This window comes from Lepus europaeus, chromosome 20, assembly GCF_033115175.1.
Source record: "Lepus europaeus isolate LE1 chromosome 20, mLepTim1.pri, whole genome shotgun sequence".
In the NCBI taxonomy this organism is placed as follows: Eukaryota; Metazoa; Chordata; class Mammalia; order Lagomorpha; family Leporidae; genus Lepus; species Lepus europaeus.
In genome coordinates, this window is record NC_084846.1 from 67,733,776 (window position 1) to 67,805,495 (window position 71,720).

The following is a 71,720-nucleotide window of genomic DNA, read 5'->3' on the forward strand; positions in this document are numbered from 1 at the left end:
ACAGTCTCTGCGTGGAACCACCTTCCTGTTCCTCCAGGAAACCTGCTTCCCGGCCTGTCCACAGTCTCTGCGTGGAACCACCTCCCTCTTCCCCCAGGAAACCTGCTTCCCGGGCTGTCCACAGTCTCTGCGTGGAACCACCTCCCTCTTCCCCCAGGAAACCTGCTTCCCGGCCTGTCCACAGTCTCTGCGTGGAACCACCTCCCTCTTCCCCCAGGAAACCTGCTTCCCGGCCTGTCCACAGTCTCTGCGTGGAGCCACCTCCCTCTCCCTCCAGGAAACCTGCTCCCGGCCTGTCCACAGTCTCTGCGTGGAACCACCCCCCTCTCCCTCCAGGAAACCTGCTTCCCGCCTGTCCACAGTCTCTGCGTGGAACCACCTCCCTCTCCCTCCAGGAAACCTGCTTCCCGGCCTGTCCACAGTCTCTGCGTGGAACCACCCCCCTCTCCCTCCAGGAAACCTGCTTCCCGGCCTGTCCACAGTCTCTGCGTGGAACCACCTCCCTCTCCCTCCAGGAAACCTGCTCCCAGCCTGTCCACAGTCTCTGCGTGGAACCACCTCCCTCTCCCCCCAGGAAACCTGCTTCCCGGCCTGTCCACAGTCTCTGTGTGGAGCCACTGTCCTCTCCCTCCAGGAAGCCTGCTTCCCGGCCTGTCCACAGTCTCTGCGTGGAACACTCACCGTGGTGTCACCACCAGGGCCGCGCATCCTCCCTGAGAGGGGTTCCTGCGCGTGTCCTGTCCTGCGTAGCATCTGTGGATTCATTCCAACAAAGCTTTTGCTTTTCACCTCTTTCCACATAAGTCCAGCTCAAAATCTGTGGTTCTCCTGGAGTTTACTGATTTGCTTTTCCCCCAGTGCAGGTCTCTGTTCTGAACACTCGGAAGCTGTCTCTGACGGCTGGGTCTCGGGGAAATACTGCCCGTGGCTCTCAGGCCTCCCCGTGTCTCAGGCCAAGGGTGAGCTCTGTGTGGTGCCGGCCGCCCTGGAGACCCAGCTGTGCTCCTGTTGCTCCACCTGGAGCTCTGCCCAGGAGTCTGCCGCTGGCTCAAATCCCTCTACCCCGTCCTCCTCTGGGTGCAGGTGTGGCCCTATCTCCTCTGTTCCTCTAAATTTCATTTTTGACTAAAAAGAACAATAGCCTGTTGGGTAACTCAAAGCCACCTGAAAACTAAAGGAGAGGAAGAGGATGGCGGGAGAGCATAACGCGCTGCAGGAATCACACAGCAGGGAGAGCGTCCGGGGCCGCACAGCTCTCATCAGCAGAGTTTCTCTTGGAGGGCGCTGGAAAGAAGACCCAACTGACAGAACAGCGGAGGCCTGGGAGGGTGGCATCGCGCACGGCTGTCAGACCAGCAAGGGACTTGTTGTGCAATGGCCGGGGCTGGGATAGCTGAGGAGTGGGAGGGCATGAGAGGGACTTGGGCTCTGCAGGGGCCTCGAATCCACGCCTCTGTAGATGTCAAGGCAGCCGTGCAGTCTTGGTGACTTACAAGTCAGATAATGAGCAGCTTCGGGTTCAGTTCTGCTTGAAATATTAAACATATTGAGATATGTTAAAGGACCTTGGACGCTCACAAAATACTAGAAATATTTAAACACCCAGATAAACATACAGGCATAGAATAAATGATGTGTTAAAAGTAATATACTAGGCCCTCTGTATCAGAAAGAAGGTAATGAGGTGACAAATTGAAGTTTGCTTTATGCAAATGTGTGATCATTAACATAAAATATCGGCCTTGCCTTCCTTCCGTGTGTTTTCAAACTGTGCATTTAAATGTAATTCATCAGTTGTAACCTTTGGGAAAGAACCAGTAAGGTGTCTCAGTGGATTCCGCTTTCCACACAAAAGCTGAATGTCTGCAGTGTTGAGTCCGAGACAAACTGCAGGGTTGAACTTGCCCTGCATTAAGACAGCGTAGACACTGTTTGAGTTTGACTTTGTTTCAAAATTGAGATCAGCAGCGTCCATCACTTTAGGTGCAGGGACTCATGGGTTGAAGCGGGAGGCGCTCTGGTCGGACCGCCCCACGGCTTCTCAAAGGATGCGAGTGGTGCCGCACGGGAAGGGCCCACAGCTGGTGCTGAGGTGGCGAATGAAGCGCACCACAGCGGCCAAGCACACAGAGGCCGCAGAGCCAGGCGGACGATGTTGGGGTTGGTGATGACCGGGCGGCGCTTCCTTCCCCCAAGTCCCAGCCCCGCCCTGAGGACCACGCGAGTTCCCCTTTGGGAAGTGCTCAGCACACCCTGTAGCTTACAACGTGAAGTCCATGTGACAAAACACCGAGTTGACAAGTCAGTGTCGTGGCCTGGACTCCTCCAGCTGAAATCTTGGGTTTTTAGGTGGGATTCACTGAGTCTGAGCTCTAGACTCAAAGAGGAGAGCGCCACAGGGCACCTGGTCCCCAGGCCAGAATCAGACCGAGAGGGTGACCGATTTGCCTTCTCCATAAACTGCTGATTGATGACTTTCTTTTCTGGAGTGACGTGGTCCAGAGAAAACACCTGACACCCTGACAGCCTAAGAACAACAGCTTCTAGGGACCAGCACTAAAGTGCAGCCGGCTAAGGCCCCCACCTGCAGTGCTGGCATCCCATACGGGCGCCGGTTCTAGTCCTGGCTGCTTCTCTTCTGATCCAGCTCTCTGCTATGGCCTGGGATAGCAGTAGAAGATGGCCCAAGTCATTGGGCCCCTGTGCCCACATGGGAGACCCAGAAGCTCCTGGATCGTGGCTTCTGGCCATTGCGGTCATTCTGGGAGTAAACCAGTGGAATAGAAGACCTCTCTCTCTCTCTCTCTCTGGCTCTACCTCTCTCTATAACTCTGTCTTTCAAATAAATAAAATAATTCTTTAAAGAAAAAGAAAAAGAAAAAGAGCTTCTAAAAGCAGTCTTTGGTGCAGGCTTTTCCAGTTGGCCCAATTGGAAAATTTCCAATTTGGTGAGTCCATAATCACCAAAAGATGAAAACTGACCACACACCCAAAAATTAACACCTGTGAAACCCAGGATCTGCAGCGAGAATAAAGCCAGGACACAGAACCAAGCCTACCCCGTCCACAGCATAGAGTCCATACTTCCCTCCTGATCTTAGATACTCCAGGGACGTCTGTGACATCCCAGGTCAGAAGGAAGCCATTCTCTGCTACAGAAGGAGCTCTCGTGAGCTCATTCTCAAGTGCTTTGTTCACGACCCTCATCTTTGCAAATCCATCCAGAGGTAATACAACCAAACATCCCAGAGAAAAAACACAGGACATACAGGCTACCTGCGAGGTCCAGCTTCCAGAAGGAAGAGAGACTGGGGAAGACCATGAGAGACCATGAGTGGTGTTTTCTCTGGACCACGTCATTCAGAAAAGAAAGTCATCAATCAGCAGTTTACGGAGAAGGCAAATCGGTCACCCTCTCTGTCTGATTCTGGCCTGAGGACCAGGTGCCCTGTGGCGCTCGCCTCTTTGAGTCTAGAGCTCAGACTCAGTCAATCCCACCTAAAAACCCAGGATTTCAGCAAATGGAGGTATAGATCACTACAAACACATTGTATAATCATTGTATAATTGCTAAGACCCCACACGTGTGTGTGCACAAACACTTGAAAAAAGTTTCAACCAATTTAAGGTAAGTTTTATCCAAAGAAACACATCTCTAGAAAGGTAGCACAACATAAGGTTGAGAAAGTGTCCCCAAATTGTTAGGCACAGCCAAAGGCAGGCAAAACACTCGCTGGACAGCAGGAACTTGCCAAGCATAGCTCTGCACCAGGTGCTGGACAGAGCGTGAGAATCGGCCTCACACAAACAGGCGAGGCCACATTCCTTCAGAGCTCATACTTTGTGGGATCAATGAGAGATGCCACTGCAGTCCAGTTTAGCCATTTATTTACCTGTTTTTATTCACTTTGGGCATTAATTATGCCTTTGGCCCCATGCTTTTTGCATGGAGCTGATGTCCGTTGCTGTTGTTTGCTGGGCATCCAATATTTAGAATATGAAGGACTGAAAATCAAACGCAGAAGTGAAATAAAAATTGAGGTTATTCTTAGGGAAGAAATAGACGCCGTTCCATGGAATGGTGCCTCCTTGTGACTTGATGCAAGAGAGCATGGGCCTAGGCAGAGGGGTAGAGAGAGGCTACCCACGTAGGCAGAGAGCAGGACGCAGAAACACCACTGTGGCCAGTGTGAGTTGAGGAGGTACGAAGGCCAGGAACCATCGAGCCACAGGGGAGCTGTCAGGTGCCAGCACTGTGCCTGCTACAGAGGAAGCTCACAGGCCAGGGAGAGCAGGAGAACCCGGCCTCCCTCTGTTTTCCGGGTGCACGTGCGGCCAGGGGTGCTGCTGTGCCTATGTCGTGGTGTATCAGGGAAAGGGGAAGGGGCGCGTCCCGGAACATCCCCTCCAACAAGGGCTGCCTCGCTCATGACCTTTGTGCTGCCTTCTCCTGTTTCCTTCCTCTGCTTGCAACGTGAACGTCGTGGATTCATGGATGAGGACCATGTCCTAGGGGTGCCAGACTGGAGACCCTGGAGTAGCCCGGACTCCATGGGGGTTCAGGAGCAAAGGCACCCCCTGCTGCTGCCTACAGGCCTCTGTGCTCCTCTGTAAGAGAGAAGGAAGCGCTGTGCTGTTTAAATCACTGGTGGGAGAGGTTCCGGTCTCTCTCGGCTACACTCAGTCACAGTGAATGTATCATCTGATGCAGATCTTGTGGCAGAGTAAGCCACAGTGCAAAGAATTGGTCAGGTTTTTTTTTTTTTTTTCTTATCTGACTCTGCAGGATGTTTGGAAAGGATTAGCAAAAATAAAATCGCACAAACGTGTGTCAATTGGGTTTTACACATGGGAAAGCATAGAATTGAAAAACATGTTTTATCATGGAAGCATCTGCACCCCCCCACACACCGAACCGCACATGTGCCAGCTAGAATTCCAACACTTCAACGTAATTAGTGCCATGCAAGAAAATGCAATCAGAAAATGCAATCAGTAAGCCTAAGTATGTGTACATCAGCGATATTTAAATGATCAAATAGAGAGATGTCCAGAGGACTACTACTACTGTGGCTCAGCAGGTTAAAGCCCTGGCCTGTCTCTGCTGTGGCCCAGGAGTGCAGTGGAGGATGGCCCAAGTGCTTGGGCCCTGCACCCACATGGGAGACCAGGAGAAGCACGTGGCTCCCGGCTTCGGATCAGTGTTGTGCGCTGGCCACAGCGTGCTGGCCGTGGCGGCCATTGGAGGGTGAACCAACGGTAAAGGGAGACCTTTCTCTCTGTCTCTCTCACTGTCCACTCTGCCTGTCAAAAAAAAAAAGTCCTGGCCTGCAGTGCTGGCATCTTATACTGGTGCTGGTCTGAGTCCCTGCTGCTTCACTTCCAATCCAGCTCTCTGCTCATGTGCCTGGGAAAGCAGCAGAAGATGGCTCAGGGTATTGGTATTGTACAGGAAAGCCTGATCGTCGAGAGTATCCTCAGATAGCTGGAGCCCCTCCCCAAACTGATATGTCTCCCATGAAGATGCGGTTAGTGTAACATGGAAAACACATGACCTACAGAAGACTGCATGTGTCTATGTGTAACATGGAGAACACATGACCTACAGAAGACCACATGTGTCTATGTATAACATGGAGAACACATGACCTACAGGAGACCACATGTGTCTATGTGTAACATGGAAAACACATGACCTACAGAAGACTGCATGTGTCTATGTGTAACATGAAGAGCATGGGACACATGGGAGATGACGTGTGCCTATGTGTAACATGGAGAACACATGACCTACAGGAGACCCCATGTGTCTATGTATAACATGGAGAGCACGGGACACATGGAAGATGGTGTATGTCTATGTGCATCATGAAGAACACAGGACACACAGAAGACCACATGTGTCCACGTGTAACGCAAAGACCATGAGACATACAGAAGATGACGTGTAAGATGAAGAACTCGAGGCACACAGAAAACTGCGTGTGTCAAGGGAACCATGACAGATGTGTCCGTGTGCACCACCACATGCTGGAAGGGAAGGCGTGCTGGCGGACGCTGCTGGTGGTGACATCTGTGGCTCCTCCAGGGTTGGCTGCACGTGCCTACTCTGAAACTTTCTGTCCTTCTAATTGTGCTTATTATGGATGCGATATTTTCTAAGAATCTTCTTTTTCTTTAAAATACTGTCAATTAACATAGAGGAGAGAGAGAGAGAGAGAGAGAGAGACAGGTGCTCAGATGGAGCAGATGAGGTTGGTCTTGAAGAAAAGAGCCCGCCTACGCCACGTTTCATCCTCATTTTTCCCTGATGCTGTTGGCTTCCTCCAATCCGTCTAAGTCTATTCACGTCCCCAACAAAATTTGTGTTTTCCCGTCACATGCCTTTGCCTGTCTAAAATAATCTCCCTCGTCCTCGTGTGTCAGATCTGCATGTCCCTGGCGTGCTGTAAAATGCCTTCCTCATGAACCACATCCTCCCTCACAGGGACTTGTCTTCTCACTCGGATTTCTTCTCTTTGTGAACTTACCTTGTGAGTGAGACTATGCATACAATAGATTCCTGTTTTAAAAAAAGCGTTGATTAGTGCCATGAACAATGCATTTGATCAAGCTAAGCCTAAAAATGCAGAAATAAATTTAGAAACGTTCATTATAATTTTGTAAAAGAAATTTCATTGGTATAGAGAATGCACACATCTTTTCTTAACTATAGAACACTATAATTCAATATCATTAAGAGGCCATGTTGAAAATATCAAATATTTTCAAATTGAATATAACTATCTAATTAACCTATCACATATTCCATTAAGCATCACATGGCTATGCAGTCAAATGACTGATGCTCAGATGTACTACTTGGTAGAAAAACCCAGATGAACTTTCTCAATGTATAAGAAACAAATGATATGCACCATGTACGAAAGCACCTGTGCCTCACGGATGAGCCTTTTTATTCTATGCACTGGGTTGTGTCTTGTTAGGAAGATTTTGTAAGAAAGGTAGGAGAACCTGGAGAAGCCAAGGTGTGAGAGGTCAGAAGGACCAACGCCCGTTCCTCCCACCTTGGCCCTGTTTCTTCTCCTATCTGCGCCCCATCTTTTTCCATGTCCATCGCCTCTCAGTCAGTGGCATAGTGAGTAAAGCCATATGGGTGCCGGGTTGAGTCCCAGCGGCTCCCCTTCTCATCTAGCGCTAAAGGCCTAGGAACAGCAGCAGAAGATGCCCAGTGGTTGAGCCCTTGCCAACCACATGAGAGACCTGGATGAAACTCCTGGGCCCTGGCTTTGGCTGGTTCAGCCCTGGCCATTGTGGCCAACTGGGGAGGGAACCAGCAGATGGAAGATCTTCTCTCTCTGTGTCTCTCTCTCTCTCTAGCACTGACCTTCAAATAAATAAACAAATAAATGCATCTTTAGAAAATGCTTGTCCAAGATGGCAGTGGGGGTGGCCAGGTGGGGGGGCCGAGGCGGAGGAGTTCAGGCTGCGCCTGATGTGGAGCTGCGGGAGCAGTGCTGCCTTAAGCGGATCTTCGTCAGGGGCAAGGGCAGGGTGGGCAAGACCACCTGCAGCTGGAGCCTGGAGGTCCATCTGTCCAAGGAGCGGGGGAGTGTTCTCATCATCTCCACAGACCCCCCCCCCCCAACATCTCAAATGCCTTCGACCAGAAGTTCTGCATGGTGCCTACCAAGGTCAAAGGTTACAACAACCTCTGCCATGGAGATGGACCCCAGGCTCGGGGTGGCAGAGCTGGAGGACCACATGCCGAGGGCAGAGATGATGCAAGAGGCCGTGAGCGCCTTCCTGGGCGTCAGCGAAGCCATGAGCGACGCCGCGGTCAGGAGGCTGGTGAAGGGCAGGAACTTCTCGATGGTGGATCTGACACAGTGCCCATGGGCCACATACTGTGGCTACTCAACTTCCTCACCATGGAGGAGCGGGGGCTGGGCCTGCTCATGCAGATCAAACACCAGATCAACCCCTTCGTCTCACAGATGTGCAGCGTGCTGGGCCTGGGAGATACGGACGCCGACCAGCTGCCTCCAAGCTGGAGGAGACGCTGCCGGTTATGGGCTCCGTCAGCCAGCAGTCCAAGGACCCCGAGCAGACCACTTTTGTCTGCGTGTGCATCGCCGAGTTCCTGTCCCTGTACAAGGTGGAGCAGCTGACCCAGGAGCTGGCCAAGTGCAAGATCGACACGCACAACATCATCGTCACAGCTCTGCTTCCCGACCTGGAGGAGCCCTGCAGGCCGTGAGGCCCGCTGCAAGATCCAGGCCAGGTACCTGGTCCCTACGGGGGACCTGTACGAAGACTTCCACGTAGCGAAGCTGCCGCCGTTACCCCATGAGGTGCGGGGGGTGACAAGGTCAACACCTTCTCACCCTCCTCCTGGAACCCTACACGCCCCCCAGAGCCCAGGAGCACCCCGGACCCCTCCCACCCCACCTCCACCCCCAACACCACCAGCCATAGCTGCTGCCATTTCACACCATCCTCCCCGACACTGGGGCAGAGTTTGCACAAGGCCCACCCCCTCCCCCACAGTGCAGGGGGAGAGCCACGTGTTGGGGCCAGCAGAAGGCTGGGAGGGGTCCTGTGCCCCTGGCGGGGCTGGAGGGCTGTACTCGTCCCCCACCCCTTCCTGCCTCCCCTCCTCAATAAAGTGACCAGAAACTGTGAAAATAAAAAAAGGTGCTTGTAAAGTCCTGCACCCCCTTGCAGGCGTCTCTGCAGTGAGAGGCGTCTGGGAAGTGCTGTTTGCTGTGAGTGAGATCCGTAGGCTGCTCTCGCCCGTGGGCAGTGGCTCCCAGCAGAGCGGCTGTTCCAGGTTCAGTGAGAAACCAAGAGCTGGATTATCGACAACAGCCGGGTCGCCCCCTCCCGCTGCCATCGAGGACTTCACAGTCTCATTTCTCAGAACGGCAGAAGCCCCACGGTCCAGTTACTAACCAGCTTCCTTGGTAATGACATTGGCCATCTCACGTAGGTGGGTATTAGGTGGATTTGCATCTCTAGCAACTTAAAGGAGTTCTATTCCCCTTTCTCTTGCTCTTACTGAGGACACGAGTGGGTGGGGAGAAGAAGCAAGCTCACTTCTCATTTAAATTTTGAATAAAAATTTCATAAAGAAGGATTAAATGGTTTTAATTATAAAACAACTGAACTGTCCTTAATTTATTTTAAAAATTAAATCCAGAATGAAATTGAATGTAATGAAGATTAATCTCCAGAGTCAATCAGGCTGCCTGAATTCCAGCAGGGAGCTCCCTCTGCTTCGCCTCCTTCCTTTGTTGTTTGAGTCCCAGCTCCTCCCTGCACCTCCACAGCCACTTTCTTGGGTCTTTCCTAAGTGCCACGGGATGCTGATGCAGAAGCCACGTTCCAGCTTACCATCACGTGCAGGAGAACCTCGAGGTGCCACTGCGTGCCACAGCAGGTGACTCTGCCATCCCACATTCCAGTGCCATTGGAGTCCCAGCTACACTTCCAAGCCAGCGTCCTGCTACTGCACCTGGGGAGGCAGACGATGGCTCCAGTGCTGGACCCCTGCCACCAAGGCTGGAGACCACGGTGGCGTTCTTGGCTCCCGGCTTCAGCTGGGCTTAGACCCGGCACTTTTGACCATTTAGGGAGTGAAGCAGTGGATGCAAAACTCCATGAAGAAACAGTTACGAGATAAGTTTACATTGGCGCAAATTTTGTGAAATCTCTGTGTAGCTTTCATAATGTACATCTCTCATGAACTTTCTGGATGGATTTTGAAATTCTTCAACCAAAATAAACTTTGCTTTTACTTGCATTTTCCACAAACTTTTGGAAGTTCTGTAACATGAACACACACATGTGTGCACACATCACAGAGCTCAATCCTGCCTCTCTTGGTGTGAAGTTGGGGCTGTCACCTTTCGATGAGCTGGAACCAGCCACTGTGCCCTGGTCTGCACTGGAGCTCCGTGGGGTGCCCACTGCTCCCTGAATCACACTCACTGTGCGTGTGTGGACCACATCTGATCCCTGCTCCCTGGCATTAGTGCCCAGAAGTGGGAGAGCTGGCACGTTTGCTACAAATGGTTCATTCACATTTGTCTGAGGAAACGCCACGTTGCTCTGCATAACAGCCGTGCTGGCGAGGCAGCTGCATGCTGCTAGATTCGCACACGCAGTTCTGCCTTGTTTCTCCTTCCTCAGAACTCCCGGTGTGGCCCTCCATGTGTGCTTGTGCTGGACTTCGCGGCTCTTGTCCATCTGTACACAGCTTATCTCAGCTCTGAGAATACTCTCTGCCTCTGGACACTCTTCCTCTCACTGTGTTCCTGTCTCCCCGCCCCCAGCGCTTCTTTATTTATGTGTTAAATTCCTGAATTTGCTGTGCCTCCACCCCCACTCTCCAGGTTGTGTGTGTGTGTGCCTCTTCACTCTCCAGGTTGTATGTGTGTGCCTCTTCACTCTCCAGGTTGTGTGTGTGTGTGCCTCTTCACTCTCCAGGTTGTGTCTGTGTGTGTGCCTCTTCACTCTCCAGGTTGTGTGTGTGTGTGCCTCTTCACTCTCCAGGTTGTGTGTGTGTGTGCCTCTTCACTCTCCAGGTTGTGTGTCTGTGTGTGTGCCTCTTCACTCTCCAGGTTGTGTGTGTGTGTGCCTCTTCACTCTCCAGGTTGTGTGTGTGTGCCTCTTCACTCTCCAGGTTATGTGTGTGTGTGTGCCTCTTCACTCTCCAGGTTGTGTGTGTGTGTGCCTCTTCACTCTCCAGGTTGTGTGTGTGTGTGCCTCTTCACTCTCCAGGTTGTGTGTGTGTGCCTCTTCACTCTCCAGGTTGTGTGTGTGTGCCTCTTCACTCTCCAGGTTGTGTGTGTGTGTGTGCCTCTTCACTCTCCAGGTTGTGTGTGTGTGTGCCTCTTCACTCTCCAGGTTGTGTGTGTGTGCCTCTTCACTCTCCAGGTTGTGTGTGTGTGTGTGTGCCTCTTCACTCTCCAGGTTGTGTGTGTGTGTGTGCCTCTTCACTCTCCAGGTTGTGTGTGTGTGTGCCTCTTCACTCTCCAGGTTGTGTGTGTGTGTGCCTCTTCACTCTCCAGGTTGTGTGTGTGTGTGTGCCTCTTCACTCTCCAGGTTGTGTCTGTGTGCATGCCTCGTTTGTTTTCCAGTTCTATAAGACCTGTTTAATGCTGTGTTTTTCCACCTGATGTTGAGTTCCTCTGGTCACCTTTCTCATTTTCCAATCCTCTTTGTGTGTTTTGCGGATTCCCTTGTATCTTATTTTAACAGCATCTTGCTTCTGGCCAGGGCTGAAGCTTCGACTGATCCGGAGATCAGAGAGACCCTCATGTCTTCTTTCTGGGCGTCACCTCAGGCCCGAGGAGCTGCAGCATGATGAGAAGTGAATTATACTTTTAGCAACGTTTCATCAATGCTTTTCGAAGTGCACAATCATTCATTATCACTCAAGGGTCAAAGAGGATGGCGATCTTTTCCTAGAATCTTGCTAACTCAGGGAAATAAAATAAAAAAGAAGCCCCTTTGGAGGAAGAGGACGCCAGCGCAGACAGCACAGAGAGGCCAGGAGGCCAGGGACGAGGTGGAGGCAGTGAATCTGTGGGCAGGACAAGGCGATGGCTGCGCGTTCCCAAGCCGGTAAGGATCCCATCTTCTCTGCAAGTTTTCTGCGATGATTATGGTAAAATACACGCGGACGGGTTCACTGCCTTTATCCTCGGGGGACGTGTTCTGAAGTTGGCTTAACAGAGAACAAGTGAATTTGTTCATTTTTTATAAAAAGAAATGCAAGCTTCTCTTCTGTTTGGCCATCATTTCTCCTTCTCGCACATTGGGTGCTGGTGAGAGATAATAAAGTTATAAAATCTGTTTTATAGCACAAAGAGCCGACTGTGCCCCTGCCCATTGTTTGACAGCCAGAGTGTTGCTGGGTTGACTTTCTGTTTCCTGCAGAACATATTTTAAAGTTTCAGGAAGAAGAATGCTGCTAGCATAGAGCAGTCTCAGACAGCAAAGGGAGCGCGGTCAGTGACCTGAAAGGCAGAATCCATTGTTCATGATCATCTCTGGAGAAGCAATGCACTCTGCATTCACGTCACAGGAAATCCCAGGTTACTGATGGTTGTGAAAAGACTGTGGAGAACCTTGTGAGTGCCCACAAGTGCTGGGAAATGTTATTAAGCCGGAGGTGGATGACAAGGCCCAAGGGTCTGTGCAACAGAGAGACACAGCTGACAGCTAACACAGTGTCTCCACTGCCAACAGCTCGCCATGCCTCTCGCCCTGTGTATGGAGGGCGGGACTCACCTGGGTACCTGGGCACAGGATGCTGCTTGAACATTTCCTGTGTGGTTTGCAAAGAAACTCCAGCCCCAGGAAGGTGCTGAGCTCTGGGTGGGCACAGAGCATCATGCAGACTGTGAAGAATGCCAAGGGACTAGGGGATTCACCTAAGAAAGTCGCTAAAAGAAGACTCCAAAGAATGTGTCCCAAAATGGTAAGAGTGAGTTTATTTTGGTGACAAAATTCTTGAAATGCATGCAGTCTTTTCATAATATGGATTTTCCATGGACGTTTTGAAGGCCTGTTGTCTATGATTTAAAAGTCTGTGAGCCAAGGGAGCGAGTTAGACTGATCATTGCAGAAAGGGACTGTGTGATGTGAAAGTGATCTTTCAAACAGGTCAACTCACGGGTGCCCAGGCGCTATGCCCTGTGGCCTGCCAGGACCAGCGACTCCCTTCCATGGGGTTGTTTTCCCTGGGAAGTTGGACCCCGACTTCAACAGCCTGCATCTGCAGCTCCTGCTCTCCCCACCCCTCAGCACTCAGGATACTGGCAGGAAGCAGACGGCAGGAGCCAATGGTGGCCGGACAGGGGCTGCACAAGGTGGGGTTTTCCCGCCATGGGGCAGGGAGCAGATCGAGAACCTCTGTCTACCGGTGGAGAGCTGGGGCGATGCCCACTGCTGGGGCTGGAGGGCGCGGCAGGGGGAAGATTCCAGGCTGAAACCACAGAGAGAGAGGGACAGAGATGAGAAACGCCTGCTGCACTAATTCCTCTTTCTTTGGCCAAGGCTGAATGGAGACCAAGGCAGGCAGAAATCCTAGCAGGTGCCTCTGGGGCCCAGCAGGGAGGGCAGCACTCAGCCACGCCACCACCCCGCCTGGGGCTGGACTTGACCTTGTCTCAGGTTTCGGTGATGGTTCTTCGTCCTTTGCCTCGGCTGCCGAGAGGCAAAACCTTTCCATACTTCTTAGTTCCAGTTCTTGGAAATGGAAATCTGACTTGTCATTTTCTGAAAGGGCATAGCTTCTAAAAACAACCGCTACTGGAGAACGGGCCGGTTTTTCAGTTCACTGAGCTTGTGTGCAAAACAGGGCTGCCTGGAAGATAGGGGCGTGAGGCTCCGGTAGGAACAGCTTTGAGTGGGGATAGCCACCTGGGATCTATTGGTCCGCAAACAAAGCATTCTATTACTCCATGCTTTTTAAAGTTTATGTCTTGTAAAAAGTGTAGGGAAACCAAGAAGCTAACATAAAGTGGCGGTGCCAAGGCAGGAAGTGAGAAGCAGCCTGCAGGCAGGGCCTGGCCTCTCCTTGCACTACGGGAAAATTTTCACCTGACAGGCCCCGGCCACTGGCAGCTGAGATGTGAGCCGGCGCTGGGAGGCCTTCCAGCCCAGGAGGCCCGGCGAGGTGAAAATGAGGGACGCGGGAAAGACATAACTTTCTAAAAACACACGCGTAATCAAGAATGACCAGGGCCGGGCTAGTACTGTGGCCCAGGGGCTTAATCCACTGCTTGGGATATCAGAGTGCCGGTTTGAGTCCCAGCTACCCCAGTTCTGATCAGCTTCCTGCTCATACTCCTGGGAAGACAACAGGGATAGCAGTGCAAATAGTTGGACGCCTGCTACCCACATGGGAGATGGAATGGTGTCCCTGTCTCCTGGCTTTGGCCTGGCCCAGCCCTGGCTGCTATGGGCATCTGGGCAGTGAACCAGCACACATGATCCCAGTCTCTCTGTCCCTCTGACTTTCAGATACAGGCACACATACAGACAGGCATGCAACCACGCCTGCAGACGTCCGCACGCCTGGAAGACCAGAATGGCCAGTGGCTGCTTCCGCTCTCACGGCTGCAGTGTCCGAGCATCGGCTGGAAGCCGGGAACTGAGGACTCCAAGGAGCGCCCCCACATCAGAGGCCAGCTCCATGCTCCCAGAGAGCAAGGCTGAGTGGGGCAGAGCGGACGCGCTCCTGGGGAGCCCCCTTCCCAAGACGGGCGCCACGGGGAGCCGAGCGGAGGGTGCCGGGGGAGGCTCGGCAGGGGCGGGGCCAATATCCAGCAGGAGGGGACTCCAAGATGCATGTGCGGCTTCCTAGAGCTAAGCCCACAGACCTGAGGGTCCCTGACTGGCCGATTCCCATCAAGGACGATCTGAGTTGCCCGGTGCTCAGGACGACCAGGGAGCTGCTGTGGTCCAGTGACCACTTACATCTCCCAAACCTGATTATTTTCTTTTTTTTTTTAAAGATTTTATTTATTTATTTGAGAGGTAGAGTTACAGACAGGGAGAGGGAGAGACAGAGAGAAAGGTCTTCCATCTGCTGGCTCACTCCCCAAATGGCAGCAACGGCAGGAGCTGAGCCGGTCCAAAGCTAGGAGCCAGGAGCTTCTTCCGGGTCACTCATGCCGGTGCAGGGGCTCAAGCTCTTGGGCCATCTTCCACTGCTTTCCCCGGCCCCAGCAGAGAGCTGGATCGGAAGAGGATGCTGGCACTGCAGGCAGAGGATTAACCTACTCCCACAGCGTTGGCCCAAACCTGATTGTTTGCAAAGGGCTTGCAGCAGGCAGGGTCTCGCCCCACTTCTCAGCTGGTTTGTGTTGTTTTCCACCAAGAGGCTTCCGGGGGACAGAGGAGAGAGTTGCAGCTGGGCACAAGCTCTCACCCTCTGCTCACTTCACTTGCAGGGTGATTTGCATTGCATTTACATAAATCTGCACAACCACACTCCTTTGAGGGTCCTGAGCTGTATTTCTTTAATCAGGATCTCTCCGTTAGGGTACTCTGGACAAGTGTGCCCTCTGTGTGAAACCACTTTTTAAAGTAAAAACATTTGGAGAATTTCAAGCAAGCACTGAGCTAAATATAACCCTGTCCTGGGGGTGTCCAGGAGGTTCCAGGGCTGCCCTGTAGCGGCCATGGTGCTGGGAGCCAGGGGCCTGCCTCCTCCCCTCCCTGCAGCTCCCCCACTATGTGGGTTCCCACACCAGGCCCTGGCCCAAGTGAGCATCCAAGTGCAGCCTGCAAGCCCACCCACCCACCCACCCAGTGAGACCCTGGCCTCCCGTGCTGATGCTTGGACACTGCCAGCACTGCCCAGTCAGTCGCAGGGCCCCTAAGAGTCTCCAGCCTCCCTCCATGCTGGGCTTGGGGCCTCTGCCTGTGTCTGCGTGTGTGACCAGGAGCTCTCTCTCCACATCCCTGGCAGCAGATGAAGGCCAGGGAGGGAGTGGGTTGTGCGGCTGGTGATGCCAAAGGAGACCCCAGCTCCGAGTGCGGGGAGAGCATGGGTAGTGCAAGAGTCCAGGGAGAGCTGAATCCGCAGCGTGGGGGGCCTGCCCCATGTGTGGAGTCCACCCCACCGTGTGGGTCCCACCCATCTGTAGGATCACAGCCGGGCACTGGTGCTCACCACGGCAGAGGCCACTGGTCACGTGTGCCTTGCAGCAGCTCCCAGACAGGTGCGAGCTTGGCCCACGCCTCCGCGAATCCAGACCCTGCTCCCCCACCTGGCAGCTATGTGGACACAAGAGAGCTGCTCTTGGGAGCTTTTCATAAGGTCGCGTTCTCAGAGCAGCACTAGATTTTAGTAACATTTAAGTATTGTTTGAACACGAATACCGGTTCACACTTGTGTTTGCTGTTTGGCTTTTAAGGTAAAAAGGGAGGTGTCCTCAAGGCGCTCCACCTGCTCATAGGCACATGGGCAGCCGACACGGAGTCCAGGACAGGCAGGAGGGACCCTCTGGTGGCCCTGCTCCCGTCACTGTGACAGTCTCCACTCCTCTGTCCTCAGCCCTGCTGGTCTGGGGAGGGCTGCACCTATGTCCGGAGCATGTGCGGCCTGAGACCCCCTGGGGAGCCCGGGCCATGCTGCAGCACCTCTGGGTCCTTCCGTCTCTCCCGGGCCGTTGCCTTCCCTGCCTGGGGTGCAGAAGCTCCATCAGTGCAACCCCCATTTCCATGTTGTTTTCTTTGCGTGTTTGAGCAAGGAGCCCTTAGGCAAGCAGCAGCCTGCCTTCTAATTTTAACAGATAGTTTTGAATATTTCAGAAAAAAATACAAATTGGAAAACATGTATACATTTTTAACTTTTTCCTTTTCTTTTTAATTTTATTTTAATGGAATTATATCCCAATTGTTGTCATTTTTTATTGATGTATTTATTTAAAGGGCAGAGTTAGACAGAGAGAGAGAGCGATAGAGAGAGAGAGAACTTCCATCCTCTGGTCCACCCCCCAAATGGCTGCAACAGCAAGAACTGGGCTGATCCCAAGCCAGGAGCCAGGAGCTTCAACTGGGTCTCCCACACCAGTGCAGCGGCCCAAGCACCTGGGCCATCTTCCACTTTCCTAGGCCATTAGCAGAGAGCTGGATTGGAAGTGCAGCAACCAGGTTTCCAACCAGCACCCATTAAGCATGCCAACATTGCAGGCAAGGGCTTTACCTGCTAGGCCACAACGCCTGCCCCCATTGTTGTCACTTTAATGTATTTATACTGTATTTGAAATTCTTTTGATCACTACTGACAAGACTGCAGAAATTGTGTGAATGCTTGGTTTTAATTAAATAACTGGTGAAATTGTTAAAATGACAACAAGAAAATAAATCTTGAGGAATAAAGATAAAGTCATCTGATTCATGATGTCCTTGTTCTAATCATTATGCATTTAATCATTGTCAGCTCACTGCAAGATCCAGGCACAAGCAGTAATCCGGTCATCTTTTTACATTTTATCTATTTCCAATCTTAAAAAAAATGTAACTTTCAGGGCTGGTGTGTGACACAGCGAGTAAACTGCCACCTGTGATGCCAGGATCCCATATGGGCACCAGTTCTCCGCTCCTGACCCAGCTCCCTGCTGGTGGCCCGGGGAAAGCAGCAGAGGATGGGTCAAGTGCTTGGACTCCCACACCCACGTGGGAGACCCAGATGAAGCTCCTGGGTCCTGGCTTTGGCCTGGGCCAGCCCTGGCCATTGTGGTCATCTGGGGAGCTGGGGAGAGAACCAGTGGGTTGGAGATTCTCTCTCTCTTTCTCTCTCACTCTTTCTCTCTTTCTCCCTCCCTCTCTCTGACTTCCTCCTTCCTCTGACTTCCAAATTAGTAAATAAGTGTTGCAAACAATGTAGCTCTGTTGGCTTTGGTCATTAAGGATGTGGCTCTGGTGAACAAAATCTAGAACATTCCATTCATCAGTGTCTTGCCTCTTTTTCCATCAGTATTAGCCAAGTACTTTATCAGTCTGTGTCTTACTGGTCTGGGCTACATACAAAAATAGCACAAGCTGCATCACTCACAGATAACCAAAACATGGTTCCCAGCCATAGAGTCTGGCAGTCGGAGCTCACGGCGCCGGCCTTGCCAGGCTCGAGGGGGTGTTCACCAGGGTTGCAGGAGAAGAAAGAGTGAAGAGGAAAGAGAGGCAGAGCTCTCTGTGGAAGGGATCTAACCCCAGCTGTGGGGGCTCCATGCTCTTGTCCCAGGTTCCCCACAGCCCCAACCCCTAACTGGTGACGGTGAGTTAGGACTCCTCGAAGTCGGAAGGCCACAAGGGTTGTCGCTGGAGTCCCCTCGATGCTCTTGCTCAGCCCAGGCACACAGGGGACAAGGCTGCCCCTCCTTGCTCCCCTGCCTGCCTTAGCCATGCAACCCTTGAGCCTAGCAGGAGGCACCCTCTGCTCTTCCAGGCCTTGAAGAACCTTGTTCTTCCTTGACAAGGCTTAGAGTAGCTGCTCGTATTGACAGCTTTGCGGACTCCGTGACTCTCCGTCCTGCTCCGTGAGACGTCAGAATCCCTGTTTTACTGTGCTTTGCACCTTTGTTTCTCTCTCTCCCACTACCTGGAACTTTCCAAAGACGTCAGCTGACAGGACAAACAGGCAATACCTGTTACCCGACTTCCGTGGTGAGGCGCTGGGCCCTGCCCGTGTGAGTCTTCTCTGCCAAGGGGACTCTCGTTCAGCATTCTTTTTTTTTAAAGATTTATTTTATTTATTTGGAAGACAGAGTTACAGAGAGAGGTAGAGACACAGAGAGAGAGGTCTTCCATCACTGGTTCACTCCCCAATTGGCCACAACGGCCAGAGCTGCGTCGATCCGAAGCCAGGAGCCAGGAGCTTCCTCTGGGTCTCCCACACGGGTGCAGGAGCCCAAGGACTTGGAGCATCTTCCACGGCTTTCCCAGGCCACAGCAGAGAGTGGGATCAGAAGAGGAGCAGCCAGCACCAGAACAACGCCCATATGGGATGCTGGCGCTTCAGGCCAGGGTGTTACCCGGCTGAGCCACAGCTCGCCCGTTCAGCATTCTTTTATCATGTGCAGAGATCCCATGGTGGACTGGACACCATTACTTTAGTGAAAACTCCACCTATACAACATCAACATTTAAATGTGACTTGTTAGAAAATAAATGAACGTTTCTGTTCTATAAGTAAATGCAGCCTGAAGACATTAGATAGCACAGTTGGGTGGGACCGCATTTCAGTACGACGCCTGCCTTAGTCTTCCCTGTCTGCACTGGAATTCTCTCTACCTGCGTGTTTTCTCCCACGAGCCACCTCTAAACAGACTGATCAGTGGAGTCTTCTCAGCTCTGCTCACGGACTGTCTTGGGACCCCTCCCTTCTGTCCATGGCCACTGTTGTCCACAAGTCAGCGTCGCCTCCACACCATTCCCATGTGGGGTTACCTCTGGCTTTCACACCATTCTTTGTGGTTTCTCTCTGGGCCTGTGATGACGTCCTTTGCACAGAACCAGACAGGAGGCTCCAGACAGCACACGGGGCAGGCAGTTACAGTGGAAACAGAAGGAAAAGGGGTGTGGCATCAGCTCGGTATGCCCCTACTCTTAAACAGGATACAGCATGCTCCGTAATTCTATTTGACGGAGTTCCCAACATTAAACCGGAGTGGTGTGTCTTCCTCTCAAGAGAACACAGATCACCATGCCCCTCCTCCAAACCCTGAAGCCTCCTCACTGAACCAGAAAGAAGCCTCTGGATCCCACTGGATGCCCCTGCACGTCCTGCCCCAGCCACGCCTCCTCACACCTCACACTTCTCTGTCCTGAGTGGCTGCACTGGGTCCTGCAGGGCTTCCTTCCGGTGGCCACATCCGTCTTAGCTGAGGAGATCCTGTCTCTCCACACGGGCTCAGCTCGAAGATGCCCTCGGCACACAGAAGCTTTGTGCCCACCCAGAGCACCCATCACAGCAGAGAATTCCAACATGGCTTCCGTGTCCTAATTCACCCTTTTTGTTTTACTTCTTTTTAAAAGACTTTTATTTTATTTATTTGAAAGGTAGAGTTACAGAGAGAGGTAGAAACACAGAGAGAGAGGTTTTCCATCCAATGGTTTGCTCCCCAGTTGGCCACATGGCCAGAGCTGCGCTGATCTGAAGCCAGGAGCCAGGAGCTTCTTCCGGGTCTCCCACACGGGTGCAGGAGCCCAAGGACTTGGACCATCTTCTACTGCTTTCCCAGGCCATAGCAGAGAGCTGGATTGGAAGAGGAGCAGCCGGGACTAGAACCAGTGCTCATATAGGATGCCAGCATTGCAGGTCAGGGCTTTAACCCTCTGTGCCACAGCACCGGCCCCTTGTTTTACTTCTAAAGTACGCATGCCCCTGGCCACCCTGACCTAAGCAGCATGAACCTAGGGGAGCTTCCTCCTGGCCCTTCCCTGCGACTTCCACGCCCCGCCCCCAATCCCACGGCCCACCTGGTGCTGAGCTATACTTCCCGCAGATCTTGTCGGGTGAACAGAAAGCACCGTGGTGCTTGTTAGGACCTGAGTGCAAAGGAGAGTGGCCACGTGAAAGGGAGGAAACGAAAGCAGAAGGAAGCAGTCAAGGTGTCCGGAAAGAGCAGAGGAGGGAGTGGCAAATGGAGCAGGTGCAACTGGAGCTAGGCTCCTCCTGCCACAGCCACCATCACAAGTCAGCCAACATGCGGGGCAGCCAGCAGTCACGTCCCATGAAAAAGCGGACACTAGGGAGAGAAGCCGTGTCTGACTGTGACGGACTTCCCGTGGAAAGCCAAGGTCACACTGCGACGACCTCCTGTCACCCACAGGGTTTCTGAGTGATCAGGAGCCCCTCCCCCAGCTGGCAGGTAGGAGGGTGGTGGGCAGATAGGAGCCCACACTGAGTGTCTCGTTCACAGCACAGCTCTGACACATGGGCTGACAAGGCGCATGCTGGCCAACGGTAACGCTGCCATGGAAATGGTAAGAGTTGAGCCTTTCCACTTCCGTTTTTCCACTGGGAGAAGCGGATTTGCGGTTGGCAAAGAGACATGGATGTATCTGCAGAGGACATTCACCAGGAGGCCCCTTCAGGTCTGGTTTGCCCACTGCTCCCTTCCTTTGCCAGCCTCGTGGATTTGCTCGTTTGGTGATTGGTGTATTAGGTAGTGAGGAAGCAGAGTAGTTCGCGGCTGCTTGGATGAGGATCACTGGGTTCCTTGTGCATAATCGAGGTGTTCAGGTCACCACAGCTCAGTGACTCCAAACTGGCGGCAGAGTGAGACGCACCCAAGCTTCCGCTGTGAGGTTGTGCAGGACAGACCTGCCGCCTGGGCACAGCAGGCGCGTTTGGGCGAGAGGATTTGCTGCCAGGGAATGATTTGCAAAGAGGCCAGAGCGTACGCCTCTCCTGCCAGTGTGCGGTGAACACAATGGCCGAGGAAAGGGTATTCTTATGAAGAGGGTGAGAACAGAATTGCGGTCTTAGATAGACACAATGCCGCTAATGTGTCACGGGCAACAGACCACATACAGGGCAACAGACCCATACCCTCTGGTGTTGTCATTTTCATACCAGAAACTTCCACTGGCTAATGCACAACCTCATAGCATCTAGAATCTATCCAAATACAAAACAGTAGCACCAGCAAGCCCAGGTGAAGAATCCCCACTGGGCCTGTTGGACGCTGCTCCGGTGTGACAAGGAAAGGACATCTGCACTTAAGCTTCCTGATTCCTGACTCCTTGGCTTCGGCAGCTTTCCATCTGCTTCTGCGATTCTGCGATGTTATTACTTGGGAGGAAAATGGAAGAGCAGGAAATGTTACGGGGCGAGGTCAGGAGAGGCGTCTGATCCATTTGTTAAACACACTGACAAGACAGGAAGTTACAATTATGACATTATAATTCAGAGATCTTCCCCGCAGTGGGAGGGGGGTGTGTGTTAGAATTTACTCCACTATGCATCCTTTCCCACAGCTTTGAGAAACAACTGGAGGTGAAGGCTACTAAGCAGCTCCAAACCTGTCTGTTAGGAAATGCCAAGTGCTTCCTGCTTCCCTCCATGGTGGGTAGGGTGAGGGGTGACACCCTCCAAGCCAGCAGCAATTTTCCATCAAGGTCAAAGCTCGGAGCCTTCATCATGGTGATTTTAAAATGTAAAAGGTGGTTAAGCAGCCTGTGTACTTTGATAACCAAATCAAAGGGACCCTCTGCAGCACTTCCACTCACTCCAGTGAGAGAGGCTGAGAGGCAGACACAGGCTCCCATGGGCGCGGGAGCATTCTCGGGTTACTGTCACAGCAGGGATGTGCAGGTTCTGAGCCGGGGGTCAGTGGAGTCACAGGAAGGAGACGCCCTGCACAGCACTTGGTCCTTGAGGAGAATCACTGGATACGAGCGTATCAGTGACGCTGCCTTTCCCCTGGTGTCCAATGAGGAGTAGCTGCTGCATTTAGTCATTCACATCAATTGCTATTAGTCACAAGTTCCAACTTCGCTCATGACACAATAATTGAGCATTTTTCCTGAAATCGTTCGTGTTGAACAAGCCATTATGAAATTTGAAGAACTGAGAATAGGAATAATTTATATGAATTCTCTTTTCCTTGTTATTAACACAAGCGAGTTCTGCAAAACTACTCACTAAAAATAAAGATGCTTACAGAACTTTGTAAAGGGAGCCCAGATAAAATGCTGAAAGGGGGAAATCGTGACCTGCGGCTACGCCTCAGTCGCTGTCAGCCAGCTCTTCCCAGCCTCTGCCTCTGGGCTCCCACCTGCTCCTGTAGGGCTGAGTGGATCTTTGCTTCCAACAGGAAATATTTTCATCAAGATTAAAATCCAAATTAAGACATATCTTTCATTAGCCTGGTGTTACTGGAAAGAGCGACCATTCTTAAACTTGTACACTAGTCCTGCAGTTGCACGAGTTCTGATCTAGGATGTTAATTACTCACAGGCTGATTTTATAGCGTGAGCTCCAGCAAGGAATTACCAGCTTGAGCATCAGAGCCAGGTTGAAGATGATTAGGTTTGTCTGTTGGTGGTCAGCAGGCTGGATGGTTCCCTGATTTCTGGAAGAAGCCATCTACAGAGGAGCTAGCTGACTTTCTACATGAGCTATAGAGACCATGAATATTAAGTCTATGGTATATTAATATTAGAAAACAGGCCCTGAACAAAGACTGGTATGGAGCAAATGCACAAAGAACCTATAAAAATAAGGACCAGCAGAGTAACCTCTAACCAGAACACGAAACTCACAAACCCAGTGGCAAACATGGAGCTCTCCAGACGAGGGCCAGCTCCCAACAACTGATCTCAAACAAACACGAGAAAACGCTACATGAGCAAAAGGAGAAATTTCATTTTGAAAACTCTGTGTCTCTGCCTCTCAGGTGATAAACAGTCCAACTAAACGCAAATCCTGGAGCTGTAGGAGAAAACGACAGATTCGGAAAATTCAGTGAAGCCTTCACCAGAAGATTCCCAAGCCAATCAGTGAACTGAAAGCTCATTTGAAATGAGCCAATCAGAGGAGTACGAGGAATGAGGTAGAGTCAGGAAAGCTTAAGAGATTTAGGGGACAGAATCAGCTGCACAAATATTTGCATATGGGCTCTCAAGAAGGAAACCAAGGGAAAGAGGCGGGCATCTTTCTGAATGAAGCACTGGAAACTCAGAGTCCAGAAGGAAACCCTTCGCCCTGTGCACCTGCCTCACAAGGAACGCTGGAGACTTCCTCAAGGCAGAATGAAAAGATGTTAACTAACAACAGGACAACGTGTGAAAATGCAAAACTCACTGGCAAAGGCGAATATTCCTGTTTTTAAACTCAGAATTTACTAATGTGATAATGCTGCTACAAGTCACTTTTAATCTAGTTTAAAAGGTTAAAGCATGAATATAAAAATATCTATAGCTGCAATACTTGTGAAAGAATACAGAAAATAAAAATATGTAAAGTGTGACATAAATAAGATAAAAAACAAAGGATGGAGTAAAAGTGTACAGTTTCTATATGTGAACTTAAGATGTCATTAGCTTAAGGTAAAAATTTATAGCTATAAGATATGTTGTATAGTCTTCAAGCCACTAGAAAGACATAAAACAACTAGTAGATACAAAGAAATTACGCAGGAGAAAGAGAGCAAAGCATTTTCTGCAAAAATCCCACAAATCACAAAGGGTAAAAGCAAGACAGGAAGAAAGGAACAAAGGAACTACGTAGTATTCAATAAACAATTAACAAAACATCAATAAGTATGTCCTTAAATCAATAATTGCTTTAAATGGAAATGGATTAGATTCTCCAATCTAATGAGTAAAACCTCAAGGTGCGACACTCACTGCCTGCTAAGGACTCAGTTCTGTCTTCATGACACAGACGCAGTGAGCATGAAGGATGCAGAGCGTGTTCCAGTCTTCATGACACACACAATGAACGTGAGGGATACAGCAGCGTGTTCCAGTCTTCATGACACATGCAGTGAACGTGAGGGATACAGCAGCGTGTTCCAGTCTCCATGACACATGCAGCGAATGCGAGGGACACAGAAGTGTGTTCCAGTCTCCATGACACACGCAGTGAACCTGAGGGACGCAGAAGCATGTTCCAGTCTTCATGACATGCACAGTGAACCTGAGGGACGCGGAAGCGTGTTCTGACGTTTGATAAGCAGAGGAGTGTGGCTGTGCTTCCCTCAGGCAGAATAGATTCCTGGTCAATCCTGTGACAAAGAACAGAGATCACAGTAAGATGGGGCACCCACACATCAAGAGGATATAATGACTGTAAGTATATATAGTTCCACCTTCGGAACAGCTAGCTACATAGAACAAATGTTATCAGCACTAAGAGGAGAATCAGACAGCAACAGAACAATAATAAGGACTTTACCACGTCACTCTCAATGATAAATGCACCATCCAGAGGGGACCAGTGAGAAAGAGCAGTCTGGCTAGCACTGCAGACCACATGGAACAAGAAGACACCTGCAGAACATCCCACCAAGGCACACGCTCAGCAGACAGCTCTTCCCTCGAGCAGGACACGGGTGATCTGCAGGGTGGATCATAGGGTGGTCGCACGGTCAATCTTAACCTGAGAATACTGAAATGACTGAAGTATCTTTCCTGACTATAGTAATACGGAAGTGGAAGTAAAGCAGGAGGAAGAATTTAGGCAAACTCTGAAATGCGTGGGTGTTAGCAGCACCTTCCCCGACAAGCATGGCTGAAAGCAGGAATCAGAAACCACAAGCAGAAATGCACCAAAGTGTGTAGGACGCAACAGGAGCAAAGCCTGCGTCCAGAAAACGAACTCTCAAGTGAAAACGCAGACGCCATGGCTTAAGCAATGAAGCCATGAGGAGCAACCTCAACGCAGATTCATCAGAAGTGCTCCTGTCTGTCACGTAAGATCCGAATTGAGACTAATGCAACAGCAGCGTGATCCTGAAAGCACAATGCCAGGCTACGCGAGAGAACCAGTGCCCTGGACGTCCCACAGTCAGAGTTGCGTGTTTGTGTTGTCGAGTGTGCAACTCCCAGGAGAAAACGTGTGCCTGCGACGTGCGTTGTAAAACACGCCCTACGAGCAGAACTCTTCAGACTCTGTGGTGTACCTGTCAGATCATCAATTTATTGTTCGAGATTTTCCTTAGTTCTATAATGCAACAGGAATTGAAATGTCACCCTGGTTTTTGAGAGGGCAAAGGAAGATGTATAATAGCAGTTGCCATTATAACCATTCGGATGGTTGTCATTTAAAGGTGGATTTGTATTGATTTCATATTAAAGGGGTAGAAGTACACGCTTCAGCTCTTATTAACACTGTGAATTATGTATGCTGTCAGGCAACTCCAAGCTGATTGCCTGGAAGCAGAAGGGAAGTGCGTTAAAGGGCTGAGCGTGTCATCTCATTCTCCAAAATGGAATTGCTGAGGCTTCATCCAATCCTTAATGTTTTGGGGTGAATGTCTCAGATTTAGCACACTCAAATTCCATGATCTTATCCAGCAGTGATGAGAGGCAGTCAGCCTCAATTATGAAAAGCCTTATTCTACCCATTTTAAAGGGAATGCACTCTGTTCTGCTTTCAAGCCGTATGGTACCTCCTGGAGCCAAAGTCAAGACATATACATGCCATTCATTGTGATGGATGTGATTGTCAGGACAAGAGACAGAAACAGGCTCTGGCTAGGCTCTCGTAGGAATTCACTTTGCTTCACGGTGGGGTTACTGTTGATTCCTACCTGTTCTGTGGCCATCAGGCCCAGACAACTCCTTGATGTCAGGATCCAGCAGGCACATCTCACCCCTTATGCAGCTGGGAGAGTAACAAGTCTTGTCGACAGCTCTGCACACTGAAAGGAGCCTGTAGAACCCGTGTCCCTCTCCAGACGGACAGGCTCAGCCATGCTCTTGGCCATGGTCCCCTGCCCAAACTTCAGCTCTCCCACCCACTGTGCTAAATAAAACCACAGTGTCCTATACCTCCTTGACGGGAAAAGTAATTAACAGGATCCAACCATTTTCCTTGAATACAGTACGTCCCGTCGAGCGGGAATGAGAGCTTGCCCTGGAAGTGCGTCAGACCCGAAAACGTGCCACCTGGGTACGTTCTTCTTTCTCCCTCAGAATTCAAAACCAAGTGGTTTTCTCCATCTCATCTACACCCAACATGCTAAATGCTCGAGAAAAATAAATATTTGATTGCACTGGGTATTTTCATGACATAATTAGAGGAAATCATAAAATTCTGTTCTTAAGTTAACTTTTAAAAAGCACATTTTTTACTACCAACTAAATGTCAGCCACTATTGGCAGTGGAGGTTCTTGAAGTCCAGTGAAGCACACAGAGTTAAGACGTAGATTACAAGGAAGTGTCGATCAACATTTCAAAGTTCAGAGGGCACAACACGGGCTTCGGTTCAGATGTAGGGGGGCTGCCGTGAGAAAGCTTTGAGGAAGTGGGGTGAGGAGGCTTCCAGGATTCCCCAGGGGAGACACCAGTGGAGGGTACAGGAAGCAGAGCCCCGGGGACAAATATCCCACTGCACTCACATACGGGTAGGAGACCTGGGCCATGCTGAGCCCCAGAGCTGTGCTCCAAATCCAGCCGAAAGAACCCCCATGGCCTGGACACTTCACTCTGGGATTTTGAAAGTGAATGACAAGAACCGGGCAGTGTGGTTGAGTCCTAGCAATCAGAAAGGCCAGTGACTGCCTGATGGTGCAGGGGAGCAACTTCCCGCACCTGCTCTGCTGGAGACGCCCTGGGGCTGGGCAAGAGGCTGAGAAGAGGGCCTGGTGCACCCCGTGCACATGGAAGAGCTATGCTGTGTGTGCATGTGTGCATGGGACACACTCATTTGTGCGTGTGACACACGTGTGTATTGTGTATGTGACATACCTATGTGTGTGACACATGTGTGCATTGTGTATGGGACATACCTGTGTGTGACACACATGTGTGCATTGTGTATGGGACATACCTGTGTGTGTGACACACGTGTGCATTGTGTATGTGACACACTCGTGTGCATTGTGTATATGACACTCATGTGTACTGTGTATGGGACATACCTGTGTGTGTGATACATGTGTGCATTCTGTATGGGACACACTCGTGTGCATTGTGTATATGACACTCATGTGCGTTGTGTATGTGACATACCTGTGTGTGTGACACATGTGTGCATTCTGTATGGGACACACTCGTGTGCATTGTGTATATGACACTCTTGTGCATTGTGTATGGGACATACCTGTGTGTGACACATGTGTGTATTGTGTATGTGACATACCTGTGTGTGTGACACACGTGTGCATTGTGTACGGGACACACCCGTGTGCACTGTGTATGACTCACTCAAGTACATGTGTGCGCCATATGCTCTATCAGTCCATCTCAAACTTGCAAAACCTGAAAACTTCCTTCTAATGGACTCCTGTTATATTTTTTATAGGACAGATAGAGTTAAACTGTGAGAAAGAGAGACAGAGAAAAAGGTCTTCCTTCCATTGGTTCACCCCCAAATGGTCGCTACGGCTGGAACTACACTGATCCGAAGCCAGGAGCCAGGTGCTTCTCCTGGTCTCCCATGGGGTGCAGGGCCCAAGCACTTGGGCCATCCTCCACTGTACTCCCCGGCCACAGCAGAGAGCTGGCCTGGAAGAGGGGCAACAGGGACTAGAATGCGGGCACCCATATGGGATGCTGGTGCCACGGGCGGAGGAGTAACCAAGTGAGCCATGACGCTGGCCCCTATTATATTATAAATATTGCATAATTTGTGTAAAGATTTCTCACTATCTAAACTGTATTTCTAGTTCACTAGATGTTTCTGACAAAATGTCAAGATTTGATGCCATGAAAGTGCATGAATTATATATGGCAGCTTCTGCCCCCTCTGCCCCCCGTTTCCTTGCTTTATTTTCGTCCCTAAAGGACTAGATAGAGCGTCCAGGCCCTTACTCATCAGAGGGCCGGGCCAAGGCGCTGTGCACTTGCTGCGTAGTGGTCACCCCCATGGAGCGCTTGTTCTCCTTGCATCTGCACACCACGGAGCCAGAGACTCGAGGCGCCGCGTGTGCTGAGTCTACCCAACGCCCACACGAAGCGCAGAGGGAGGGCGGAGTGGGATGGACTGGTGGTTTTCCAGTAAACTTAGGCTTTTCAGGTGAGTGAGTGTGCAGCTGGGATTGAAATTCTGTTTTGAGAGGGAAAGAATGTGTAGAATTTGCAACCTTTCTAAGTATTTCCTGCTGTGTTCCTCAGAACCAGAACCAGGCACAGGCCAGCCTGGCCCCAGGCAAACTCTGGTTGGTTGAAGCGGAAAGACGGGTTTACAATGAGTCTCTGACAGCGGCACAGTGGCAGAAGCTCCCCAGGTACCACTCGGGCAAAGCCTGCTGCATGTGTGCCCCAGGAAGAGCCGTGGGTCACTGGGTCGAAGCGCCTGCCGCAGAAGTATTTTGTAGTTTTGAGATCCTACCAGTGTGTCAGAAGGAAGCCTCGCAGACTCTCTCCTGTTCCTAAGATTCTGCTTAAAACAGAGCTTTGGCATTTTACCGACGTCTTAGGGGCAGAACACGGCCCTGCGGCAAATGAGCAAGATGCTCATTTGCTTCAGTGCCAACACCTAGGGCCTGACAAGGAAGAATCCCTTCGTAGATTTGTAGGTTGCCTGAAATTGGACTCCAACCCCACCTTTATGCTATGGCCTCCCTGGATGCACAGTTCAGCTTCTCTGTCTCCATGGATGTCTCCATTGGCCTTGATTTCACTCCAGGAGCGGTGGAGGACTCCTGATAACCGTGTTTAGAAGGAGTGCTCTAGATGTAGCAGGTAAGGTTGCCACCTGCCACATGGTTGGAGTCCTGGCTGCTCCACTCTGTAGCCAGCTCCCTGCTAATGCGCCTGGGAGAGCAGCAGGTGAGGCCCAATCCCTGGGCCCCTGCCACCCACATGGGAGACACAGAAGAAATTCTAGGCTCCTGGTTTTGGCCTGGCCCTGCTCCGGCTGTTGCAGCCATTTGGGAAGTGAACCAACAGATAGAAGATCTCTCTCTTTCTCCATCTCTTTCTCTGTAACTCTGACTTTCAAATAAATAAATACATCTTTAAAAAATAAGAAGATGGAGTGCCCAGAGCCCCAGCACCTCCCCCACTCTCCCACGTGAGGGTCCTGGTCACTAACACACAGCACAGTTCAGTTTTTCCTGGTTCTAACAAGGTGACTGTAGGGGCCCTGGGGACACTAGGTCAAGAGTTAAGAGAGACAGCAAATCTTATTGCTTTTAGCTACTGCTTCCATGATATTTTGCCATGAACATTTAGAAAAGAAAGCAATCCATGAAGTTTCTATGAGACTAAGTTTGGGCAAACTGAAGATGACACAGTGTCTACTTAAACCTAGTCCTCGAATCTGGGAAACCCTTGTAACAAAGCTAATGCTGAAGCTGTATCACTGGATTTGTAAGCCAACCCTTAAAAATGTAAACTGTTCATAAATTTGATTTTTAAAACTCACATCTTCAGGGACCAGCGCTGTGGCACAGTGGGTTAATGCCCTGGCCTGAAGCGCCAGCATCACATATGGGTGCCGGTTCTAGTCCCAGCTGCTCCTCTTCCAATCCAGCTCAGCTCTCTGCTGTGGCCTGGGGAAGCAGTAGAAGATGGCCCAAGTCCTTGGGCCCCTGCACCTGTATGGGAGACCCGGAAGATGCTCCTGGCTCCTGGCTCCTGGCTCCTGGCTATGGATCAGTGCAGCTCCGGCCGTTGCGGCCATCCGGGGAGTGAACTATTGGACGGAAGACCTCTCTCTCTGCCTCTCCTCTCTCTGTAACTCTGACTTTCAAATAAACATATAAATCTTAAAAAATAAAAAAAAAATAAATTCACGTCTTTGTTCTTTGTCCAATCCTAACACTGTCCTGTGGAGTGTTAGATGACAAGGAGAGAAATGGCACCGAAAACCACAGCATTGACTGTTGATGGCTTCAAAGGCCAGCTCCTGGGAAAAAGCACACGCTGGTGGGTGGGGGTCTCTGTGCTCCCTTCTCTCCACTGAGACAGAGACGGACCCTCCCTGAGGAACTCAACGGCCAATCCCATCCCTGGCAACCTTATCAACCAATGAGGTGGAACTCAGTCCCTGGACCGGACGTGGAGGCGGACACCACACCCAGGCAGCCGTGGTCCCAGGCTGTTGTCTGATCTGAGATCGAGGGTAAGAACACAGCAGGAGCTGAGGTCAGGCCAGGTGGCACCTGGTGTAGGGCCATGCATTCAGGCTCACAACTGAGACATGGTGATGACCGCTGTGCCCCGACGTTACAACAGACTGACCTACAGAGCCTGGGTTAGAGTGGGCGCTTAGCTAAGGATAAATTATAATTCTTGCTAAGGTGAAAGATATGGGGGGAGAGATGTGGCGGGGAGGCATTTGGCCTAGGGGTTATGATGGCAGTCAGGATGCCCGTACCCCGTGTCACAGGGCCTGGGTTCAATTCCCAGTCCCCCTCCCAACTCCAGCTGCTTGCTAGACACATCCTTGGAGGCAGCAGTGCTGGTTCAGGTGGCCCTGCCACCCCTGCACACAGGTCCGGGGGACCCTGGGACCCACGCACGCAGGTTCTGGGGGACCCTATGACCCACGCATGCTGGTTCGGGGGACCCTGCCACCCCTGCACACTGGTTCAGGTGGCCCTGCCACCCCTGCACACAGGTCCAGGGGAACCCTGCCACCCCTGCACACAGGTCCAGGGGGACCCTGTGACCCACGCACGCAGGTTCAGGGGGACCCTGTGACCCACGCACACAGGTTCAGGGGGAACCTGCCACCCCTGCACACTGGTTCAGGTGGCCCTGCCACCCCTGCACACAGGTCCAGGGGGACCCTGTGACCCACGCACGCAGGTTCAGGGGGACCCTGTGACCCACGCATGCTGGTTCGGGGGACCCTGCCACCCCTGCACACTGGTTCAGGTGGCCCTGCCACCCCTGCACACAGGTCCGGGGGACCCTGGGACCCACGCACGCAGGTCCAGGGGGACCCTGTGACCCACGCACGCAGGTTCAGGGGGACCCTATGACCCACGCACGCAGGTTCAGGGGGACCCTGTGACCCACGCATGCTGGTTCAGGGGGACCCTGCCACCCCTGCACACTGGTTCAGGTGACCCTGCCACTCTTGCAACCTGGTGGGTTGGCTACCTGGCTCCCTGCATCAGTCTGTCCTGTCCCCGGCTATGACAATTTAACATTTTTTGGATTTCAGTGTGTAAGCCAGCAGATAGGAGATATCTTCCTTTTTATCTCTTGGAGGATCTCTCTCTCTCTCTCGCTCTCTCTCTCTCGCTCTCTCTCTCTCTGTGTGTGTATGGTTCTCTATTTCTCTTTCTCATACTCTGCTTTGCAAGTATAAAATAAATTTGTAAAACATTTTAGATCAAGGCAGCCTTGAATCATAGCTTCACGTGTGAAAATGAAGAACTCCTGGGATGGTGCAACAATCCCATTTGTCATCCTAGGAGCCTAGAAAATGAGGGGGCATGGAACCCACACAGGGCACTGGGGCGCTCGGGACTGCTGGTCTGCCTCCCATTTCTCCCAGGGACCTGATTCTCATCCTGCTTCTTCTCACGTGTATCTGGAGCAGCATGTGCACCCCCCCTCTGACCTGCCACAGCGCCAGTCCTGAGATTCACAAGGCCCAACTCCAGAAAGTAATGGCACTGGATACGGCTTCACAACACTGCAGAACATGGGGGTGAAGAGGCTAACAGAGAGAGCGAGCGAGAGCGAGCGAGAGCGCGCTCTGACTTCTGGACAGCGGCCTTGAGAGGTGAACGGAGCCTGCCTTCCAGTGAGGCAGCAGGCAGTCTCCTCTGCCACCCTGGGGCCTCGCCGCCTGTGAGTGTGGCAAGGTGTCTGCAGACGTGGACAAGTGCGAGAGCCTCCCTTCTCCTGCCCCTTCGCAGACAGTGTGGGGCCTTCCTCCACGGGGAGCGCATGGACTGGTGACCACAATGAGGAGAGGCACCCAAACCACAGCGCTGTTGATGGCTTCAAAGGCCAGCTCCTGGGAAAAGCACACGCTGGTGGGTGGGGGTCTCTGCGCTCCCTTCTCTCCACTGAGACAGAGACAGACCCTCCCTGAGGAACTCAACGGCCAATCCCATCCCTGGCAACCTTATCAACCAATGAGGTGGAACTCAGTCCCTGGACCGGAGGTGGAGGCGGACACCACACCCAGGCAGCCTTGGTCCCAGGCTGTTGTCTGAGCTCCCGAGAACCAGTCCGTCTTTGCCAGGAATGCCATACATGCCCCTAAGTGTGTGGATCCCGCCCCCCCTCAGAAGAGGGTGCAGAACCTTCTGGAACTCGCCGGGGTGTTGGGCACTCACTTTGCTTTCCTGGGTGTTCTTGTACACGCATTCTTCCTGTTGACCTGCCTGTTGTCGGATTGTTCCACGGAATCCGTTCATGAATCCTGGAAGGACAGGGTGAGCTTTCCCCCTCCTACACTGAAACGAGATGTGCTGAGCAGCAAACGGGACACAGCGGGGAAGAGGGGACGCCCACAGGGACACGACAGGGGGACCCCGAAGGTGACTGTGCACCTGCACGGGGGCTGTCCCAGAGACCGCCCGGAGCCGCGGCCTCCACAGCTCTGTACTCACAACAGAGCAGGATCTGCTCCCCCAGAGCACGAGGTAGCCAAGAATGGTGAGGACGTGCTTAAGAGGAAGCCAGGCCTCACCCAGGATGATGCTGGCTCGGGGCCTGGAGCGGACCCGCCCACCGCGGGAGAGCACAGCACCCTGGTGGCAAGGCGGCACCGAGCACTCGTAACTCCCCGTGGACTGGGCTTTACTTCTTTCTGGAACGTGGTGCTGAGAGTGCACTAGAGAACAGACAGTTGTGGCGGGGGGCACGTGCACAGACACTTACACAGGGGCTGGCGTTCAGAAGCTAAGTGTCCATGTCCCACACACAGTGCCTGGCTCTGCCTCCTGACACCAGCTTCCTGCTACTGCACACTGGGGAAGCAGCAGGTGATGGCCCAAGCATTTGCATTCCTGCCACCCATGTGGGAGACCTGGTTGAGGTTCCCAGCTCCTGGTTGAGCCTGGCCCAGCACTGCCAGTCGAGGGCATATGTGGTATGAACCAGTGGGTGGAAAGTCTCTCTCTCTCCGCTTCTCAAATAGTTGTTTTTATTTTATTTGTTTTTAAACTTTATTTTCACTTGAAAGGTGGAGTTACAGAGAAGCAGAGAGAGAGAGAGAGAGAGAGAGAGAGAGAGAGAGGTCTTCCATCCACTGATTCACTCCCCAGTGGTTGCAACAGCTGGAGCTGTGCCGATCCCAAAGTCAGGAGACTCCTCCGGGTCCCCCATGTAGGTGCAGGGGCCCAAGGACTTGGTCCATCTTCCACTGCTTTCCCAGGACATAGTAGACAGCTGGATGGGAAATGGAGTAGACAAGACTCAAACCGGTGCCCATATGGGATGCCGCCACTGCAGGTGGCAGCTTTACCTGCTACACCATAGTGCCAGCCTAATTTTTTTGTTGTTTAAAACAAAAAAAATGTGAAATCCTAAATTCATGAGAAATTGGAAAAAAGTAAATGTGATATTGTTATGATACTGTGGTAATTATCAGCACCAACCCAGGATGACGCTCTAACTCCCAATTTTAACGGAATTATTGCTTCAAAATTAGGGACCCAAAAGAAACAGTTTGACAGTGAAAGAAATGCAAATCCTCACGCACTGTAGTGAGCCACCAACAGACGCAAAACCGACGAATCCAGTGACGCCATGTCTCCGTCCAATTCAGAGTAACTCAGACTAAGCAACTAAGGGGAAGAGAGGGCTGGCTTTTGCGGAGGACAACTTGGGGGGCAAGGGTGCAGCCGAGGGTCACTTGGTCACTTTTAGGCTGCTACGTAACGTTTTAGGCTTTGCTGTATGTCTTGCTTTGATAAGACTCAGGTTTGTGATGCAGGTCTCAAGCTTCCTGAACATCATCCAGCCAACTTGTGCCGTCAGCATCCATGTGTCTCACTGATGCCCACCGGTGCCTCACTGCTGCGAGCCAGCCCCGCCCCTTCTGGTGGATACAGAGGGAACCAGAGATGGAGAAGCCTTGCCTGGGAAGTCTACATACAGAAATTCTTTTCTCTGCAGACAAGAGGATGCCTAGCAACCACTGCCCTGCAGGCCAAGGCCATGGGGCCATGTGCCTGCGTTTCTGGGTGTTTATGAGATGTAGCCGGAGAAAAACACAAACACATGCCCCTTCTTAGTTTGCAGTCACCTTGCGGGGAAATCAGCTTCTTCATGAGGGAGAGGCAGGTGCGCTAAATCGCCTGCAGTGTGCGCATCACTTTTCTTGCTAAGTGGCTCGGCAGTTTCGGGAGACTGCACGGAGCCAGTGCCAGATGACAGGGCAGAGCACAAGGAGCTGGAGCTCTGGCTGCCCTGTGGTTCCTTCAAACGAGCAAACGCCCGGCACTTGATTTGGGCTTAGGCGGGCTCTAGTCTGCCTGTCAGGAAATTGGCATTTCTGTGATCAAAATGAAAGGCGTGTTCGAGGTTTATTGGGAAAGGGGGTGTAAGAAGGGCTTCCAGAGCTTCTGAGATCAGTTCTTTCACGAGGATTCGGGAGCAAACCCGCAGCCCTGGGGGCTCAAGGTCCCCAGCCCTCCCCACACTGCCCAGGAGTCGCAGCTGCTTCTCTCTGCAGCAAAGCCAACAACCAAAGTCAGCCCCTCCCTCTCCCTCTCTTAACTTTGGGCATCTGACAACCAATGAGAATTCTTAAACAGCTAAATGTCTTTAACCCTTTTTCCTAATCCATGAAGTCTTTGGCAGCTTGTGTGTCAAATCAAACTCATTCCATGCAGGTGCCCGAGAGTGCCTTAAAAAGTCTGTGGTAAGTGGGAATGAAGAGAAATTTATTTTAGTGCAAAAAAAGAAAAGAAACTTGAAATCCACATATACGAGGGGTCTTTGGGGGGTTCAAGGAAAACATCTATAATGAGAAGCTGCACATGGATTTCAAGTTTTCTGCAGCAGTACAGGGAACAAACAGCAAACAGACGCGGAGACGTGATGCTCTGTCAGCAGAAGACATAAGGACATGCGTGGACTGGGCCAAGAGTCGGTCCCTGGGAGGATGCTTGCCCTGGCTCCACGCTTCCAGGAAGGGACACAGTGGCCGACTCCAAGCTCACCAGCACTGCAGGTGTCGTCCTGTGCAGCAGGTGGCGGGCGCCACATAAACTGTGAGCTCAGCCTGAGGGTAACAGACCCCAGCCCAGCACCCCGACCTCAGGGTCCCCCAGGACCGGTCAGTCCCAGGCCGTCCTCAACTCAGTCTCCATGGGAGAGCGAGGGTGCATGCAGCCGATCCGCTCAGCTGAAGCTGCGTCATTCTGCACCAGCGGCCCTGTGCCTCTAAGGTGAGCTGCACACCTCAGACTGAAGGAAGACATTCCAGTCACCAGGGCTCCTTTGTCTCCCTGCGTGGTTACCATGGAGCAGAGGCCACCCTGTGCACCTGTTTAACCCCAGCCCAGGGAGGCTGTGTGGCTGGGGGCGGGGAGCAGAGCCAGCCCTCACAGCAGGGCCCCTGAGACCCCCAGATCCTGAGTGAGGTGGCTGCCTTGTCCTCTTGCCTGTCACTGCCTGCCTCGCTCTGACACGGGCGTGCGTACAGCTGGAGCTCCTGGATCTGTGAGCCTTTGATGCAAGCCTTCTTGCTCGTAAATGAGGTAAACTTGGGAATTGATTCTAAAAAATGAAGCAAGATGGGAGATGGAGCACCTCCACTGTGAATATGTTATAAAAGTGGAGACAACAAAATTCTTCATAACGTCTCGTATTATGAGTACATTTATAATATGCAGAGATTGTTCTGAGAACTTTATACTGATTACTTCTTTGAAGCAGATAACAGCTCTACAAATCAAGTGTTATTATTCTCCATACACAGGAGTGGAGACTGAGGCATAGATTACTTTTATGCCTTGTCAAAACTATACCCGCTGTGACAGGGTGCATTTGTAATCACACATAAAAGTTGCAGGTTCCAGAGCCCAAGATTCATGGGCATCGCATGCCTCAGCCACGCTGGACCAGGATGAGCGACCCTGTGGGGCAGGAAGGCAGGAGAAGGAGAGAGAGAGAGGGAGAGGGAGAGGAGGGGGAGAAGGGGAGGGGGGAGAAAGAGAAGAGGGAGGGAGAAGGGAGAGGAAGAAGAGAGAGAGAGCGAGAGCGAGAGAGCGCAATGCCACAGAAGTTGCCCAAGATCAGGAGAAACATCACCAAGAAACAGCTTGCATTTCCACGTGTGCTGGTTTAAAACAAGACGGCCACCTTTCACCCTGTCCAGGAATCAGCCCAGAGGGTCAGAGATTTAAGCCTGAGACCTGAAACTGAGAAACTGTTAGAGGAAACCCTGGAGACCCTGCATCCCAGCACCAGGTGGGCAGGCCGGTTGCTGCTCTGATGGCCCCAGGCACTGGAGGCGGTGTGCACGCCCCGCACGCCCCGGAGTCTCTGAGCCACGTGTGATCTCCGATTTTTCTTGAGAAGTTTCACAGCTGACAGCAGCGGGCACAGGTTTTGGGAAGCCCTGGGGACCCTGAGCTGCCGAGCTGGGCTGAACTCACTTCCCCTCACTTCTAGAAACAAATGAGCTGAAGATTCAGGACAGTGCCTGCAGCCGCACGTGCACATGGCCCCCTCCCAGCACCTTGACTCCTGGACCCGACTGCGGCTGGGGAGCCAGGGGCTTCCAGCCCTGGGCACCAGGTTTAGAGATTTGACAGAACCCCAGCACTTGTCGCTTTTATCAGATCAAACCTTGGTGATTACATTTGCAATTTAATTAAGGCAGGGCTATTTTGGGAGTTTGTTTTGAACATCAGAAGGGAAGAAGCAGATCCTTTCCGCTCCCCACCCTGGAAAACACAACAAATCCAAGTTTGCACCTTTAAGAGAAGGGCAGACAGACGAGGAATCCTAGAATACTGCATCGGGCTTTGCTGCGGCTGGGGGGGGGTACACCTGGCAGTGTCCACCTTTGCCCTCAGAAAGCCCTGGAGCGCTCGTGGACTGAACAATGAGAGGATGAGCTGCCCCAGCCACAGAGGGGCCGAGCCCTGCTGCCCCTGCAGACAGCTGCCTCTCCCTGAGGCCCCTGCCCCTTCTCCTTTGAGTTCAAATCTTTCTGCAGATCCGAGCAGTGCTCACAGTAAAGGGAGATCTTTCCAGAGTCTGTTTAACAGATCAGAGCAAAGATGGGCGGAGATGTTTTCTGGCAGACCTGGAATTGAAACAATTAGGCAGCCGCCACGTCTGATTAATGGTGGACACGGGTATTTGGGCCGCCTAAGGAAAACCAGTTAAGTGTCTGGTCAAGATGATAGCGCAACCAGCTCCCTTTCACCAGCTCTGCAATGACCTCTTGTCCTGCGTTTGGACTCCGCGGTTGTCGCCTCTCCTCCAGTGTGAGCCCAGGGTGTGCAGCTATGAGTGGGCTGTGCAGCATGAGACTTCCCATCAGAAGGGAAGGGCACGCAGAAGGCGGATCGAGGGACCCGTTTATCCCAGGAGACAGAGGGATTCTCTGCAGGGGCATCCATGGACAGTTTCTGGTAGAAAATGAGGACCCCAGCATGGCTGGGGTGAGCCACGTCCCGTGGCCAGCAGAGCAGGAGGGGGCCGTGTCCTGTGGCCGACAGAGCAGGAGGGGGCCGTGTCCCGTGGCCAGCAGAGCAGGAGGGGGCCGTGTCCCGTGGCCGACAGAGCAGGAGGGGGCCGTGTCCCGTGGCCAGCAGAGCAGGAGGGGGCCGTGTCCCGTGGCCAGCAGAGCAGGAGGGGGCCGTGTCCTGTGGCCGACAGAGCAGGAGGGGGCCGTGTCCCGTGGCCAGCAGAGCAGGAGGGGGCCGTGTCCCGTGGCCAGCAGAGCAGGAGGGGGCCGTGTCCCGTGGCCAGCAGAGCAGGAGGGGGCCGTGTCCCGTGGCCAGCAGAGCAGGAGGGGGCCGTGTCCCGTGGCCAGCAGAGCAGGAGGGGGCCGTGTCCCGTGGCCGACAGAGCAGGAGGGGGCCGTGTCCCGTGGCCAACAGGGCAGGAGGGGGCCGTGTCCCGTGGCCAACAGAGCAGGAGGGGGCCGTGTCCCGTGGCCGACAGAGCAGGAGAGGGCCGTGTCCCATGTCCAGCAGAGCAGGAGGGGGCCGTGTCCCCTGGCCAGCAGGACTCAGTGACTTCAGCAGTGCCTATCAGATGCCAGTGCTCCGTGATGAGAGACAGGAAGAAGCGGGAATGAGCCATTGAGAAATTTCCAGAGCACCTTGATGTGGCCCACAGCCAGGGGCAGGCTACGTGGACACGAGGCAGAGCTGAGTCCAGTGCGCGTGGTCGGCCGTGTGCAGTGAAGGCTACGCAGAAGCCCGTGCAGTTCAGGACCTTGTCAATGTGTGTGACGTTTCGAGATAGACTGTGGGCAACAAATGTGTGACCGTGGAGAAAATGTATTATTAGTGAAAGACAGAGGGATGGAAGAGATGCATCTCTACAGGTTGTGGTAACGCATCCCACACTTCACCAACACTTGGATGTTGCTCTTGATGGCTTGCTACTAAATAAAAGCTATCATAGGTGATATAATAAAAATTGGATGTTTTACACTTTACAATTTTTCTAATCAAAGAAGATCCTTGAGTAGACAATTAGTGGACTTGGATCAATTTTTTTTATTGAAACATATTTGGAAGCCAGCTAGGGCTGGACATTTGGCAAAGTGGTTGAGAAGCCATGAGGGACATCTGCGTCCCACATGGGAGTACCTGGGTTTGAGCCCCAGCTCCACCTCCAATTCTAGATTCCTGCTAGTGCGCACCCCAGGAGGAAGCAGGAGTGACTCAAGGAGTCAGGTCCCTGCCACCCACTTGTTGTAGGTATTTGGGGAGCGAACTGGCAGATAGAAGATGCCTATCTGTCCCTGTCTGTTTTCTGTCCCTTGAGGCCTGACAAATACAGAAATATGCATAAATAAAAGACTTGATAAAGGAAGACAAGTGTAACTGTACGGAGGGAATGACTGCAGCTGGCTAGAGGATGAAGTCAGACTTAACCCAATGGTGATCAAATGGATAAATAAGGTTCTGTGTTTGCGAGAATTACTTTGAAATTTCTTCTATTCCATTAGACTTCTGTGAGACACAGGTTTCTCTGCTATGGACTTCATTACAAGAAAATACAGGAATCATTTAAATTACTCCTCAAGAGGAACCTCGCCACCAACCAACCTAAAGGAATTAAGTACACTAGCAAGAGCAAGATTACACCTCACATTAAAAGCTTCAATATTGATGTACAGGATGTTCCTTCAAGGTGTGTGTACAGGTGTTTAACATAGCAACCACGAGCCGCTTCATCAGTTTTTGTTTAATTTTGGTTGTGGAAGAACAAAAAACTGCAAATAAAGTAATGATTCTCTAAATTAGTCATTTATATGCATAATAGCCATGAAAAAGTATATAAGTTGAGAAATGTTTTTCTATGTTACTGCATTGTCTATTACAGTTTTGATTTATTGAAATGTAATTATATCTGCTGTATCTAATAATGAAAATGTTGAACCTACATTTGGTGCTTTCATATTTTTCTTTCTCATACTTATTTGTATTCTTTTTCATAGAACTGTGTATTCATTACTGAAATATATGGGGATATTTCAAGAGTCTGTGGAAAAGATGAAGACAAAGGATCATTTATTTTGGTACAAAAAGCTTCAAAATCTGTGCATAAAATTTTCATAATCTGCATTTTCCATGAACTAGGTGAAAACTCCTCAGATGCCTAGATTTTAAAATGTTTTCTACCAGAATAGGAGACGTTTTAATTCTGTTTCCAGGAATGTCTAGTGTGTCCCGGTGTGCACACACACACTTACAAGGACACTGGAGTGTGTCCGGGTGTGCGCACACACACTTACAAGGACACTGGAGTGTGTCAGGATGTGCACACACACACTTACAAGGACACTGGAGTGTGTCCCGGTGTGCACACACACACAAGGACACTGGAGTGTGTCCGGATGTGCACACACACACAAGGACACTGGAGTGTGTCCCGGTGTGCACACACACACAAGGACACTGGAGTGTGTCCCGGTGTGCACACAAACACAAGGACACTGGCGTGTGTCCCGGTGTGCACACAAACACTTGCCTGGACACTGGAGTGTGTCCTGGTGTGCACACACACACATACAAGGACACTGGCGTGTGTCCCGGTGTTTATATGCATGCACTTGTATGGATGTCATAACGTGTCCTCCTGTGTATATGCACACACTTGCCTGGATATCATAGTGCGTCCCGGTGTGCACACACTTACAAGGACATGGGAGTGTGTCCCGGTGTGCACACACACTTGCCTGGACATTGGAGTGTGTCCCAGTGTGCACACACACACTTGCCTGGACACGGGAGTGTGTCCGGGTGTGCACTGTGCACACTTGCATGGACGTCATAGCGTGTCCTGGTATGTGCACACACAGTTACATGGACATCAGAGCGTGTCCTGGCGTGCACACGCACACACCTGCACTGCCCCGGAAGCCACGCAGGATGTCACTGTGTCTTCGTGCCTGTCTCTTGAAGCTCCTCGTGAGGCCCGTCCCGCAGACCTTCGTGTTTTGCACAGCCTTGGTGTTTCTGAGGTGCTCTGCGTGGGTGTCCCGTGGACTCCCTCTCAGCTGGAGTTTCTCTTGATGGCAGTGGGTTATGGGTTTGGAGGAGCAGGCTCTGTTCTCATAGCGTCGTCACATCCAGGTGCACGCCAGCCCCGTGGCACACCCCTGCTGATGCTCCAGGTCTCCTTACCGACCTGGCACCTGTTGGTCCCTTCACCATGAGGTGACATTTCTCTCTTTTGCACTGTGTCCTTGGGAATCAAGCTGCTGTGCCCAGCACAGGTGGAGGGCAGGGGAGGCCTAGCCCACCTGCTTGAGGGCTGGAGCTGGATGCTGTATTTAGGATCATTCTGCCTGCAGAATTTCTCTTCCTTCCCCATTCATTGATTTTGTTTAAGCATGTGTTTATATCCATACAGATGCAGGGATGTCTGGTTAGAGTTAGCACGGGGATCCTGTATGACGCTGCTGATCCGTTGCTCTAACTTCCAGATTCCAGGGCTGGAACTGCACCTGCATTGAGCATTGTAGTGCATTGTGTCCTGAGCACTTCCTGCCATCGGCACTGCCAAGTTCACCAGCTCGTGCGGTGTATCCCACACCCTGGCACTTCTCCAAGCCACTCTGGCTCCTTCCGTGGAGAAAGCACACCTGGTGCAGAGCCGGCCGTGTTGGGGCTCAGAGCTGCAGGACACGATCCGCTGGCAGGACAGAGGTGTGGGAGTGTGCACTCACCCACGTGTCCGCACATCTCTCCACGCTGTGTGTTCCTGCCCGACTGCAAAGGAAGCTAAGCCTAAGTGTGTACTCCTGTCTGTAGCTTGACTCCAACACACCCCAGACCACTTTCTGCCTCTCCACCTGGCCATCTGAAACCTCAGCTCCAGCTCTGAGAACCCAGTTCCTGCTCTGTGCCAGGCGTCTGCTGATTCCTTGACGCACAGAGTACTGGAGCCAGAGCTGCTCATCATGCTCCGGGGGACACGATTTTACTTGCCGGGATAAAGAGTTTATGCTCACTTCCTTTTCCCATTAGTCTTACAAGCTCTACTCATTTCCAAAATAACTGTGACCAGAGGGTTTTTTTTTCCCATTCCAATCAGTAAGGCTGTGGCATATATGTATCAGGCAGCTCCAGTCTTTTAGCACAATCTGCATTTGATTTGATCCCAACCATGAAAATCTTCTAAATATTTCCCTTAAATTCTGCAAATTCATGTCTGTCCACTCTGCTGTCAAGTCCTCGAGCTCTGAGGGTGGCGAGGACCCTGTGACGGCAGGCATCCACTGGCAGAGTCCAGCGGAACAGCCCCTCCACCCTACAAACCACCTGCGGCTCCCTGCAAGCCCTGATCCTGCCTGTCCCAGAGAACCACCCACGCGTCTTGGAAGCAGAGGGAGACCACAGGCTGAGCACTCAGAGAGCCGCCTTTCACTGCACTAGACACTGAAGATCTGCCTGTGTATCTCATGTCTGTGGGGTCTGTTTTCTGCTGTGGGACAGCCTGGCAGACTGGGGCACTTACAGGGAAACGTGCTTCTCACAGGCATGGCCAGAGCCCTAGGCTGCACCCTGCTGGAGAGGGCATCAGGTGGCGAGAGCACCCACGTGAGCTTTCGTAACAAACTTCTCCCCTGGCAGCCCACTCACCCCCGTGAGAAGGCCACTGCTCCACTGCTGAGCACGGCCCCAGGACCTGATCAACCCTCACGGTGCCCCACCCCTGCAGCCACCGGCAAAAGGCTTCGCCTGAACACAGGAGTCTGGGAGTCTCAGACCACAGCAGCTGGACGGCACCTCCTTGACTGGTGTACACCGGGTCACTTACCCACTCGCCTGGGGAAGGGCGTTTTGGTTCCAGACTTTGCTGATTATAAGCAAATAACACTGCAGAAGACCTCTGTGCAAAGGTGCGTGTGAGGATGAAAGTTACCAGCTACTTAAATACTGGATCTCATGGTAGGGGTGTGTTCAGCTTTACCAAATCTGCCCACTCAAAGGGGTCGAGCCGCTTTGCCCGCCCACGGGCACTGATGGGCGGCTTCAGCCGCTGGCACCGTCAGTGACTGAACTGTGGCCACTCCGATCCGTCCACAGTGGCAGCTCACTGCTTTCCCTCCCCCCCAAACAGGGCTGAACCTGGGTTTATTCAACACCTGTTCTTACCTGTGGAGTCTTCATATGGTGGCCACTTTTATTGGAAGTATTTGTTGGCTTTTGTTTGTTTTTAATTTTAGCGTCTCGGGTCTTCTTTGTGTATGTTTAGATACAGCTGCTTATCAGATGCATGCTTTGTGGACGTTTGCTCTTCATCTGCAGGTAGCCCAGTCTTCGCTCCCTGAGAGCACTTTTCACAGAGCAGACGTTTCTATTGCTAATAAAACCCAGTTATTTCTTCCATGACCCTGCTCCTGGTGTTGGATCTACATCTTGTTAGCAAATGCAACGTCACAGACATTTCCTTTTGTGTTTTCTTCTGGAAATTCAGTTGTGCATTTTATTTTCATGTCTGCCGTCCGTCTGTCCTTCTGAGCTACCTGTGTGCGACAGGCGGGGTCTGCACCTCGGACTCCAGCTGCTGCGGCGTCACTTGTCCAAGGGAGGCTCCTTGCTCTCGGGAAGTGCCGGCTCCTCTGTAGACCCTGGCTGATTCTGGGCTCAGCCGGGCGTCCTGACCGAGGGTGCCCGGCGTGCCCGTGTCATCCTGATCTGTGGGGGTCTTCTCTTCATAGGACCACACAGTCTTGCTCGTGCCAGCTTGACAGGAAATCTTGGAATCAGGCCATCTGCATCCTGTGATTGTGTTGTGAGTTGGCACTGTGTGGCCTATTCTGCGTCTTTCAGAATAAATCTACCAATCAAGTCGCCTGTGTTTTCAAAATACCAGGCTGCCGTGTGGGTTGTGATTTCCCTGGACCCGTAGAGCAGGTGGGGCGGAGTAGAGATCAGCCACACCGAGCTTCGCAATCCCAAACACGAAGCCTCTCCACGTACACGCATCCTCTTCTGTGCATTTTTTCAGTTTTCTAGGTTTCCACATGTAGATCACGCACATTCATAAATTATCAAAGGGGTGGGTGACAAGGAGAGGGTGCTCTTTCTCGTTTCTATTCAGCATCAAGCCAGAAGTGCTATCCTGTGCAGGAACTAAGAAAGTAAAATAGAAATGCACACACACTAAAAATGAATTGTCCAAATGACCTCCATGTGGAACATGAGGCCTCTACACAATAAAACGCAAGCGTACTTCCAAAAGGTCGTGCAAGCTGGAATTAAAAGGCCGACGTTGCATCCATTTCTGTATGTTCAGTGTCACCACAGATGGGCAGATTTAGATTTCTGTGACATATACTGAGTCAGAGTTCAGAGAGCTTTTACAATTTGAGCTTTGTCAGCAGTGTAAAAGCATCCCGTGCTCGTTGGTAAGCTAGATTTAGGGGCTGGCATCGTGGTGCTAAAGGTTACACCGCTGCTTACCACGCTGGCATCCCATGGAGGAGCACCGGTGTGACTCTCGGCTGCTCTGCCTCTGATCCAGGTTCCTGCGAGGGTTCCGGAGAGGCAGCAGAACACGGCCCACGCACTTGGGTCCCTGCCATACACTCAGAGACCCAGACGGAGTTCCATGCTCTTCACTTAGCCAGGCCCAGCCCTGATTGTGGTGGCCATTTGAAGAGTGAACTAGTGGATGGAAGACTCATTTCTCTCTTTTTCGCTCTTTGTAATTCTGTCTTCCAAATAAATCATTTTTCAAAGCTGGATTTACTTATTTATTTCATCAGATCATCTCATGGCAGATGATATTCTTCCTGGATACAATGACTGACTTATTCGAAGGAAAATACAGTAAAGTATTTGGGCAAAAGTCATGAACTATCAGTTCATTAAAAAATCTGAAAGGGCCGGTACTGTGGTGTAGCAGGTAGAGCCACCACCCGCAGTGCCAGCATCCCATATGGCCGCCAGTTTGAGTCCCGGCTGCTCCACTTCTGATCCATCTCTCTGCTATGCCCTGGGAAAGCAGTAGAAGATGGCCCAGGTCCTTTGGCCCCTGCACCTGAGTGGGAGACCCGGAGGAAGCTCCTGGCTCCTGGTTTGGGATCTGCGCCGCTCCAGTCTTTGTGACATCTGGGGAGTGAACCAATGGATGGAAGACTTCTCTTCTCTCTCTCTCTCTCTCTTTCTCTCTCTCTCTCTGTCTCTGCCTCTCTCTAACTCTGACTTTCAAATAAATAAATAAATAAATAAATAAAAGAGAAGGAAAAAAGAATCAGAATACCCTGATAAATTACAAAAGCATGTTCCAAAGAAACCGTCCAAGGAAGTAGGTACAGTTAGTACACATTCCAGCTGTCAAATGACTTGGGAAGAACACAAATGATCCAGAGTAATCTGTTCTGCAAAGACAAGTAGATGCACACTTTCTTAAAAAGACAAGCAAACCAAAAGGTTTGTTTATTTTTTGAGAGCAGAGTCACAATGAGAGAGGGAGACAGAAAGAGATCCTTCATCCACTGGTTCACTCCCTAGATGGCTGCAGCAGTGGGATGGGGCCAGGCCAAAGCCAGGAGCCAGGGGTTTAATTCCAAAGGGGGCATCCATTGTGGTGTGGCGAGCTAACCCGCCACTTGGTGGGCCCTTATCTCAGGTCAGAGGGGCCAGGGTCAAGTCCTGCTTCTGTTCCTATGAGCTTCCTGCTAATTGGCTCCCTGGGAGGCAGCAAGTGATGCCTCAAGTACTTGTGTCCACTTGTGTCCCCGCTTCCCACATGGGAGCCTCAGGGAGTTTCAGCTCAGAGACCACCCTGACACTCAGCTTGGACCTGCAGCTGGTGGCAATTTTTGTAGTTTTTAGGACATTTACACTGTAAGAAGTTCTTTATCTCTTTAAATGAATTGTGGATTTTTTTTAAAGGCAACATCAAAGTTTCCCTCTCATTGTGTTCTTATCCCATTTTGAAGGGCATCGCAGTTGATGTGAAGACACGTTGGACCCCTATGCCCACCCTCGAAGAGCTGTGGTCACGCTGTCCTCAAATTGCACGTAAAGCAGCCACAGAAAATTCAGAGAACATCCCTGAAGCAAGGGAAAGCCTAAGCCCTGGGCACTGTGGGAACAGCAGGCACCTACAGCAGACCCAAGATCCCAGGAACGCCACTGCCCATCTGCCTCCCTCCACGTCCACACAGGAAGTACTCAGCATCTCTCCACACGGCTCATCTCCAGGTGCCCCTTGTCACTGTGTCCCCCTGGAAGGCTCGCAGCAAGTCCACTGGTCAGTGTGCTGGCGTCTACAGCGCCCTGGGCAAGTGTCAGCCTGCACGTCCATTTGCTCACTCGGCCTTGGCCTGAAAAAGTCTAACTTCAACTGCTGCTGTGAGCAAGAATTGTTAACTACACATTTGTTTTCTTCAAGGATAAATAGTAAGTTTATCTCATATTTAACTCACGGAATATCAAATGCTGCTATGGTGACATAAATTCCATGACATTAATTTGTTCTTTAGATTTGAGATGCTGTGCTGAGACATAAACAGCAAACCAGGTCCCAGCCTGTCGTTAGGGGGCTCCATCTATAGGAGGAACAGTGACTAGGGGACGGCTTCCCATGGGAGACCCTCAACAGAAGACATGGTAAGTGGCGGATTCTTCAGCCGGTTTCAGCTCAGCAACAAGTTTTGCCCCCAATTCTATAACTTCAGGGTACAAATATGGATCCCAGACAACGTGTGCACCCAGGCGGAAGCTTGCGTTTTCTTGTTTTTATATATCATATGAATGTCAAGAATGTTTAGGGGAGACTTTTCCATCTTGATGTTCAGAAGAACTGTGAGGAGTTCCAGGGCAGATGTGCGCTGACGCCCAGTCAGACCCAGGAATCATGGGTTTGTCCAGAAGCAGGAAATGAACCCAGGTGGTTGCCCGAGCACTTCAGCAGATTAGTCATCAGCAGTTTTCAAAAGTAGGTTTCACATAGCAAGACAGATGCAGGCAGCACCGCTGACTTCAGAAGCGCCAGCTGGGCCGAGTCTATCAGCAATGGCACTCTTGTTATGACATCTGTGACGTGTCTATTGACAAAAATAACATGACTTGGGAACACAGTGTTCTACGGAGTATCTGTGATGGGGTGCCAAGTGCACTAGCAGATAGCAATGTAAAGGAAGTTTGTTTAATAGGAAAAATACAGCAAAGTCTATTTAGAGTCATGGATTATTCATTTTAAAAAAATGAATTGATGGATAACAAAGAAAATTAAACAGAAAATAATGAAAGCAATTACCAGCTTAATAAGGCATGCATTTTGATGTTATGTAATCACCTCATTTATATATATTTAAATTACTGTTAATTGCTTGATTAAATATTTGCTATGCATCATTTACCTAAAGTATTGGGGACCTATTGCATTGAAGATGTCATTTTCTACTTGTAAAATGAAGCAATTATAACATACTCAAAACAGCAAAATAAAGATGAATGTGTTCATCAGTGGACATTGCCTTCCTGTCATAAACAAAAACTTTCCTAATCAATTTATTTTAAGGAAACAATAAAAAGAATAACTTTCCAAAAACACACAAAAGGGGCCAGCACCACAGTGCAGCAGGTTAAGCCACCACCTATAGGGCCAGCATCCCACAGGGGCACCAGTTCAAGACCCAGCTGCTTCACTTCTCCTCAAGCGCCCTGCTAATGTGCCTGAGAGAGCAGCAGAGGACGGCCCAAGTGCTTGGACTCCTGCCCAGACGTGGGAGACCCAGATGAAGCTCCTGGCCTGGCTTCAGTCGGGCCCAGCCCTGGCTGTTTGACCATCCTGGAAAGTGAACCAGCAGATAGAAAGTCTCTCTCTCTCTCTCTCTCTCTCTCTCTCTCTCTCCCCCCCTCCCCCCAACTCTGCCTTTTAAGTGAATGAAATAAATCTATAAAACACACACACAAAATAGACAATTTGGCTGCTAAAGTTTTCTTAAAACAGCATAACTGCATTAGTTTGTTTAAGGGGATGACACACGTGATCAGGTGCAATGGCTTCCAGCTGGCAGGGGTCACTTTCCAGGTTTTTGGTGGGAAGCTCAGCAGAGAGCAGTGAAGTGGGAAAGCCTTCTGGCCACGGGGCTTGGACCAAGCACCAGGGGGACACTGAGCGAGGAGGGGTCCACGCACCCCGAGGGGGCCTGTGCTCATCCACTGGCCAGGAGGCTGTCGCAGCCACGGCACAGGCCATGCAGCGTGTGGGAGGAGGGACCAGGCTGGGAACAGGGCCAGCTGGAGTCGGGTTGCTGGGGTTATGGGAGGACAATGACAGTAAGACCTTCCACAGGTGCCGAGCAGTCTCCCTCTTTCCTGGGGTCTTCTGCAGGCCCCACCAGGGTGGGGAGGAGGTGGGAAGCGTAGAGCACTGAGTGGTGCCTTCCGTGCTCTCACAGTGGCTGCACTGTGGAGTGGGGGCGTCATGTGCCTGCCACGGCTTGCTGTCCCTGCTTTACTGGCAACTTCCTGAGGCAGAGTAAAACGCAACCGTTAGAAGTAAAGCTTGCAACTTGTGTGTGCCCTTGTATGCAATATGCGTGTGCTGTAGCTCTTGTAATATGTATGTGCCCTTGCATGTAACACGTGTGCCCTTCAATGCAATGTGTGTTGTAGCCTTTGTATGTAACATGCATGTGCTGTAGCTCTTGTGTGTAATGTGTGTGCCCTTGTATGTAATGTGTGTGTGCCCTTGTATATGTGTGTGCTGTAGCCCTTGCATGTATACATGTGAGCTGTAGCTGACAGTCCAGTCTGATCCAGAAGACTCAGGATTTAAATGGGTCGTGATGATCTGCCTGTGGTTTGTCCCTGAAACTTCATGGGGTGGCGCTGGCTCCCAGTGGGTGGACCTGGAAGAGGTGGCGGTCGCTGGCCCGGCTGCCCTGGGCGGGGACTGGTGTGGTCCTCCCAGACTGCGCTCGGTTCTCCTGCGAGAGCTGCTCTGCTGCCTCCTCTCTGCCCCGCTGTCCGCCGCCGCGCGTCCGCTGCACCGGAGCTGTCTTTAGGACTTGGTCTGGAGTCCTTATCACTGTGCTCCGTTTCTCAGTTTTCAAGGGGCAATACATTTGCTTCTCCGATTTCTGCTCCTTCAGCGGGCTAGCCTCGCGCTTCGCAGTATTCAGGAGCGGCATCCAAGGTGCTCCGGTGTCTGAAAAGGAGTTGAGTGTGAGACAGATCTTTCATTAGACGAGAGCCGATCCAGGGAGCCAGGGCTGGGGCAGAAGCAGGCAGGGAGCCGCCCGCCCGAGGGATGGATCTGGTCTGCCGGACACGTGGCTGCTCCCAGGCGGTGGCTGCTCCCTCACCAGGACTGAGCTCCGCCGTGCCCAGCCATAGCACTCTGGTGACAGGAACTTCTCTCTGCGGCAGAGACCTCGGGCTTCGTTCCTTCGCCTCCTCCTCTTCCTGTGGTGCCCCCTGGGGCTGGAAGCAAATCTGTGAGGATGTGGGTAACAGAACCGTGTGTGACCCATACCCATGTCTGTCTGCATTCAAAGCAGGCGTGACGTCGGCTCTGTGCTCAGACCGGACGCCTGGAGCTGCCAGGCCCCTAAGGGGGCTCATTCCCAGGGCTCTCTGTAGAGGAAGAATGTGAGTGCTGCCTGGACGGAGCACTCCAGCTGCCCATGCGTGGGCTGCACCCACGCTGCACCTCTCCAGACACAGGCAGTTACGCAGACCCAGGGCTGGGCTGACAGTGGTCGTTTCCACACCAGCACTGGGATTAGACCAGCTCCACAAGCAACGGAGTGTCCCCAGCGGCTGCCACAACCGGTCCTGACCCTTCCATCCAATGTCCTGGCATGAATCTCTGACCCCCAGTCAGCTCTCTACCCAGTGTGCACTGGTGGCAATCTGTAGCAAAAGGAAGAAAAAGCTAGTGCAAAATTTGTTTGACCAAAAAAGTGGGGAAGTGAGAGCTTAAAATAATAAAATAAAGTGTGCTTTATTTTATCTACAAAAGTAAAGTGTGCTCAAAGAATGATACGATGATAGAGATGATATGATAGAGACAATGTGATAGAGGTGATATGATAGAGACGACATCATGTTTATCTCTGATTCCCAGTCTTCACTGACAGTGCCTCACGTACGGGTATCATTCCTCGAGTGTATGCAAAATCAAACTGATAATAATTGTGCAAATTGGAATGCCCAAGAGAATACCCAGCAGAGCAAGAAAATCGGGAGTCTGGGGAGACACAACATGAAATTGGCAGGAAGAGTAGGAATGAAACATGCCTGGGGAAGGCGAACAGACAAGACACAGGCAGAGGCACGATGGACCAGCGAGCGGAGGATCAGGATCAGAGGGCATGCGCGGCTCTGCTTCCCTTAGCACCCAGCATTCAGCATCTCGGGCAGTGGGACAGGAGGACCCTGCCTGTGGGTGCAGGAGCCTGACCGGAACACACGGAGGCCGGCACAGTGTTTGGGAAGTTGCTGACCACCAGTGTAAACGAGTGACTTCTGGGTGGATCCACCCGGGTTTCCAGGACCCCTCCCAGCCCGCGGTCCACACACGCAGCCAGGCTCTCTGGCTCTGCTAACCAAGTCTCTGAGCCAGCACAAGCACCAGGGGTTGGCCCGCACAGGCCGCACATGGAACGGTGGGAGTGAGTTTGATCTCCGCACCAGTCCTGTCCCAGATGAGGCTGTGACGGGTAAGGAAGTGTGCGAGGTGCAGCCTCACACTCAGCTCCGGTAGCCCCCAAGCCATCGGTGTTAACCCTGCGTTACCTGCTGTTTTTCTGAAGTGGCCCAACGCCATTTGCTTGCCCCTGTGTCTGTATTTAGTGTGTATTTGATTTCGCTTGGGTCGTCAACATTTGTGTGGATCTCATTCCTATGCTTACAAGCTCGTTAACCATGAAAGAATTCAGAAGGGGGCTATGTTCTAATTTACTTTATTGAAATGTCCTTACTTGACAGTAGCTAGATGGTCAAATTTGTCCAATTTACCAAATTCACTTAATCCACAAAGCAGACTAAAACTGAGAAATAAAACTTAGAGATACTGGTGACAGGGACGTCACCCCATTCGACGTTCAGAAGCAAAGGCCTGAGACGGTGCCGCCTGTAGGAATGCCGTGCCCTCGGTGGGGAGCAAGCCCGATGACACAGCGGCCGATGCTGCCGCCCACTGGCCCAGCAGAGCTCCGGGCCCTCGGTGGGCAGTGAGCCCGATGACACAGCGGCCGATGCTGCCGCCCACTGGCCCAGCAGAGCTCCGGGCCCTCGGTGGGCAGTGAGCCCGATGACACAGCGGCCGATGCTGCCGCCCACTGGCCCAGCAGAGCTCCGGGCTCTCGGTGGGCAGTGAGCCCGATGACACAGCAGGCCGACGCTGCCGCCCATCGGCCCAGCAGAGCTCCGGGCCCTCAGTGGGCAATGAGCCCCGATGACACAGCGGCCGATGCTGCTGCCCACTGGCCCAGCAGAGCTCCGGGCCCTCGGTGGGCAGTGAGCCCGATGACACAGCGGCCGATGCTGCCGCCCACTGGCCCAGCAGAGCTCCGGGCCCTCGGTGGGCAGTGAGCCCGATGACACAGCGGCCGATGCTGCCGCCCACTGGCCCAGCAGAGCTCCGGGCTCTCGGTGGGCAGTGAGCCCGATGACACAGCAGGCCGACGCTGCCGCCCATCGGCCCAGCAGAGCTCCGGGCCCTCAGTGGGCAATGAGCCCCGATGACACAGCGGCCGATGCTGCTGCCCACTGGCCCAGCAGAGCTCCGGGCCCTCGGTGGGCAGTGAGCCTGATGACACAGCAGGCCGACGCTGCCGCCCACCGGCCCAGCAGAGCTCCGGGCCCTCAGTGGGCAGTGAGCCCCGATGACACAGCAGACAAGGCCGCCGCCCACCGACCCAGCAGAGCTCCGGGCACCCAGGCCCTCATCCTGCAGGCAGTTTTAAACTCATGCCTTGAACAAAGGGTTTCAATATTGAAGGTGTTTTAAAAGCTCTGCCATAGAACTTGAGTTTACAATTCCCAAGGGAATTCTTCCGACACACTGCGACTTTGGGTTACCCCAGGGACAAATATAAATTTAAATTCTCTCCATCCAAAGTCCAAAAGCAGGTATCCCAGCCCCTTTCCCTAGGCTCACAGCGTGATCATGATCATCAATTTTTGATGTTTATAATAAAAAAAAGTGGTAAGAAATATATAGGAGTAGTCTTCAAAAATTTATAGAAAATGTTTATTAGAAAATTCATGCATGGATCTCAAAACTGCTTTGCACTGAGATATGCTTGCATTTAAATTCCATTTTCCATGAACTTTGAAAATGTAGATGTGTGTATGGGTGTATGTATGTGTGTGTAACGGGAGTCAGAGGAAGAGGTGTGTGTATGTGTTGTGTGTGAATGTGTGTATGTGTGTGTAACAGGAGTCAGAGGAAGAGGTGTGTGTGTGTATGTGTATGTGTGTATATATGTGTATGTGTGAATGTGTGTATGTGTATGTGTATGTGTATGTGTGTATGTGTTTATGTGCGTATGTGTGTGTATAAGTGTGTGTGTATAACGGGAGTCAGAGGAAGAGGTGTGTGTGTATGTGTATGTGTGTATGTGTTTATGTGCATATGTGTGTGTATAAGTGTGTGTGTATAACGGGAGTCAGAGGAAGAGGTGTGTGTATGTGTTGTGTGTGAATGTGTGTATGTGTGTGTAACAGGAGTCAGAGGAAGAGGTGTGTGTGTGTATGTGTATGTGTGTATATATGTGTATGTGTGAATGTGTGTATGTGTATGTGTGTATGTGTTTATGTGCAAATGTGTGTGTATAAGTGTGTGTGTGTATAACGGGAGTCAGAGGAAGAGGTGTGTGTGTATGTGTATGTGTGTATGTGTTTATGTGCATATGTGTGTGTATAAGTGTGTGTGTGTATAACGGGAGTCAGAGGAAGAGGTATGTGTATGTGTTGTGTGTGAATGTGTGTATGTGTATGTATATGTGTGTATGTGTTTATGTGCGTATGTGTGTGTATAAGTGTGTGTGTGTAATGGGAGTCAGAGGAAGAGGTGTGTGTGTATGTGTGTGTATATGTGTGTGTATGTGCTCCTAAGAATCCCAGAACAGCAGCTTTATCTATGTGTGTGTATGTGTATATGTGTATGTATGTGTGTATATATGTGTATGTGTGTATATGTGTGTATATGTGTGTGTATGTGTGTATATGTGTGTGTATGTGTGTATATATGTGTATGTGTGTGTATGTGTGTATGTGTGTGTATGTGCTCCTAAGAATCCCAGAACAGCAGCTTTATCCTTACACTTGGAGAACTGGGAGGAAGAAGGGTGGGGTGTGGACATGAAGGGTAGGGTAGGAAGTATCACTATGTTCCTAAATCTGGATATATTTAATACATGGAATCTGTATACCTTAAATAACATTTTAAAATAAACAATTAAAATTTTAAAAAAACACCATAAGAGTAAAATAAAAAGTAAGGAAAGATAGGAATACAGGGCAGTTTGAAGTTTTAACCAATAGGTATAGCATTTTGGAGTAAATAAGAACCAATAGCACTGGGCTTTTAAAGACGGACTGAACATGCAATAAATGCAACATGGCTGTTTTGTCCAGCTGCGGAGCTAACATCCCACTACTGACTTCCCAGCGACGCCACTGTGTAACACCTCGAACCTGCCCGTCCTGCCTTAGGTCCTAGCCACTGTCAAGAAGCAGCTAGTGTGCCCAGACCCCTGATGGCCCTCAGCAGGCCAGGCAGCAAGCCTGTGGCGGGCGGGGCTGCCTAGGGGAGGCGCAGTCCCCCCTGCATCCCATGTGGGAGTCTGGCCTTTGAGAACATGCTGGCACGTCCAGTCCTAATCCTGTTGGATATGAGGTTGTGGCCTGTGATGTAAACTACAAAAACTGCTCTGGCTCCTGCAAACAGGACGTTTGTATCCTACAAACACATAAATCGAGGCCCATGTCAGGATCTAAGCAATCACACTAATTGAATATTGACCTTTAGAGCAGATCCGGTTAGTGATCCCCTCATCGCATTTCTGCAGTGTCCCCGTGGAGCTTTATCTTTACTTTAAAGACAGGTTGGCATAAAAAGGATGATTTTGACTGGTTTTGCTCTTCACCTTTACAAAAATAACTCCCCTTTAATCTAATTTCATCTGTAAAACACACAGCAGTCTCTACAGCAGGCCTCCTCATGGCCCGCTTGTTCTGGGTGTCGTCCTCAGCGTTTCGCTCCATGTCGCTCCTGGGAGGACTGTGCCCATGTCTGACGCAGGTCGCCGGATTCCGTCAATGGCCCTTAGTTCAGTGAAGGCCTGTGTCACCCGTGACAAACAGAGGAAGCAGCTAACCCGGCTTCTGAGAATAGAGGTGCATGCAAGGCTACGACTGGGGACGCCTGGCGGCTGGTACTCTAGTCTGAGATTCTGTGACCTTGGACACCTCTGCCGTTCAACAACACGTGTGCCCTTTCAAAGCTATCACCCGGCTGGACATTCACAGCAACATTTGCTGGAAGAGTGCCACGGCCGCTCCGGTCAGCCCTGCCCTCCGGGGAGGGTCCCTCTGATCTGCTTCTCCCAGGGGGCGAGGGCCCCTCTGTGCTCCCCCTTTTTATATGTGGTCTCAGCTGATGCTGGAGATAATGTCCAAGCCCCACTGCTGAGGACTGGCCGCACCTCCTCTTCCTGTGCCTCCCGGGCCTCACGTCTGCCCCGTACTCTCCTCACATGTGGACATAGACCTGTGCATTTCAGGGATGCACCCAGGTATCCCATGAGGATGGCACAAACCTAAGTGGCTGGGTCATCACCTGCTACCTTCCCAGGCATACTGTCCGGGAGCTGGGCTGGAAGCAGAACTGACAGGGGCTGCAGGCTTGCCACGTAGGGACATCCCCCACGGTATCCACACCTGCCCCCTATTGTCACAGGTTTTAGAAGTGATATTTCATACATCTGACACATGAAGGGAAGAAATGAACATTTAATCAACAAATTGGGAAATCTGCACCTTTAAGAAAGATCCCAATCTTGAGATCTTGCAGTACCTACTGTAAAGAGGAATTAATGGATATGTCAACAAAATGGCCTTGCTCCTAAAGGATACATCACAGAGGACACAGAAGTCGCCACCGTGCACCCTCCAGAGCTCAGGAACACAGCCAAAGATCTGCAGCAGCGGCTGGGGACTCCAGAGAGAGGGGAGTTAAGGCTGCTGGGAATAGGCGGGAGCGTCTTGTCTGTCCCCACGTGCTCAGCCACTGTCATGGGCCTGTAAACTGGACGTGGAGACTGCCGGCTACCTCCAGCCAGCAGCACGTGCACTTGCTCCACTCCCTCCGGGAGAGCAGCCACATTTCAGTGTGGTCCTGGGGGATTGGGGCCCCTGCTTCACCAGGGGGCACAGTAAAGCTTACTTGAGAGTTGGGTAGTAGAGAAAAATCTGACGCACAGTTCTCTGCACCACCCAGCTGAGAAATAATGCAAGCGAGAGAAGCGGCAGTCACCTGTCAAATGGTAAGGCAGAGAGATAACCTGCAGGTGCCCGGCGAAAGAGCACAGTCGAGAGGTTCTAGAAACCAAGAAAACCCTGGGGAAGAAGTCAAGGAAACAGGTTCTTCAGGAAGTAGGGCACTCAAAGCCACAGAGAGGCAGTGGAGAAGCCAGGCCCGGGCCCAGACGAGAGAAGACCTGAACCTTGATGTCACCCCAGGCTGATCACCGGGATCAGTGCAAACCGGTGAAGTATCATCAAAGATCCCCAGCAGAGATGTCTGCAAAGACAGAGAGGTGTTTCCTGTGTGTGTGCGCGTTTGCGTGTGCACATGTGTGTACGTGTGCGAGCATGTGTGTGCGCGTGGGTGTGTGCACGCACACGTGTGTGCATGTGTGTGTGCGTGTGTTTGTGTGTGTGTGTAGCTTGTGACATTCAGGGAAATGCCTATCAAAGTCACACCTGAACACATTTCACGAAGCCAGTGTTCAGTGACCACACGTGACAAGGAGTGGAGTCTCTGCAGAGGTAGCTGGGGAAGTGACTGGAACGACGGGTACCACAGCCTTCAGCAGACGAAAAGAAACAAGAAGGAGATGGGAGGGGGCTCTGCTTCCCTGCTGGCCAGGCACATCATCAGCAGAGCCGGGCAGGAGTGTGGACGCAGAGCACAGAGACAGACTGGCGTCAGCCACAGCCACGAGGGCCCCGCCCTGGGCCCCTTAGGTCTTTCAATGACAGTTTTAACTACGCTCAAGGAGATTCAGGAGTGACACCAGCCAAACGGCAAACCAGGAAGCTCTGGCCCCGTCGCTCCATAGAGACCCTGGGGAAATGGCAAGATGCAGGCCACACGGCTTTGTGGAGCTGTTAAACCTCAGTGGAGGGCCTCTCGCAAGCCAAGGAAGGCCCAGCTAAGAAAAATTCACATGCAAAATGGTAGGAAATTCTGTAAACCTGGCTTGCCATTGCCCCACTCCTCCACGGCTCAAACCGCGTGTGGGGAGGAGGTCAGCCCACTCCTGCTTTGGTCCGTAGAGGAGTAGAAAGCGCTGAGAGCCATCTGCATAGTCCTGCAAACTCGGCTCCGGCTGCTGTTGGTCCAGTATTTCACTTTGCTTGAGATTTACAGAGCCAGGCCTAACCCCAGACCGTGGATCTGAGAGGGGTCACTTCTCAGAGGGGCTGCGCACACGTCAGCAGAAGAAACACGTCTGGCGCGTCTGTCACCCTCTTCGTTGTGTTTCCGTGTGTAACCAGGGTTGTGAACCCATCCCAGGACAGATCCCTTACACTCAGGACTATTTCCCATAAGTATCTTCTTGGTGTTTGGTTTTCTTAACATGTGCACTGTCTCTGTAGAGAAGCTTAGCCAGTAACTATCCAGTAAGTTTCTTTTGAAGCAAAGCATATCCAAAACTATTACGTGGATATTTGCTACAACTCTAAATTCCTTTAGGAGGAAAAATGCATAAAGTCAGGGTCAGCACTGTGGGATACCTGGTAAAGCCATTGCCTGTGACACCGGCATCACACAGGCGCTGATGCGAGCCCCAGCTGCTCCACTTCCTACTCGGCTCCCTGCTAATGGCCTGGGAAAACAGAGGAGGATGGCCCAAGTGCTTGGGCCCCTGCACCCTCACGGGAGACCAGGATGTAGCTCCTGGCTCCTGGCTTTGACGTGGCCCAGCCCTGGCCGTTAGTTCATCTGGGACTGAATCAGCAGATGGAAGGTCTCTCTCTCTCTCTCTCTCTCTCTCTCTCTGTCTCTGTCTCCCCCTTTCTCTCTCTCTCTCTCCCCCTTTCTCTCTGTCTCTCCCTGTCGCTGTAACTCTGCTTTTGAAATAAATTTTTAAAAACTGCAAAAATATCACATTCTGATTCCTGTGGTTCATGAAGGATTTGCCAGTTTGAGCAGCCGAACCTTTCACTCAGCATCTTTGCCACTTGTCCTCTGAGAGAGTTATCACTATTTTATTTGGGGTTATACTTAATGGCAGTCACTAAATATATTCATTCTTTTTACACAATATAATAGTACACAAAAAATTGTTAGGCAAAATGTTTAACCAAATCAAGAGAATGTGTAGCAAAATTGCATCCCATGATAACCCCATTCCCAAATCTTTATGGCAAGTGCCCACCAGTGCTAATGCAGTTATTATTTTTGGACTCCAGATGAAATTTTTTCTGGTGGGTAAATAATTCTTCATTTGCGCTCTTACGCTATATATCCTTGGGTTCAAAAGGGCAGAGAAAACAATCAGAGCTTGAGTGGCTTCCGCAGAGCCTCCCTGGTGAGGTGGGCTGACCCCACTGCCAGCCCTGGGCACCTGTGGGGAGCGGGAGCTGAGTGCGAGTGAAAGTGCGGGGTCTGCCCGCAGCAGTGCCGCCTTCACCCCTGCCCGGTCCCCCATTCCCCTCACATGTTCACTCCACGTGCTATTCTCAGAACGGCTAAGCTGGCCACAGGACCACAGCTTACGCTCAAAGGAGAATGTATAATGGCGCTTGTTAAAAGAATGTGCGGAAAAAAGCTTGGTTCTTGACCATGTATTCAGACAATCTTTGAAATCATCTGAATATTCATTTTCATGTAAGGAGGGATTCAGATGTTCCTGGAAATGTGTATTATGAAAAAGTTACAAGATGATTTCAAAATTGTTTGCACCAAAATAAACGTAGCTTTTGGTTGTTGTCCATGCACTTTCTAGGGTACCCTCATAGAGACAATAACTTGGCATACTTTTCACTAGTCTCAGAACTAAGAACAGCAAAATGAGAATATACCAGTCATGTCCAAATGTAAATTTTTCCAGCTTATAAAAATGCTTCTCCACACTAAATACATAAGTGAATTTAAATATAATCTGTCAGTGTGAACTTGGCATGAGAAAAATTATACTTTCAACTGTAGGCGTTGATGGAACAGCCAGAGCTGCCTTCCGGCTGTACCGCAGAACACCTCCCATAGGGAAGGGCCAGGAGAAGGAGCAGGCGCTGTGCGTCTGGGCCTCGGCCTGGGGCTCAGCCGGACAGGGGGGCTCAGGGGACTCTAGGACCGTGGTGCTCTGAGTCCCTTCTGAAGGAGGTGGTGTGTGTGTGTGTGTGTGTGTGTGAGAGAGAGAGAGAGAGAGAGAGAGAGAGAGAGAGAGAGAGAAGCTGCTGCCTGGCATTGGGACAGCCTTCCAGCTTGTAGGCCAAGCATCCACATAGGAAGGGAAATAGGGAGGGAGGGGGAGGGGGGAGGGGCTCAGGGAACTTCTGGGGGGAGGCCTGCAGGCCCCTCTCCTGTCAGTCACGATGGGTCTTCTCTCAGGGCGGGTGAGTTGAGACTGTGGTCAGGAACCACGGCTAAGGTTCAGTCCCAACACAGGACTGCAGCGTAGTTTGTGAAAGAAGTTTCCGGAGCTCACCTTATGAATTTCCTGCTCTGGGCAGAAACTTCCCAAGTGCCACTGAGTTTGTTTCCTCAGTGACGCAGCTCATGGATGCCACGAACCCGTACAAGTGAAGGCAGGGAGAAGCACTGAGGCCAGATGCCCCAGGGAGCCTCAGAACGGAGCTCAGGCCACCCGTGCCCAAGGACAGTGTTATATGTTAATGTTAGCCGTCACAAAACACACCGAACGCCGGAGTAGGGGAGAGGGTTCACTGGGGAACACCCAACAGACCAGAGTGAAGGTGCGGTGAAGGGAAAGAGAGAGAGAGTGTAAGAGAGAAACAGAGAGGAGAGGAACTAGCAAGGAGAGAAGAGAGCAGAGAGGAGCCGAGAGAGAGACCCAAGAAGCCAGAGGAGGAGGCTAGAGAGAACCAAGAGCGCACGTGTTCAGGAACAGGCCCTTTTAAAACTTTGCTGGAGGGCGGGCAGGGAGGCAGGAGTGCCGAATCCCATTAGGATGGGGGTGGAGCTGGACCGCAGAGGTTGGGCCATGTGGCCACCTGGCTAAAACTGTGCCAGTTTCCTAACAGACAGTGCACAGGGAGAGCTGGGCTAGAGAGGAGCCGCCCAAGCCCCCTGCCACCCTGTTCTCACTCTCTTTCTCTTTCTCTTTCTCTTTCTCTTTCTCTTTCTCTTTCTCTTTCTCTTTCTCTTTCTCTTTCTCTTTCTTTTTCTCTTTCTCCCTCTCTCTCTCTCTCTGTCTCTCTGTCTCTCTCTCTCTCTCTCTCTCTCTATCTCTCTCCCCCAGCTTCTCTGGGCTTCTCTGTGTTCCAGTACCTGCCTAACAAGAGAGGCGGCCATGTAGCTCTCCCATTGGATGCTGGGATTCCCAGAAGCAGCAGGTGGTGCAGGGGGAGCCTAACCAATTAGCTAAGTTATTGGGTCTGAAGATGGGAAGTCTGGTGCCTGAGTCAGAATTCAGAGTTGGCATTAGAGTATCAGAAAAAAATAAATAAAATTCCAGCTTACAGAAAGTGTTTCATTAGGCAGAGCAAAATCTCATTATTTCAGACCCTACTCATTTGGAATAGATGGCCTCCACTCAGGCCCTGTGTGTATTATATTCTTTTGCATCATTTTAGGTGAAATTCTTACTGTGTTTTTCCATACACAAACACAAAAATGCAAGATAGGCTCCACTTACCAACACTTACTTATAAGCATCAAATACTTGCTCCCCAGACGCCTGAGGTGGGGATAGAAAAGCAATTCTTTTACAAAGCATTTTTAAGCTTTGAGGGCTAACCTTCAGCGGCCCGGCATGTGTGCAAGGTGCTGTGAACTGGAAGACATTTAGCAACCAGGGCAGGTGCAGAGCAGCTCTGTCACCAGCCCCGCCCTCTGACTCCCCGCCCCCAAGCCCATCCTCAGCTGCACCTGTCCCAAACCTTGTCAGCCAAGGAAAGATACAGTGTGCAGAAAGAACTCCAGTGGCTGCGTGGGAAGTGGTTCTAAACGAAATGTGGGTTTCCATGAACGTCTGAAGCCCTTGCTCACTAGTGTGCACCCTGTAGGCTCATGCCCCTGAGATCCACGCCAGTAGCTTGCTGTGCACCCGCCATCTGCATCTATCGTCCATGTGGTCCATTCACCGACTGCAGGCCAGCAGGGCTGGGCTCAGTCTGTGGCAGCACAAAGTTGCTACCGTATTTCTGGACACAGGGTTGTGCTGTCTGATGTAGACAGCTGGGTCACGGGGGAAGATGTGTTCATGCTGCCTGTGACGGTGCCCCTGCTCCCTGTGCATGGTGGTGGCATCTTCAGGGCTCTGTGCATGCATCTGCCACGCAAACGGACGTGTAGCGGCGTCTCGCCGTGTCTTCCGTCGCTTCTCTGAAGATGCTGAATGTTTTTCCAGGTGGGTATTTGTCATCTGCCTTCCTGGGGAAGACTGTTCGACGCCTTTGCCCATTTTAAAACTGGAATGTGTGTCTAGTTGCAGGTAAGCTTCGACAGCTTTCCAGTTTTCATTCTGGATATAAGACATTTGGTGAGTGTGATTTCCAAATACTTCTCTTCATGTGCAGAATCGTTCATTCTCCCCAAGGCATTCCCCAGGGCAAGCTGCTTCCACTGGCGACAAATCACTGCTGCCCCTGGTTGTGCTCTTGGTTTTGTCTCACGCTCTGCCCAGGCGGGAGGGTGTAATGGAGATCTGCAGGCCTCTTTGCAATATTGCATCTTCCTTTCTCTGGGAATCTCTCCGTTTATTTAGTTATGTCTTGATCTCTTTAATTAGATATTGTAATTATCTTTGTACATATTTATACAGACTTCATTAGGTTTCTGTCTATCTCTATAGTTTGATTTAGGTGGGGGTTAATGTGAATGGAAGTGCATTTTGAATTTCAAAATCTCGTAAGCAGCAAATAGATGCGTTTTGTTCTTTAATCCATTCAGCCAATCTGTGTCTTTTAACTGGAGAGTTGAGGCCATTAACGTTCAATGTGACTATTGATAAGTAGTAAGTTTGCCCTGCCATTTGCCAAAGATATTTTCTAATATATGCTTTGAACTTCCTGTGATCTTTTACTAGGAGGTTTTCTTCCTTTAACTTTTTTCATATTGATGACCGTGTTTCTGTGTTTCTGTATGTAACACATCTTTAAGCATCTTTTGCAGGGCTGGACAAGTGGTGACAAATTCTTTCAATTTCTGTTTGCTATGAAAGGTCTTAATTTCACCTTCATTCACAAATGAGAGCTTTGCAGGATATAGTATTCTGGGCTGGCAGTTTTTCTCTCTTAGTGCCTGGGCTATGTCTCACCATTCCCTTCTAGCTTGTAGGGTTTCTGATGAGAAGTCTGCTGTGAGTCTAATTGGAGATCCTCTGAGAGTAATCTGACGTTTCTCTCTTGCACATTTTAGAATCTTTTCTTTATGTTTCACTGTGGTGAGTTTGATTACAACATGTCGTGGTGAGGATCTCTTTTGGTCATGTTTATTAGGGGTTCTATGAGCTTCCTTTGCTAGGATGTCTCTGTCCTTCTCCAAACCCGGGAAGTTCTCTGCTAGTATCTCGCCAAAAAGGCCTTCTAATCCTTTCTCTCTCTCCATACCTTCAGGAACTCCTAGAACCCGAATGTTGGGTTTTTTAATAGTATCCTGTAGATTTCCAACAATATTTTTTTAGATTTCTAATTTCCTCTTCTTTTCTTTGGTTTGACTGTATACTTTCCTGTTCTGTCTTCTAAGTCCAATATTCTCTCTTCTGCTTCACTGACCCTGTTTTTAAGGCTCTCTAATGTGTGTCATTTGATCTATCGAGTTCTTCATTTCATTTTGATTTCTCTTCACTATCACACTTTCATGTTCTACCAGTTTCTGCATTTCATTTTGATTCCTCCTTAAGATTTCATTTTCACGAGAGGGATTTTTTGTCCTGTCCAGTAAGGATTTCTGTAGTTCAAGAATTTGTTTTTGGAAACTTCTAAATGTTCTTATCATAAATTTTTTGAAATCCATATCTTGCATTTCTTCCATCTCATCATCTTCATAATCTTGGCTTGGGGTGTCTTGTTCATTTGGGGGTGTCATAATGTCTTCTTTGTTCTTGTTTCCTTGGTTTCTGCGTTTGTTGCTTGGCATTGTGGAGATATTCTTTGGTTTCTTCTTCCCTCGCTATAGTGGCTTTTCTCCTTATACTATGACTGTATTAAGTGGACTGTCTGCTTTTGATGGATCCTTAGAGGCTTGAGATGGGTGTGGCCAGAGAGCTCTGTTTGGTTCTTCAGGGTTAAGGGTATGCCAAAGCTGACACACCCAGGTTAGGCGTGGTAAATCTCTCTCAAAATCTCCTTATTCATCTCTGGAATATGAGGAATCAGACATTGTGTATTACCTTTATGTCCTTTGGTTTTACTCTAATCACTGTTTTATCATTTTATCTTTTTACAACATTGTATTTGAAGTTAGTTTTTTTGTTGAAAGGTCATGTTTTTGTTTTTGTTTTAAATTTAGTTTTACAATCTTTGCTTTTTAATGGTAGTGTTTAGATCATTTTTATTTAATGTAATTTTAATATGCTTGGATTTGGTTTTAATTTTTAAAATAGCATTTTAGTTGTTCCCTGTCTTTTTAAACTTTTATTTATATATTTGAAAGTCAGAGTAACACAGAGAGGAGAGGCAGAGAGAGAGAGAGAGAGAGAGAGAGAGGTCTTCCATCCTATGGTTCACTCCTCAATTGGCCCCAACGGCCAGAGTTGTGCCAATCCAAAGCTAGGAGCCAGGAGCTTCTTCCAGGTCTCCCACACGGGTACAGGGGCCCAAGCACTTGGGCCATCTTCCACTGCTTTCCCAGGCCATGGCAGAGAGCTGGATCAGAAGTGGAGCAGCTGGGTCTTGAATCGGCACCCATATGGGATGCCAGTGCTTCAGGCCAGGGCTTTAACCTGCTGCGCCACAGAATCGGCCCCATTCCCTGTCTTTTACACTCTGTTTCCTCACTTCAATTTGTGTTTGAGTTACTGAGAAAGCTCAGGTACTCTATTTCAATTTAACTAAAGTATTCATAAAAAATTTCGCACAGCTTTTTAAGGTTGTTTCTGTAGGAATACCATGTACACATGTGGAATTCATAGTCTGCTTAGAGCAAATACTGCGCTCATGGTTGAGCACAGGCACTTCGCGACCGTGACACTGTCCTGCTGTGACAGCTCGGTGAGGGGCAGGGTGCACTTGACCAGCCCTCCTTACCTGGAGTGGAAAGGGTTTTCATGGGGGTGAAAATCACAGTCATAATGCTAACCAGGGTTATTCTACTCAGGGGAGAAGCTGGGCACACTGTGAGCAGCCCACTTACCTTGACTGCAGTTATTTTTAAAGACCACATTGTACTCACGGTGTCAGGTACAGTCAGGCGACAGCAGGTGTGTGACCCAACAGGCTGAAAGCAGACATGGGTGCTGCAGCAGCCCAGCCCGCGTGGCGGGAGCCACACGATGACGGTGACAGTCACAATGCACACATGCACAGTGACATCCAGAGCCTCCTCTGTCTGCACAAACCTCACCACACCCACTGCTCAGACTCCGTTCTCTCGCACTGGAAGAGGCTGGAGGAACACAGCTGAGCGTGCCTATGAAAAATGAGTCAGGCGGGCTCCTTGGCCTTCGAGCTGAGAGCTCCACGAGTCACTGGGCCCCGAGCTGCCGAGGTTCTGCTCTCTGTCTGGCTGACACCACTGTTGGTGCGATTGATAAGATCCTGGGCACAGCTGAGGGCGGATCTTCAGATGTGTGATTCCGAGGATACAGTGAGACCCACTGTGTGCCCACCCCCTGCCAGTGAGGGTGGAGGCTGACCCACTGTGCACCCACCCTCTGCCACTCTGAGGGTGGAGGCTGACCCACTGTGTGCCCACCCTCTGCCACTCTGAGGGTGGAGGCTGAACCGCTGTGTGGTCACCCCCTGCCACTCTGAGGGTGGAGGCTGACCCGCTGTGTGGCCACCCCCTGCCACTCTGAGGGTGGAGGCTGGCCCGCTGTGTGGCCACCCCCTGCCACTCTGAGGGTGGAGGCTGACCCGCTGTGTGCCCACCCCCTGCCACTCTGAGGGTGGAGGCTGACCCGCTGTGTGGCCACCCTCTGCCACTCTGAGGGTGGAGGCTGACCCGCTGTGTGGTCACCCCCTGCCACTCTGAGGGTGGAGGCTGACCCGCTGTGTGGCCACCCCCTGCCACTCTGAGGGTGGAGGCTGGCCCGCTGTGTGGCCACCCCCTGCCACTCTGAGGGTGGAGGCTGACCCGCTGTGTGCCCACCCCCTGCCACTCTGAGGGTGGAGGCTGACCCGCTGTGTGGCCACCCTCTGCCACTCTGAGGGTGGAGGCTGGCCCGCTGTGTGGCCACCCCCTGCCACTCTGAGGGTGGAGAGGTATGACTCTGCAGTCAGCTCGCAGTGGTTCTGTGGCCCATACAAATCCAAACTTCATCTTCCTGGAGCTGAGCTCTGTGAGCCACCATGCGAACAGCCAAACGATACAAAGAAACGTGCAGATCCTGAAAAGAGCGCCTTTGCTGTACCTTCCAGTGCCAAATGCGAATCCGGAAGATTCCGCCGCAGTCCAGCCTCTCGCTCTGTGACTGCATTCCTGTGCACAGCTCGCAGGGATGTAGTCCACAAACACGGTGTAAAACAGACAGGTTTTGTGTGCTTAGTGTTTGTGTGCACACAGAATATGTGTGTATTAGTGTGTGAGTACACAGTGTGTGTGTACACATGTGTGTGCAGTTTGTTTAGACACATCGTGTGTGTGTGTACAGAGTGTATATGTGGAGAGAGAAGGGGCTCTCATGTTTGCTATTTTCAATAAAACACGTTTTGCCAGTATGATTTCCATATGAGCACTGACCAAACGAGGCCTTTACTCTGTCTGATGTGAAACCTTTTCTTCCTGTTTGGTTGGAGTCTCATGGGCCAACGTAGCTTCTCTCTCATATTGCGCTCCCCGTGTGACACTGCGTTCTGTGCGCTGTGACTTCCTTTACGCACAGTGCTTACTGTCATTTAGCCATCCAAATATCAGTACCTTAAGAAGGAAGGTTCTGTATATCCCTTGGAAAGAATGGTCTATTAATTAGAACTTGTTACCTGTTAATGACGTCAGGTTTTCTGAGCACCTGGACTAGACAAAAGCAGCTGTCAGGTGATGCCTCTACTTAAAACTCCGGAATCTGCCATTCTTGTCCCTGCTGGGACTCAGTTTTGATTACACCTGGCAGCCGTGTCATAGTCCGGCCTGGTGAGGTCTGACAGTCCATGCCCCAGGTCTCAGGTCTGGAGGTTGTGTCGTTCCCGTGAGTCATTCTGCAGCGTAGTAGACGCCGTTCTGCCCTCGCGAAGACGCGAGCCTTTCTTTCCCATCTTTACTGATGTCAGTGCCAGCAGCAGCTGCTGCTTGGTTGGAACAAGACTCTTAGCTCTTCCTCAGCTGCAATACCTCACATTTAAACCGCTGATCAGAAATGTGGGTTTGAACCCTGGGCGTTGCCACGAAGCTATTGAGGCAGTAAGCAGGAAAGTGTGGCAGCCCCTGGAGCAGTGTCTCCCACGTACAGTGCATCTGTACCCTCTGTGCGCTGCAGCAAGCCACCAGGCCAGGACACCTTTCCTTACTGGTGAACCACCCTGGGGTGGGGGGGTCAGGAAGGAGACTCCCTAGGAAGCCTTGTTTCTGAGCACTCGTATCCGACTGGACAGTCAGGTTTGAATCCTATTTTCTAACTTTCTTCTGTAAACGTGGACCTAAAGTTGCCTTATGCACAGGCAAGTTTCCCGGCCAAAGAGAGCAGAGGGTCTTCAGTGTTTAAGACATCCACATCCCACACAGGAGTACCTGGGTTCAAGTCCCGCTCCAGCTCCTGTCTAGAGGAGTTTCCTGCTGATGCGACCCCAGGAGGCAGAGGGTGCGCCTGGTGGCCACCTGGGAGACTTTGGCAGAGTTCCTGCCTCCCAGCTCGGCTCTGGCCCAGCTCTGGCTTCCGTGGGCACTTGGGGACGTGAACCAGCGCATGGGAGTTGTAGAAGCTGACACAGTGCTGCAGACAGCCAGACTTGCATTTCCACACAGGCGTGATTTCAGACAACCATCAGCATGTGGAACAGCCCAGGAGCGTGCACACACAGACTTCTGCTCATACACACAGCAGTCAGCAACGCAGAACACAGGAGCCCCCGTGCTGCACGCGAGTGCACCGTGTGAACCAGGCAGAAAACGGGGCAGAGGGCAGAGGAGCGTCGAAGGAACTCTAGTTTTTACTCAACTTTTTTTGTAAGGCTAACACTGCCAAAAAATGAAATCAATTATCTTGCTCACAAAGATAAAACGGAACTCACCGTGTTTTCCACTATCATTTCAGGATGAGCCTTTCTCGGGCGTCAGCACATCGGCATCTTGTGGCCCAAAGCTTCGAGGCTGGGCCTGGAGAGCACCTTGGCTGTGGGTCCGAGTGTGGGAGCCGGTTTGTGTTTCGCTTCCTTTGCACGGAGAGCCAGCTGTGTTGTTCTCCAGCAGCCATCTGCTGTCCTCTGAAATAGCCAACGACTTCCAGCTTGATGACTTGGATGGAGCTCAGTCATGAAATCTACGCTTGCAGAAGGGGTCCTTGGGCAAGGGAGAGAAAGAGGAAACCAAGGTGGGGTCAAGTTGAGATGTGGCTCAGCCTGGAGGGGGGTGAGGGGACAGGGGACACGGCTCTGTCTGGGGTGGAGGGAGGGACAGGAGTGAGGGATGCACTTCCCACAATGCACTGTGCTGAGTTCTCGTGGGGATCGGTGAGGTGGTAAGGATCCACGCACAGGGTGAACCCACCTGGGGGGACCGCAGCACCTCGTCCAGGATGTGAGGACGCGAGTCCCTTCTGCATAGAGTGTGACTGCGGACATGTGAGCCGGGGTGTCCGTGCAGGGGTGAGGCTTCTGCTGTGGACTGGAAGCCCCGGGCAGAGCCCACTGGAGGAACAGTGCCCTCTACCTCTGTGTGGACCCAGCATCTCATGAGTGGGACGCCAGCCATGCAACACCAGCCTCTGTGTTGGACGATCCCTCTCTGGTGTTGTAAAAATCACCACCAGGACACAGGAGGTGGGCACCTGACAGAATGATGGTGGACGTCCTTCCCCCATTTTACATTCTGTGGTGCTGGGTAAAGAGGAACAGGTGGGAAACATGAACCAACAGTGAAGAGGAGAGTTGGGCAGAGACGTGCTTCCCGCTTGATGGAGACAGGAGGAAACGCAGTGTTCTTTTACTTGTTTATCTTTCAAGCGATTTTTAAAGAAAGGGAGGAACTGAATGGAGCAGGTGTAAGGAGCCCACGTGCAGAAGAGTGACACAGAGCCGGGAGAACAGGCAGGGAACAGGTGTGTGACACCAGGCTGATGTGCAGACACGGGGCAGCCAGGACTCACATCCACATCTGGGGGATCAAGCTGGAGACGCAACCCTGTGAGGCGTGGAAAGGGGGTGGGTGAGCAGATTCCACGAAATGACTGACGGCAGCGCCTGCCACGCAGCTTCCTGCACCAGGGTTCACAGAGCCCGCCGTGCCAACCACAGTCTTCCCACCACACATCCTTTGTCCCCAGTACACAGAAGGCACTGAAGTCAGAAACGCAGAAGCGCTATGTCAGCCAGGTCCTGGGTGCAGATGTGAGTGGCTGCCCAGCCACAGCGTGCTGTTTGTGCACACAGAAGCCTGACTCCGTGTGTGTGCGTGTGTGTGTGTGTGTGCGTGTGTGTGTGTGTGGGGGGGTTCACAAGTCATGTGGCCTTCAACAAGTCACCTTTCTTCACTTAATACCGTTGAGGCTCGCTGTTATCGCCCTACAATGTACAGCGCCCCTTCCCCACACAGAGCACCCATCTTAGAAGAGTGCCGTGAAGACAGGGAACTCCTTGGCACCAGGAACATGACAGAGTCAGCAGTGAGTCACTCATGGGGATTGAGAAGTTCAAGGGTCAGTGCCTACTTTGACTAAATTCCTGTGGGAAGTGCACACATTACAGAAAACTTGCTATGTTAACCATTTTTAAAGATGGCACTGGCCACGTTCTTGAGAAACCATCACCGCTCTCTATCTCCATAATGTTGCCATCATGGTTCCTAAAGGAGACTCTGCCTGTGAAGTGCTATCCTCCCCTCCCTGGACTCTGGTGACCTCTTTCACTGTTTCCTATTAGATGCAAAATGTCTTACTGCACCTCGAGGCACGGCTCTGTGGAACGCTTGGAAGCACGCTTCTGAGAAGCACAGGGACAATCTACACAAGTGCTCCCTTAAAAGCTCGTGGAGGTCGGGATGCAAGGATGTGTGCATCTTGCTGCAAGAAGCTTGAAATCCATGCATATGATGGTCTTGAAAAAGTTCATGGAAAATGCACACTACGAAAGCCTCTGTGTAGGGATCTCAAAAACGTTTGCACACAAATGAGCTTATCTTTGAATTCTTCTTTGCCATGAAATCTGCAAACTTGCCTCATGTATCTCTGACTGCATTAGAGGGAAGACAGAGGAACACCTGGGGAACAAAAGGAACAGAGGCTTGTGGGGAGGGGCACTTGAGGAAGGAGTAACTGTCCAGGTTGCTACTGTAATGCAAGACTTTTCTTGTGACAAAGGAGATATATGAGCCATAGGCACATATATTGTGAAATCCTTATAATAGACATTTACCATGAAGTTTTTGCATACACCCCGCTTATATGATTTCAAGTCTTTTTTATGCCAAAATAAATGTATGATTTAATTTGATATTTCCATGGACTCTGAAATGTATTTGTTGTGTATGTATGTGTGTGTGTGTGTATGCTTGTGTTTGTGCTTATCTTGCTTTAAACATTCTACTTTCTAGGATGCGAGCCCACACATGTTGTGTGTTGTGTTTCATAGGTGTACCCAGGAGTGTGAGTGTGTTTAATTAAGAGGATCTGCTTGGCGTGGGGCCAAGAAACGCAAATGGCCCAAGCTGTTGAGTGCAAAGATGCTGGAGGAATGAAAATTGTATTTGGAAGCAAATAGATCAAGAGAGAACTACCTCCCTCCCCCCCAAACACACATGCACAAATTCTAGACATTACATTGGTAGTGATGCATCCTAAATTCTGGGGTACATATAAAAATGTGGAAAATCACACTGACGACAGTGAGGACTGGTTGCGGCCACATTTGTGGAGCTACCAGGTAAGGTGATCAATCCATCCTACATAAATCGGCAAGGGGCTTCTTCCTTTTCCTCCTCTAAGCTCAGCTTTTATTTCTTTTGCAGGGGCAGAAAATCTCCTGCCAAGGGCCACTGGATGCTTATAATATCATTGTGGGCCATACAAAATTATCAAGCTAAAACTTAATCTGCTCTAGATTGATTCAATTTTTGAGTCCTGCCTACAAGTGCCTTGGCACAGTCAGACCAAATGATTTCATGGGGCTTCTATGGCCTGCAGGCTGGGCATTCCCAACCACAGAATTGTAAGCTCACCAGCGACAATCTCATTGCCCACCACAGCTGCAGAAGCCAATCACAATGCGTCCAGCAGCCACCCAGCTCTAGCTGCTCATCCTGGGAACCACTGCCCCTACTTGGCGATTGTCTGTGTTTCTCATGAGTGCACAGGATGCTGGTGCCTTCTACTGGGAGCGTGCATTGCCCTGTGAGAGAACTGCGTGTCACCCAATGCGGGCCCATCAGGTTCCCAGGGACTGCTTAGACAGAAGCCAGGGAGAACGCCTCTCTTCGTGGAAAAAGGTTGCCATATGAAGCGTGAGAGCTCACGTGGCCACATTTCCTTCTCTGTGGACTGATTCGGATTTCAGAAGCAAAGTTGTGTCTATCTAGAGTCCTGGAAACACGATGCTTCCTGAGGGCTGTTTTCATTCCCCCAACTGCCGTGCTGGCGACTCAGGACGCTTCCGTTCTATTTAAGCTGGCTGTATTTGGCGTTCTGCATTTGCAAGGGAAGTTTCTTGAGCTTACACTAAGTAGGAGTCTGTCTTCCAGTGTTTTGAAATCCGATGATTCCGGTAGATGAATTCAGAAACTCTGCAGACAGACTCTGCCAATGTCGGCCACGCTAAAACATGTTGAGGAGCGCCTCGCTCTTCCTCTCGCACGCTCCTCTAGTGATTCCTCCCAGGATGCAGTTCACATTTACCATCCTGAAAACCCTCTTTGTTCCGACTCCTCAAGGTCTTGGGTCTCTTCCTGGCACCTACAAGGTTGCTGTGTGTTCACAAATGGTTAAACTTCTACTTCTCCACCCGCTCTGCCTCCGTGATATCATTTTTGACCCCTGACATCAATGGTTATGCAAAATGGCAATATCTTTTTTTTTAAAGATTTATTTCTTTATTTGAAAATCAGAGTTACAGACAGGAGATACAGAGAGAAAGGTCTTCCATCTGCTGGTTCACTCCCAGATGGCTTCAATGGCTGGAGCTGTGCTGATCCAAAGCCAGGAGCCTGGAGCTTCCTCCGGGTCTCCCACGCTGGTGCAGGGATCCAAGAACTTGGGCCATCCTCCACTGCTAGGCCATAGCGGAGAGCTGGACTGGAAGTGGAGCAGCTGGGACTCGAAGCAGCGCCCATAAGGGATGCCAGCACTGCAGGTTGGGACTTTACCCACTATGCCACAGTGCTGGCCCAGAAAAATGGTAATTTCTAAATCCACACTAACGCTTTTTGTTGTTGTTGTTGTTGTTACTTTCCAAATCCATATAGTGTGGCTACTGAATATAACCTCACACGATTTTGGAATTAGAAATCAAAATAAAATGTGTCATCCTTTTCTATCCAAATTTTCTCTATTCCTACAATCACAGGATTAGTAAAAGACCTACTATCCACCAAGTCACCCAATTTCAGGCCATGAAATCATTTATTTTTCTCAGTCAGGTCCCTCCTCTGGTTCACAGAACATAGGAAATCATTTTAGTCCTTATGTTCTCCCTTATCATAACGATGGTAGCTGTAGTATCCCAGATCACTGGATGTGTTTACTAATTACTTAAGACATTACGACGTCAGCTCTCATGGAAACCTGACTATCACTATCACATTACGACGTCAGCTCTTCACTGTTTGTATCACCTAGTGTTCTCTCATTATTTTGCTTCTCCTTATTTTGATTCCCACAACTTTAGCTTGGTTAGCTTTTTGAACTTTTGAAATAGTTTTCACAGCCGTCTCCCTGCCCTATGTCTGTCACTTGTTGCTTATCACAGTATCATTTCTAAATCAAAATTGAATGTCCCACCCCCAGTCCTTCAATGATTCCATAAATGAATGAAATGATCCAGAGACGTACTTGCCATGTGGCCATGCTTCCTGTCTTACTTATTTTTGTCCTATGATGTTATCTTAAAACATGTACAAAATAAAAGTGTGTACCATATGCATGGGAAAATGTTTAACCTAAAACTTTAAATTAAAAAATATTCTTTATGAGTACTTCTTCTTTTTGCCTTGTATTCTACCAAATTGAAGTCTATTTTCAGGCTGAATTTAGAACTTTTAATGAAAA

The 71,720-nt window shown here is 51.0% G+C and overlaps 1 pseudogene; it reads left to right on the top strand.

The window, feature by feature from the left end:
- The first annotated feature begins 7,437 nt into the window (after positions 1 to 7,437).
- LOC133749413 (ATPase GET3-like) lies at positions 7,438 to 42,508 on the top strand (annotated as a pseudogene).
- Positions 42,509 to 71,720: the final 29,212 nt, after the last annotated feature.